The 61201-nt window shown below is 33.0% G+C and overlaps 6 protein-coding genes and 1 non-coding gene across 7 annotated transcripts; 4 read left to right on the forward strand and 3 right to left on the reverse strand.

Annotated features, from left to right (window-relative positions):
- Positions 1–9361: 9361 nt before the first annotated feature.
- LOC122589880 (replication protein A 32 kDa subunit A-like) lies at positions 9362–12083 on the forward strand. The gene is made up of 10 exons (XM_043762206.1): positions 9362–9495; positions 9610–9720; positions 9929–10026; positions 10144–10185; positions 10299–10376; positions 10829–10907; positions 11033–11137; positions 11223–11302; positions 11645–11713; positions 11802–12083. The coding sequence occupies exons 1-10, from the start codon at positions 9430–9432 to the stop codon at positions 11884–11886; spliced, it is 813 nt and encodes a 270-aa protein (XP_043618141.1). The 5' UTR covers positions 9362–9429; the 3' UTR covers positions 11887–12083.
- Positions 12084–16715: 4632 nt separating this feature from the next.
- On the forward strand, positions 16716–22678 carry LOC122589830 (actin-related protein 5). Its single transcript, XM_043762151.1, has 12 exons — positions 16716–16964; positions 17146–17216; positions 18439–18563; positions 18974–19018; positions 19113–19215; positions 19328–19437; positions 19518–19627; positions 19720–19810; positions 19899–20330; positions 20419–20546; positions 21149–21485; positions 22009–22678. The coding sequence occupies exons 1-12, from the start codon at positions 16864–16866 to the stop codon at positions 22513–22515; spliced, it is 2160 nt and encodes a 719-aa protein (XP_043618086.1). The 5' UTR covers positions 16716–16863; the 3' UTR covers positions 22516–22678.
- A 1522-nt stretch (positions 22679–24200) lies between these two features.
- LOC122589832 (protein FIZZY-RELATED 3) lies at positions 24201–27471 on the forward strand. The gene is made up of 7 exons (XM_043762153.1): positions 24201–24918; positions 25589–25711; positions 25794–25898; positions 25985–26164; positions 26520–26879; positions 26975–27106; positions 27187–27471. Exons 1-7 carry the CDS (start codon positions 24343–24345, stop codon positions 27238–27240), a joined length of 1530 nt encoding a protein of 509 aa, XP_043618088.1. The 5' UTR covers positions 24201–24342; the 3' UTR covers positions 27241–27471.
- Positions 27472–33950: 6479 nt separating this feature from the next.
- On the reverse strand, positions 33951–38196 carry LOC122589831 (telomere repeat-binding protein 3-like). Its single transcript, XM_043762152.1, has 9 exons — positions 38006–38196; positions 37140–37287; positions 36245–36842; positions 36025–36150; positions 35857–35936; positions 35457–35665; positions 35062–35382; positions 34531–34594; positions 33951–34372 (listed from the first exon to the last, which is right to left on the reverse strand). The coding sequence occupies exons 2-9, from the start codon at positions 37224–37226 to the stop codon at positions 34220–34222; spliced, it is 1638 nt and encodes a 545-aa protein (XP_043618087.1). The 5' UTR covers positions 37227–37287; positions 38006–38196; the 3' UTR covers positions 33951–34219.
- A 5660-nt stretch (positions 38197–43856) lies between these two features.
- TRNAR-CCG lies at positions 43857–43929 on the forward strand. The gene has a single exon. It is a non-coding gene; the product is annotated as a tRNA-Arg (tRNA).
- Positions 43930–46450: 2521 nt separating this feature from the next.
- LOC122590179 (protein INVOLVED IN DE NOVO 2-like) lies at positions 46451–51199 on the reverse strand. The gene is made up of 6 exons (XM_043762511.1): positions 50275–51199; positions 49454–49635; positions 49295–49384; positions 48508–48792; positions 48050–48259; positions 46451–46841 (listed from the first exon to the last, which is right to left on the reverse strand). Exons 1-6 carry the CDS (start codon positions 51197–51199, stop codon positions 46608–46610), a joined length of 1926 nt encoding a protein of 641 aa, XP_043618446.1. The 3' UTR covers positions 46451–46607.
- Positions 51200–54491: 3292 nt separating this feature from the next.
- On the reverse strand, positions 54492–60420 carry LOC122587314 (probable dual-specificity RNA methyltransferase RlmN). The gene is made up of 10 exons (XM_043759446.1): positions 60126–60420; positions 59962–60037; positions 58843–58940; positions 58639–58740; positions 58466–58552; positions 58214–58330; positions 57879–57982; positions 57492–57631; positions 57278–57414; positions 54492–55138 (listed from the first exon to the last, which is right to left on the reverse strand). Exons 1-10 carry the CDS (start codon positions 60324–60326, stop codon positions 54941–54943), a joined length of 1260 nt encoding a protein of 419 aa, XP_043615381.1. The 5' UTR covers positions 60327–60420; the 3' UTR covers positions 54492–54940.
- Positions 60421–61201: the final 781 nt, after the last annotated feature.

A 61201-nucleotide genomic window follows, 5' to 3' on the forward strand; every position in this document is an offset into this window, starting at 1 on the left:
ACTATAATAAACGTGAAATGCGTGATACGTGCATTATATTTGAAAATAACGTTTATACTCTTTTTAGTATATTATCAAGCTGTTACAGTGTTACACATGTTGAATTTGATAAACGTGATATAGGATTATAATCCTCTAATTATTCGTGTGGTCAAGTAGTTGAACTAATATAAAACTTTGAACATGATAATGAGAGGCCCTTTATTTTGATCTCTTTGAGCTCGATCGAGCTTAATAGAGAGCTTGTCTCATTTAAGTTGAAAAAGCTGAATTCGATCTTGAATTGGTTCATTTCGAGCGTTATGACTAAAAATACAAGCTAGGCTCGTGACTAGCTAGTTTTAGATGGTAGCTTGAACTTGTTAATAAGGGGGTGTTTGGTATTGCTTTTATAAAACAAATTTTGCGCTTTCAAAATAAATTATGCGTTTTCAAAACTGCGTTTTCAAAACTGCATTTTCGTAGCAAATAATCACTTTTTCAGACAAACACTTTTTTTAAATTATCAACGTTTTACAAACATAATAATCAAATAATCATTTCAAAACGTAAAGACACTCTTGTTATCATTAGTTTTAACTTTATAAAATGTTTAAATGAATAGACTCATGATCATGAGACTAGTAGTATTTAGTATATTTTTTAGTTCACAGTTATAGACTCACAGATATAAAAGATTTTATCTCTTCTTTTTTTTTGTGTGCATACATAAAATATTTAAGTTAGAAAATCATGTACCGACCCTCTACACCATGTTGAATTGTTTAAATAATACTTGTTTCAAATTGCACTTGTATATATATGTGAATAAGTTTGTGCCAATGTATGTGGGTGTATGTAACAATAAATATATTGTAATATAAATATTCCATATGTAATATAATATAATATCTACGTATACTATGACATTGTTAATTAGATGTTAATTACATATATAGCTTGCTTAATGCTTACCATTACTAGTATTAATATTCCGTATATCCGGCCAGTGAGTTGGTAGGGAGTCAATGAGGAAAAAGTTGACAAAACGAAAAAGAGTCACCAATTGCCGCTGCAGCATCATCAAGATTCTCAAACCATCAAAAGGCTAGCTAGAGTTCATATTTCAGAGACAAAACAAACACAAAAATCATGTCGATCTATTCTTTTGAAAACTATATTATGATAGAAAAAAATTTTATAAAACCCTATAGACTTGATTTTATTTGTGAATCTTGAAGATGCTGCATCAGCAAGAACTGACTGTTGTATTTTCCTTCGAGACTTTCTGGCTATTATTATTTCTCGTATCAAAAGATTCAAGTAGCAGATAGTTTAGGGTTGTTACAAAAGGGAGAAAGATGGAGTTATAAACTCATAGGGAATGGAGAATATTGTAGCAAGTAGTATATAACTATATATAAAGAAAGAGTGGCTAGGTGGAAGAGAAAATGAAAAATAAGTTATTTTGTTGGATCAATGAATAAAATATTGTTTAATTACTAATTTACTGTACATATAAAATAGATTATAAGATTTCATCACTTTAGAGAATCTCTAAATTGAACCATGTCTGTTTCGTTTCGTGTATTCATTAATTTTATTAGACATATACATGTGTAATACGGAGGCGATGGTGGTAACGTAGGCGATAGCGATTGTGGTAGCGGCGTCCGGTGGTGGTGGCGACATGTGGCAGCGGTAGTACCGGTAACGGTGGCAGTGATGGGCACGACAATAATGGTTAATGTAAATATATTTAATGTTAAAAATGGTAGTGTAGTTATTTAATAGTTGATTTATCTATATTATAAATTATTATTATTTCACAAAGTGTATTATAAGTATATTACGTGGAGATGTTTAAATTAGTGAATAAAAGAGAGAGACTTTTTGGGTATCACAAAGTAAGTATTTTGTGCATAGATTTTCAAAAAGGGTATTTTATTAAATGTAAAAGTAATTGATGTTAAAAGTGTTAATGTAAATTATTTCATTAAATGTATTTATATATATATTCGGTGGAAATTTTTTCGTTTGTAAAAAGATTCACCCGTTAATTAAGTTGAAATTGAAACAGTTTTATTAATTGAACATGGTGATTATGTAATGTGTAATTTTTTCTAACAGCAAGTTAGTAGTTATAGTTTGCATTCAAGACACCATAATGACATTCAATTGGACTGTATGCAGAGCTTGAACTATGTTACGTATGCTTGGGACGAAACCCAGTACTCTCGAAACCTCCCCCCCCCCTCCCAAAAAAAAAAAAAACCTCCACTTCGATTTACAGATATAAGAAGTAAGATTTGAACCTTGATAAATTGTCCTAAAATCTATGACCTTAACATATTTATCATAAGGAGCACTATTTTATTTATCATATTTGTAGTTATTTTGTAATGAAACACTTTCTTCATTCATTTCAAATGAATGTTTTCATTTGTTATTTTAAATGTTTTTCGTTATATAATACTTGATATAAAATATATGAATATATTGGGTTTTAAATCTATTTTTATATTGATAATAATATATCAAGACATGGAAAGGATTAATTTTTCTAACTAAATAACTTAATAATCCTCCTAACTATGAGATGATGACATGTGGAAAAATCAAGGGGTAAGATTAGGAAAGGGAATTAGTGGATACCACATGTCACCTTCTTAGGGCATGTTTGGTTCACAAAATGTTTTTGGAAGGAATAAAATCTTTCGAAGGAATTAGAATTATGAAAGAACGGAATTTGACGGAATATTTTTGATTTTTTAAGAATTCAAGTGACGGAAAGAATGAAATTCCTGCATCCATCCCCAAGGAATAGAGATTCCATCAAATGATGGAATGTTTACATTCCTACAGAATGAGATTCCTCCTTCTTTGAACAACCAAACGCACTAAAAAATTTAATTCAATTCCAATTCCATCAGATTCTATCAAATTCTATGAAACAAATGCGACCTTAATATTTTAAAAGAATTTTTAGACTAATATTTAAGAAGATTTACCCTTATCATTTTCCACGTAGAAAAGTTAAGTTTGAAAATCGATAAGATTCCTTTTGCCTAATCTCATCCTAGTAATGAAAACAAACAAACTTTCTTTTATATCATATTATAAAAAAGAATAGTTCTCTTTTTTGAATATTACATGAGGTAAATTGTATAAAATACCCTTAATAATTATTAGACATAGCTAGTTTCTATATATTAGGTTTCCATAATATTAGTTTCCATGTATTAGGTTAGGCTACTCTATAAATATAGCCTCTTGTAATTCCTATCAAGAACACAACAATATAATACAATTACAATAACCTACAAGGTTTATCATGGTATCAGAGCCGAGAATCCGGGCACAATTCCGGTTACAAATTCTGGCCAAGAAGAAAAAGAAAAAAAAAACCCATAAATCTGATCGAGTTCAATTGGCCTCTAGATCTTCGATTTAAACTACACCTTCACCACCATTAGCTTAGGAATCAATTTCCGAGAAAAACCAAAAAAAATCTCCACCGTTGGCAGCCTGACGCGCTGCCACGCGCCACCGTAGTCTTCGCCGGAAAAATCACAAATCCGGCAATTAAAGCCGATTTACAGCGAGTTAGTGTACACCGCAAACACCGTTGTGATTCTTGATAAATTCCAGTCAAAACCCTAAGTTCAATTTTGCCTCCCGCCGATTTCCGCCGCCGTCAGCCGCTGTCGGCCACCGCCAGAAACCCTAATTTTCGTTTTTTTTATTTGTTCTTTCAGAATTCACTTTAAAAAAAAAAAAAGATCGTACCGACACACGGCGGTCCTATACAAACACTAATATAGAGATCGTACCGACAAACGGCGGTCTTATCCACTTCGCAGAAATAATCTGCAGATGATATACTTGTTTAGTGATCGTACCGACAACGGCGGTTCTATACAACAATGGTTAGAAGATCGTTCCGAAAAACGGCGGTCCTAGCCACTTCTATTTACAAATTTCCGCCATACAAAGGCGGCACCGCTCACAACAGCGGTTTGCTTATCTTTTTCAGGCTTAAATACAAGTCGGAGGCGAAAATGAGAGAGAAAAGGAGTTTGAAGAGAAGAAGGTGAAGATGAAGGCATTACTTTTAGAAGTTTCTTTTTAGATTTAAGTTTTGTTTATGTTTCTTTCTTATTTGATTTTCAAGCTAGAATCGCTCCGCACTTAGCTTGCGGGGGAGTATTAGACATAGTTAGTTTTTATATATTAGGTTTCCATAATATTAGTTTCCATGTATTAGGTTAGGCTACTCTATAAATATAGCCTATTGTAATCCCTATCAAGAACACAACAATATAATACAATTACAATAACCTACAAGGTTTATCAATGATTAAATTATGCAATCAGTCTTTATTATATATATATATATTAACTTTTTACATAAATTACTTATCAATTATTTACCACTCGCCGCCGCCTCCACCACCACCAACAATCTGTAAGGATTTAAATACTTAAACATATAACAATTCACGAGTACGCAACTAATAAGAACGTATATGCAATCACATTAATTAACAAAGAAAGATTTGAATATGTGTACCTTTTAGCGTAAGCTTCCAGTAATGATAATAATAAGACTATTATTAATTAGGGTTTAAAGTAAAACCCCTTTACGATTACACACTTGACACCCCTATGATGTATGCTAGTACCCGATCACGAACTCACAAACCCGTTTGGTATCTCTCTAATTTCGAAAACTCATGAACCAAAAACCATTTGTTGTCTTTAAACAAAACCAACCATAATTAATGCGAAGCAAGCATTAATTATATAAGATTCATATGAACTTTCGAATGACACAAAAACCAATCCCTTTACAGGTTTTGGTCGAAATAGAAGAGATAAAAGAAAGAGAGGATTTATTGGTTTTTACAAATTTAATTGTCTGTGTATTAAAAACCCTTAACCCCTATATATAAGGATTAAATATAAGGAAACCCTCAAATTTTTGGCCTCCTATAAGAATTAGGAAATAATTTCAACTCCTAATTTACACTTTAATCCCCCCTATTAATTAATAAACACTTATCAAACGTTTAACTTTAGTTTATTAATTATTTTCGTGATCATATTAATCAATATAGTATTTTAATTGACTATTTAATAACATAGAGTTTGCATGTCATTTTGTGTGAGCTTGTAGACTTAAATAATTTCCGGACATGCATTTATTTAACATGATCATATTCTAACACAATCAACCACCATACCATCACTGTCGCATTGTATGGGTTCATGCTAGTATCAGTAAATACCAAAAAAGTTAGAAAGTTACATAGATATAAAGGTGATATATAGTTATGCCCTAGCTAACTTATGGATAACTACCATGAATTTTGGCTCAAGTTCTCCTTAACCACTTCTTAACGTAAATTCCCCCAATTCCCAAAATTAATATTGTATCTCCTTGGTAGTTTATATATATTCTCCTTTAACGTCTAGCTTGGTAAAGTTTTTATGACTAAATCCGATTTTCAAAAAGCTTGATGTTAAAAGAATTTTGGCTTCTAAGCTAGGGACTAAGGAGGTCATAATATTAACGAGTGAAATCTATAAAATAAACTAATTGCACAATAATACGACTAAAACCGTAGTTAGTATATTTCCCATAATATACGGCCATCAAGGGAGGCCCTGAGGAGGGACAATCCCGTCCCTTCTGTTCCGAACACAATATATATAGCTTTTATATTATTTATATTTATAATAACGTTAATCTTTATTTATAAATAGATTCATTCATATATTTGAATTCATTAGGGGTCATGAGTACGTACTTTTTTAATGCGACTCTTAATCCCGATGACCAACCTTGTTGACCATTGCTATGTGTAACCTAAGCAAAATCATTTTTAACTCTTTCTAAATTCTAATAGCGAACAAGACATAAAAATAAACATATATAAATACATAAAGATCGAGTAAGCTAGAGTTCATTGTGAGCATCGAGACCCGGACTTTTGGAGTTTGTTGTTAGCTAGCTAGGCCGGGTTTCCAAATTAATTATGTCCTATCAATTTGACATGTCAAAACACATATACAAAGACAACCCAGAAATCTCGCACAAAACTGTACACACATAGCAAAGATTCACACTCACCATGTATATATGTATTGATTGATGAAATTTGGTGGGTGATGATGTGTGTACAAGAGATAGATGGATTAAAAAGTGTAGGAACATGGCATTACCCAATAAGGAAATTTACATGTCCTTACACGCCACCACCATTTATGAATGAATATGTATCAGTCGCCAATCTTCAGCCACCATCACTCTTATCCAAACACAAATCATGATATATATATATACATACAATACCTACCTAGGATTTTGGTACTGTTGTACATTTCCATATCACTACTATTTCGGGAGAAATGCATAATTAGCAATTTTACATTGCATCAATCTTTCTCATTTTGTATTTTCATCAGTTTATTAAGTTTATCGCATTTTAGCCAATGAAAAGTCTAACCCGGTTGGTTAGAGACATAAGATTTTTCTCATAAAATAAAAATTCGAGTCTTATGATCACTAATAACAAGTTTCTGGTGGATCTTTTCTTGTTCCTAACTTGCACCAATTAAAATAAATCTCTATTTACGCTTGGTGGAGTTTAAACTAGGGGTGTTCACGGACCGGTTTGGTCTGATTTTGACTAAATCTCAAACCAAACCGGCATTCCCGGTTTTAACATACATTAAACCAAGTCAAACCAAGTATGTTGTCAAACCGAACCAGACCAGACCATGTGAGCCGGTCTGGTTTGATGGTTTTAAATTCTTATTTTCCTTTCTTCTATTTCCATATAATCTTGTGTAAATTTGTGACAACGAACACTTAAAATTAGAGCATTTATGACATTATTAGAACACAATATATATTTGAGTCAACAATCAAAAGACATTCATCATTTAACATTTTCATATAGATGCTACATAATTTAGATTACATCAGAAAGTTTAATTTCTCAAAAGACATACAAGATCGAAGCAAAATACTTACATAAAGTATATTTATTAATGGCCAGATATCTTCAAAAGTTATATACACCTTTGGTCCGGTCCAGTTTGTGGCGGTTTTTTCTTTGTTTAAAACGTAACCGAACCGATGAACTCGGTTTTTCAAAACTTGAATTGTTAGACTAGACTTTAGCAATTCAATCCGACCAAACAAATCCATATATCCCGGATTGGTCTGGTTTTTACGGTTTGACGATTTGATGAACACCCCTAGTTTAAACCTTTGAACTTTGATGCATCAAATCTAAACTTTCATAATGCCTAGGTAGACATATTTAAAAGGGAAAATAATATCTACTATAATAAACAAGCAGTCCCTGCATTTCACATTATAAACCAATTATCAATATTTCCCATGTGATTAAATAATAGAATTTTTTTTTAAAATCCTTGTTGTTATGTGAGTAGGAAAAACAGATAATTACCAATTGGTTTAAGTAGGTATGTTATTCACTATTTAAAAATAGTCAAAGGTATTTTATTGGTTTGGATATAGTAGGTGATTAAAGTTTTTCATCAAAAAGTTTACATTTTTTTAAAAATTTGTTCTATGAGTGAGCTTTTTAGCATGGATTCGGAGTCGGGCCTTCTGATTTTACGAGTAATTCACACCTATATTATACGAGTAATATATTATATTACATTCGTGGGACCCATACCTGTTTTTTAAAACATTAAATTCGTGAGACCCGTATCATTTATTTATTATATACAACAAATATTATAAAATTAATGTGAGAAGAGTTTCATAATTAAGTTTAGGTATGAGACAACCTTATATTTTATTTTTTTCTCTATTTGTAGTTATTTGTCAAGAGACAAGTTTTGGCAAAAAATTTAGCCAATGAGATAATGCCAAGTGTATTTTTAAATTTATAAGCAGGTAGTGTCAAATTTAAAAGTGTAGATGTAAAAATATAACAATCTGTTTCAAACACGGTTTGCCGACAAGGGTGTTAACAGCTTGGAAAAAAAAAAAAGAGGCATCGGAGGAAAACTCACTGGAGTAGCAGTCGATGATGACCGCGATGATATATATATATATATATACACACACATAGGTAGGGATGTGCATGGATTGAAACCCGGTCGGAACCGGGATGCCCCGTGACCTACGAGAGCATGCAAAACTGAATCGTGACCCAGCCCATGAAGGTTCGGGCCAGGTCATGGGTTTTCTTAACAATTTTTTGGCTTTTGGCTTCACCCGACCCGACCCGACTCATCCAACCTGTGACTCAGAAATACACTAAAATCATTTATTGGTTATAGTTTGAAACCAACAAGCTACACAGCCTAATCTGTTTAAATTAATGAACCAACATGTATATCTCGTGGTGTTACAAACCTCACACTATTGATACAAGCCTAAAAACACAAAAAGATTATGGCGCATTTAGTTGAAGAAAACACCACTTATTTATAATTTTTCTTTTTCAAAAAAACATGGAAAACAGAAAATGCGATCAAATCATAGTTTCCTAAGAAAACAGAAAACATACATTTGTTTTCCACTTTTTCATGGGAAATGAAAAAACAATTTATTCATTGTTTTACACTTTTTATTATTCATTTTCTAAATTTAAAAAACCTCAAATTATATTAAATCTCCCCCCTACGCCCCGTTCTCCGTTGCCTCCGCCCCCCCCCCCCCCCCCCCGGCCACCCCACCCTACCCTACCCCTGACTTACCACTTAATTAAGTATATTAGAGCATGTTTTTAAATCTGAAAAAATAAAAATAACCTATTCTAGTTTTGAACTCATTTTTAAATTTTTCGTTTGCTTTCTAAGGTCGCGTTTGGTTCATAGAATTTGATAGAATCTGATGGAATTGGAATTGAATTTCATTCCTTAGTGTGTTTGGTTGGTTAAAGATGGAGGAATCACATTCTGTTCTGTTGGAATGTTAACATTCTCTCATTTGATGGAATCTCCATTCCTTGGGGATGGGGGAAGGAATCTCATTCCGTCCCTCACTTGAATCTTCAAAAAATCAAAAACATTCCGTCAAATTTCATTCCTTCAGATTTCAATTCCTTTGAAATATTTCATTCCTTCCAAAAACATTCCGCGAACCAAATGCGCCCTAAACAAAGGATTAAAAATTCTTTCCATTTTTAAAAAAATTCAAAATAAAGAGCTTGAAAACATTTTTCACGCATATAGTTTTTTCGGTCCACAATGAAAAAAAAATTAAAGATAAGTTAGTGGGATTTTTCTTTTGGTTGGCGGGAAATCAATGTAGAAATTGGCGGGAAATCAATGTATAAAAAAATAAAGATAAATTTTATATCTTTTTTCTATGTGAGCAAATAAAAAGACATTTAACACACCGCCGCCGTTCCTATTGACTCCCCACCACCGCCATCTTCAAAGCGTCGGATCAGAATGATGTTTTCCGAAAGTCAGTTCGAAGGCGGATCTCAGATCGCCAATTCTCCTGCCTCCGCCGCTGTAATAATTCCACTTTCAGTTTTATTTCATCATTTTTATTTTAGTCTACCTGTATATATAATATAAATATGATAATCTTTTTTATTGGCTTAAATAAATGAAATAAAAATGTAGAATCGTGATACAAATGGAATAGTGCCGCTAACGATAAAGCAGATAAGCGAAGCTTCACAGTCTGGTGATGATAAATCCAATTTTGTTCTTTCCGGTGCAGATATTGTTAATGTACATTCCCCTTTATTCCTTTTAATCTTCTTATATATTTTTATTTTATTTAATATTTTTACTTCTGACTTTACTTAAGCTTGACCCTTTAAAAAAAAGTTACAAATTAAACCTTTGAATTTGATAAATATACATAAAGATAGGTACTGCATGCTTTAACTAACCTCTCCCCTATAAATATATAATATATGTTTGTGATGTTTTATAGGTTAGTGTGGTGGGAATGGTGTTCAACATAGTTGAAAGAAACAGTTATGTTACCTTTACTGTTGATGATGCAACTGGAAAGCTAGAGTGCAAAAGATGGTATAGGCCATACATACGTACATACTACCTTAGATATCAAATTGTTTTTTTTAATCACATAGAATAATATGACTATCTTATTCTGTGAAGTTAACAATTTAAGCACTTTTTTTGCAGGCTCAATGAACCATATGATAAAATGCAAATTGAGGAAATCCAGTGAGTTACTTTCTCATCTTGTTTTTTTTTTTCAACTAAAAGGAAATTTCAAATATAGAACAATCTATTTGACCATTTAGTTAATCTTTGATGCTATTTTTTTTGTTTGGCAGAGAAGGGATTTATGTCCATGTTGATGGGCACTTAAAAAGCTTCAAAGGTGATAAGCATATTGACGTCTTCTCTGTTAGGTAATGGTCTTATAGTAATACGCTATTTTGTAATCTTTGCTTGTAAATGTTATTAGTATTTTGATGCATTTATGCTTGGAAAACTTATGGGTATTGTGTCAGAATTTTGATTTATTTCTTATCTTCTTGTCACTTGCTTTAAATTGGGTGCTTATGTGGAAACTATATTGGTTCTTATTAGTTTACAGAGGACTGAACAACTAAACAAGAATTAAAAATTTATAATCATATTCAGGATAATAGTTCCAGGTGTTTGTTATCATTGATGTAATTGCTATGAATCAATGTCCATTTTGCTATGAATCAATGTCCATTTTTATTTTGGATAAATGGGTCATTATTCCTGGAAAAGTTATCAATGCCCCATTGACTAGTGTACAAATTCTTACTTTGAGATTGATTAGTTTTTTTATAATATAGCTTGGATAAAATTATACGCTTTTAACTTTCAGGCCCGTGACAAACTTTGATGAAATCACCTTCCACTTCATTGCATCCATACACAACCATGTGCGTACTCTTAAAGCACAGGTAGGCAATGCTCAGTGACACATATAAGTAGTGAATTACATGGATACTAAGTTGTGCTTATTACTTATACGTATGGCTGGATGTGATTGAATGGTAATCTAAACAATCTAAACTATGGCTTGTAGAATATACAAGGTAATGGTACAACTCTTTCTGAGAACATAGATTCGAATCCAAACACACCCATCCAGAAAGGTGCAAATGGTCTGAAGTCAAACCTTTCAAGTCAGGTATCATAGCTTATATGTACTCGTTAACCTATTACTTATCCAGTATTACTTTTCTTGATTAACATGATTATTTGTTCATTTGCAGCTCTCTGTACCTTTCAATGTAGACGGATTAAAAGGATATGATCAAATGGTTCTTGCTTATCTCCAGATTCCTGCAAACTAGTAAGCTCTGTTGTATATTGACAGTAATGCTTATCTAATATGTATGTCTTTTATGTAATATATTATTGAGCATGACGACAGTAAATAGTAGAGTTTACATAAGGGGTTTCTCTCTAGTTTTTAGGTCAATCTCTCCACTCATAAGCATTGAAAATTACATTTTTTTAACGGTAAAATAGATTTTTCTTAATATCAGTAGTTACATGTATACTGTATATGACTACACCTCGACAATTATGTATTATTTTAAAATAGACTATACAATAGTTTTGAAGCTAGAAGTACTTGTTTTATGAATTGTTATAACATGTATGATCATTATGGAATGGTCTGCTTTTGTAGCGGTAATGAAAAGGGCATCCATACCGATGAGCTTGCACAGAAGCTGAAACTTCCTCAAAACAAGATCATGTACCTCCCTTTCTTTATTTCTTCCTTCTAGTCTATATCTCTATCTCTAATGGGAATTTTGAAAATTTTGCATTATTTGTCTTGATAGGGAATCCATAAGAACACTTGAAGATGAAGGCATGATATACTCAACAATCGATGAATTCCACTACAAAGCAACAAGTAGCAGTTGATGTCGCAACAATGTGATTTTCTGAAATTCTAAGTTTCATATATCTAAGTTTTACTCTGTCTTCTAGCTGTTATGATTGTACTGGTGTTATATAAGGAAGTAGTATTCTGCTGTTCAAAAAAAAAAAAGAAAAAAACAATTGGTTTTAATAGGCTATTAAACATGTTCTATCATTAAACTTTTAATTTAGGGTCCACATTTACCTCATCAAGATTATGCGGATATATATTTATACATATAGAGGGAAGCCTGTGTGATGCACGGTATGGATAATAGTACATTTGTTTCATGTTATATAGAATATATAAATATTAGCATGTAGGTAACAGAAATAATCAAGCGAATACCGTTTTCCATGTTCAATGGCAAATGTTTGGGCAATGAAAGCATTTGATAGTATCCTTTTAGAATCTGGTTTGCTGCATATCTTGTGGCATGTGTTGCGACAGGTAGGTTTGCATAAGTAGAATATTGGCCCGGCAAAAATATTGGAAGGTTGGTATTACATTTGAGTAATGGAGGAAACTGAGAACCATTATCTATAAGAGAAGGAGGCCTGTTAAGTTTGTACACTATTATTCATTTGAAACAAAAGGTAAAGTAAAAAGAAGATACGATCCCTACAGAAACACTCATCTAAAATATACGAGAGTAAGTACCCGCGCGTTGCGGCGGTAAAATGATGAGGGTGATAGGTCATAGAGTGTGATAGGTCATAGGAGGTGATATGTCATAGAGTGTCATAGTCAAATGCCTTAGCCATACGGGCTCCGTCCTCGGATTTAAAAATTCGTCGAAAGTATATCAAATGACATCTCTAATGAAAGAGTATGAAATTTTAAGAACACCCATATAATTTTTATAATTTATCGATGTACGGTTATTGAGATAAATTTTTTTGAAAAAGAATTAGAGGAATAAAATGATTTATGAAGGAGAGAGAAAGTTGTATGCATTGATGTATGGTATATCATGTGTACATTGTTGAAATTGAATATTGAAAGTTGAAAAGTGAATTTGCTTTATAATATAGTATAGTATAGATATAGATATGTATGAAATATGGATTCATTCGAATATATGCAAGATGTTTGTTGTGGTTGTATGCTATTTGAGAACTCATAGCATTAATATTACTATAGTTATGAATGCAAATGGTGGGGGGTTTTATTGAGTGTAAACAATGTGAAATAATGCATACAATCTCCCAAGTCACTTAATTCATAAACTCAGATTGTTGATATAACTTTATAACCAAGTGTTTCATATGTTATATTTGTGTGTACCTTGTGTTTAAACTTTAATGTAATAATATTGGGGCACATCACCATTATAACGTTGGTGAATTCAAGGGCTTATGATGAGCAACAGCTAATAGTGATGATGAAGCAGTGTCGAATAACCAAATCCTGATGTACTGCAGTAAAGAAGAGGGGTGCTATTTATGGACATTGAACCGGGTATGGCCAATCTGGAAGAGATCCCATTCGGTTCTCCATTGATGTTCCCTGATCGTCATGGCTGAGCGAAGTTGGTTTCTTAGTAAATACAAACCTGATCATTATTCAATCACAAAAAAGTTATTAGACCTTTATACTTCTATAAGTACAAAAAACAGAAAATTACAAAAATTGAAATTTAACCAAATTAAACAAATTGGGTAGTCACCAATGAAAGGAGAAATAACTGTGAATGGCTTTGGGAAAATTCTAGGCTTGCTTCATGCTCCAAAATTTGGTAGAACACTCGTACTTTTCGAATTACACATAACATTACACCTTTCGAAACGTGTAAATAGTAAACTCGAATAGTTACTTTGATGCAGACCCAGACCCAAGTATTGAAGATCAGACGCTTTTGTACTTAGAAGGTGAAGACAAAAAGAGGCCTTCACTAAAATGGTCATAACTTTTGCTACAGAGCTCCGATTTCGACGTATGACCACTCGAAACGACCGTTGGAAAGAGGAGCATCAAATTATAGATAGCCGAAGGAGGTTTGGGTCAGTTTTCGGGCCCAAAAACGCTGTTTTCTAGGCGTTATGGACCTTTTTGTTAGTTTTTCGGTGTTTTTTGGACTTTGAAATTGTAATAACTTTCGGCCCGCTTGCCTTTTGGGGCCCATTCGAATTTTGCAGCTTTATTTATACCTTTGTAATCATGGGGAAGTGATCAGTTTTCAGATAATAAAAAAATCATTTTTTCCCCTAATCACATGCGTGTGTTTTAGTGTGAAATCCTTAAATTTCGGTATTCTTTTAGAATCAACGAATTTTAGAAGAATTATTTTCCAGGTATTCTTTGAAGCAACGGAATCAATTATTTATCCTAAATTTCCGTCTGCGTCATACTTGATGACCCGAAGATATTTCTTTAATCATATGATGGATTTTAGAGGTGGCAATTCTTTCCCCATAAGTGACCTGAGTACCTGACTTCAAAAATATTTGTGTCTAGCTGATTGCCTTCAATAGCATCTCAATTAAAGTATCTTGACATTTTTAAGCAATTTAAAGGCCTCATTGCTATTCACCCATTGAAGATGCAAACAGAGAAGCCTTCCAAAATTTATCTGGCAACCGTAACATTGAAACAAAATCCATGGTAAACCCTGAACAAAATAAGTTAACTTACAACATCATGTTGCTCGGATGCTTTAGCCCAAGATATACCAAGATATTACTAAGTAGAAAGCGAAATGGGTGAGTTCTTTCCCTTTATTAAAGGCCTGCAGCCTCTCCCTGAGTAGTAGTCTTGGAAGTTGAGCCCGAACTACCTGAATTAGAAATCTAGAATGGAGTTTCAAATGGCCTACTCATAGACCTACAATTATGTTTTCTAATCCAATTGTCTCCAATAACGTTTCTTAGATCTGAACTTTTCATCTTTTCTGCCATGTATTACAGGTCGACCCAACCCACTTAAAAATGACCCATTGTAGCCCATTCCAAAACTCCCCAACGCGTCCATTCTACGACCTCTAGATTTATAATTGCTTTTAATTTTCGAACTTGACTTTACCTGTCGTAAGATACTGAGCGCTTGAGCGGCTGTGCTTTAGACGTTTTTGTGTGTGCCCCATCATCATCTACATGTTTGAGTATTACGAATACAGTTTTGTAATACTTACAGGATACATGAGACAATATATAAGCATATACTAACAGGATACATGAGACAACATAGAAGCATGACTCGAAGTATTGATGGATCATCAATGCTACAAATAATAAGAATAATACAACAACTTTAAGCCATTTTCAGTTAAGTTTAGACATTATTTCTTAATTAATTAAGTGAACAGTAAGTAACCTCAAAGTATCACTAAAAACTTTTAAGTGTTCTTTCTTTCTAGACATGAATCTACAATCCGAAATATAAACCCAATTAATTGACTATTTTACTCTTAATTATGTCATCAATGCTAGCACGATACTCGCGCAATGCGGCGGTATTCGTGGCAGTGTGGTGGTGGGGGACGACTGTTGGTGGTAGAGGCGACGTTGAGTGGTGTAGATTATTGATGTAAAAATAATTAATGTAAAATGTTAATGGAGATATTTTAAAAGATAAATGACTGATGGTGTAATATAATCATTTAAGGGTATTTTAGATATTTTTTCTCATGAGAGCTATTTTTTTTATAAGATAACATAGATTAAGAAATTTATCAAATACAATAGAAACTAGCTAGTTAATACAAGAGTTAATTTCCTTACATGCCCCTGGGATATACCATATTGTAAAGTTTCACCCTTATAATTTTTATTTGTCATTACACCACCCTAAGATGATTATTTGCTTCATTACATGTCCCTCACCCGAACGGATGTTGGTATGGCTGTCAAAACATTGCACATGAGGGTTTATTTGTCTTTTTATCCCAGCACAAATCATCATGAAATATATAACGTACCATACCTACCTAGGATTTAAGATACTATTGTAAATTATTTGTATATCACTATTATTCCAGGTGATGCTAAATGCATACCTAGCAAACTTATGATCTTTTTTTTTTCTTTTTTTTATTAACTAATAAAGTTTATCACAATTATCCAATGAAGTCCAATCCAACCGGTCAAGGCATATGTTTTTTCTCCTAAAATAGAAGTTCGAGTTCTGTGACTGATAAGCTTTAGTAGGTTTTCCAGAAAATTCTAACTTACATAATGCACCGGTTTTTTTTTCCATTTTTTAAGATGAGTAAATAAAAATGAATCTCTATTTAAGACAGCGAGATTAACCCTTTTAATTTTGACTTTAATGATTCAATATAATTGCATGATGCATACTTAGACATATTTGCGAGTGCTTACCATTTATTTAGGTGAGTCTATGTGAATTTGTTCTAACAGATATGTGGGTGAAAATGATTTTTTATTGAAAGATTTAAATCTTTGAATTTCTATTACGCGAGGAGGCTCCACACACCTAATTAAAACAACATATGTTTGATATTCAGCTTTTTCGTGAGTAATTCATGAGTTAGTTAGTTTCTAAGGCCATTTATTTATTTATTTTTAAACATCAAAACTAACCTTGTTTAGCTATGCCCAAAACTTATAGATATGACCAAAAACTGAGTTTGGCCAGCGGAATGAAAAACCGGGTTTGATCAAACCCGTGCCGATTTTAAACCAATTTGATCAAGGATTAACCTTTTTTTTTTCTTTTTCTCCAAAACCGACACCGGTTTCAAACCGCCTGTTTTTCCAAAAAATCGAAATGGATTTTGAAACCGGGTTCATTTAGGGTTTTTTCGACCTGGTTTTTAAAAGATGGGGCCTCATCGGCCTTGTTTGCCAAAATAGAAAATAGTAAGAAAAATAAAAGTAAAAAGCTACAAGGCCCGGTCTGAAAAAGCGATTCAACTAAACCCCCTCCGGTCCAGTACCATCATCGTCTTTTCCATGAAAGCTGCTTACAGTAAACAAAATTAGGTTACAGTTTTGGTCCTTTTTCATCATCAAAAGAAAATGCCATTCATATGTCAAACAGAAAGACAAAAAGATTACAATCTTATACCTTCAAGCTGTCCAATTGTCATTGATAATGGGGCTTCCTATTTCAGAATTGGGTATATTTTTATTTATTATTTTCTTTTATATTAAAATTTAAAGTTCAAATCTTTATATATATATATATATATATATATGTACTGTATGTTGTTGTTTTAGTACCTTGAATGATTATTGTAGAATTGCTATTGTGGGTGTGTTTTTGATTTTATATGGTTTGGCGTGATTGTTGTTATATAGGTGGGCAGGAGAGAGCGAGCCTCGAATAATTTTCCGAAACATTGTTCAGCGGCCGCGTCATAAGATTACGGGTACTTACAAAGTTTGTTTGTTTATCTTGATTAAAATGTTTTTTAGGTTTTGTAAAGTATTTACATAATGCATATCAAGTTAGGATTTTTTGAGTGATAAGATTACTTGGTGAAACTGGATTAGTTCGTTACTAGGTGTCCTTAGATTTATGTCTATGTGATGGGGTATGGGGCGGTCTGGCGTGAAATAGTTGAGAGCTGATATATAGTAGAGAATTTGCTTTATCAAGTTAAGTGTTCTTAAGCAGTGAGTTTCTTCTTAGTCTAATTACAGGTTTTTATTGTGGGATGGGGCCGGAATATGATCGTAGCTGATAGTAGACACTTAGGTTTGAGCTATGTATTTATGTGATGTTTGTTAAGGGTGACAACGAATATCTAAGGGTGCGTTTAGTTGGGAGAACACCCCTTGTATTCCGTTTTTGTTTTCCAAGAAAACATGGAAAACAGAAAATGCGTTCAAATCATAGTTTTTCATAAATGTTTTCCATCAAAAGTAGAAAACACTGTTTTCCACTTTTCTATGGAAAATTCGAAAACACTTTTTTTTATTTATTTATTGTTTTCCACTTTTGATTTTCCATTTTCTAAATTTTGAAAACATCAAATTCTTTTCCATTTTCTAGTTTTGAACGCGTTTTTAAAAACTTCTTTTGTTTTCTAGAGATGGAAAACTCCTTTCATTTTCTAGAAAATTAGAAATGGAAAATTAGGAAACATTTTCCACAACTAAACGCGCCCTAAACATTTTGTTACGGGATGAATTGAGGATTTCATAGTTGTCAAGGGTCCAACATTCCTCTAGTGCACATAAATGTTGGTTTCTATAGTTGGACTATCCGAAGTCACTAAAAGGAGCTTTTTAAACCAACGCATAGTAATGTAAGCTAGTTCTTATAGACCATATGATATGTGACGAAGTTAGATCACTTTATTTTAAGCTGATTATTTTTCAACTTGAAAAAATGACGATATGTATTTAGTTATGGTGGAAGTGCTACTGTCAGATGGTTTTGCCAAAGCTTATGAATGAACGTTTTAACAGTTTATCTGGAGCTCTTTTCTGTACATTTTTTTTTTTCAGTTTGAGAAGTGGTGAATATTATCAAACTCGTAGGTGGATGATTATCTTACGCAATTGTTTCTCTATCAAAAGAAACTTTTTTGCAATATAAGATGGCATGCATCTTGTAGTAGCTGAGATTTTTGTTTTCTTGTGCAGGTGAAACAGTGACGGTTGTTGGTGACCATGATCCTGCATTGTTGAGATACTTTGATTGCACTCGCTCTGGACCACGTTCAGCATTTGATAATGATGTGGTCTTTCAGTTTGAGATAATGGAATATGTAAGTTTCATTCAGCTTTAGCCTTAGGGTTGATTGGTTTTACAATGGTTTATAGTATATAAAACACACTACTTGGCCAACTGTAATTACCATTTCATATGACAGTGTGATTTTTACATTGTATAAGACATTAAGGATTTGTAATATGTTATGCTTTACATCTTTTTTTTAATCAATATACTCATAAACTGAATCATGTAAATATGTAAAACATACACTTATTTTCAGTTTCTAAGCAGTTGTCATTTCCGTGCCTTTATAAAACACATAGTAGTGCATTCAATTATAGTTTCTGTGTCTCGGTAACATTACATATGCCTGTTAGACGATAATATGTCTTGAAACTGTGTAATACGAGCTATCATAGCTTTGTATCTTTGCTCTCACAGTCTTACTTGGTTGCTTTGTAGATTCTTGACTTTGCATTTGATAGGTTGGGGGCAGATCGATCTCCGGTAAATTTTCATTCCTGTTTCTTACTTTTGAACACATGTTACCTGCTGCATTTTTGACAAATTGTTCTTTGCTTTGTCATTCATGGCAGAACAGATTGATCATCCCATCCTTATTACAGAATGTCCATGCACCCCTGTACATTCGCGTTGTAAAATGGCTGAACTTCTGTTTGAGACATATGGGGTTCCTTCTATAGGTATGATTGTACCAAAAATCATTCACTTGTGATCTTTAGAAATATAGCGTGTACTTGTTCAATTTTGTCCTTGTTTTGCCATGTATTGGTCAATATCTTTTTCTTTTCACAGCTTTTGGTGTCGCTGCTGCGTTCAGCTACAAGTTTAATCAGAAACTTGGAATTTGTGATGAAGATGGTATTGCAATCTGTTCAGGGTTTAACACGAGCCATGTGATCCCGGTATGCAGTTTTTCTTCGGTTTTCTGCATGTTCTTATGCAGACTGTTTGACAAAGCTAATTTTTTTTTATGTGAAATCAGTTTATTAATGGAGAGCCTTTTTACGAAGCATGCTGTCGAACTAATGTTGGTGGCTACCATGTCACCAATTACCTAAAGCAACTTCTTTCACTAAAGTACCCCCATCATATGTGAGAATAGCTTATCATCTTTTCTTGGTAATCATATTTGGAACTTTCACTCGTTCAGGGGTATCTGACATTTTTTAATTTGCTCAAAACAGGGCGAGGCTTACATGGGAGAAAGTAGAAGATTTAAAGATGGAACATTGTTATATCGCTCCAGATTATGTTTCTGAAGTCAGATTATTTCAGGCATTACACAAAGGACTCTATACTACAAATTTGAAAATAAAACTTGTGTGCTCATATATCTTCTGAATTTATAAATTAAATGTTACAGAAAGGGACAAAAGAAGCTGAAGAGAAGACGAAATGTTGGCAACTTCCTTGGACGCCGGCGCCAGTTGAAGAGCCGCCATCTGAAGAGGAGATTGCTAGAAAAGCAGCTTTAAAGGAAAGGCAAGGCCAAAGGTTGAGAGAAATGGCTGAGGCTAAAAGATCTTCAAAAATAAATGAATTAGAAAATGAATTAAAAGGATTAGAATTTCTTGTACACCAACTTAGAGATGTAAACGGAAATGATGTTCAATCTTTCCTTGCTGAAACCGGTTATGTCTCCAAGCAAGAAATTGAAGCTGCTATTGCCAAAGTAACACAGTCTTTAAGGAAGTTCAAGGGCGAGCAAGATGAATTTGAGGAGAAACCTGATATTTCCAACGCAGAAAAATATACGCTTCTTGATATTCCTGACAACATGCTTACACCGGACCAGGTATACTGTATTTTGCTGATTTAACCAATTAGTGTTAGCACACCCAATAGTCGGTCAGCTGTCTTGATATATATGGTTTTGTTCATAGATAAAGGAAAAGAAGAGACAACTATTTCTTAAAACGACATCAGAAGGCCGACAGAAAGCGAAACAGAAGCGTTTTGAAGAAGAACTGGAGCGGGAAAAGCGTAATAAGGAAGATGAACAAAGGCGCCTGTAAGCTGTTTGGTTTTTTATAGCTTTCACTGGAGGTGGCATGTTAGGCGGCTCAGGGGGTTGGGTAATGGGTCAAAATATATTATTTTTGATTTGGAGACACTTTACTGGCTATGTTTAATTTTCTTTAATGATAAGTAGTATTAATTATGACTGCAGAAGTGATTTTATACGATAATAGTCTAGCTCACAGAATAGAATGATCTAGGAGGGTGTATTTTGTATGCCTTAACCACCACCACCGTCCACCGCCACCAAGGTTCAGGCATCCAGATGTCCTCACGAGAGGTCATAGGTTTGGACCTCCCCAGGTTATGCCACTTACATCTGATTCAAAGACTCGCCTACCTAGGTAACCTGAAACCTCTGTTTAGGTTGTGAGCAGTAAAAAAAAAACCCTTTGGACAACTCTTAACCTGTTTATTCATTCCCCTTAAATAACATTTTGATACGATCTCTCTGACCATTTGAGTTAAAAACAACCAAATTTGACTCATTTATAGATGAATCAAAATTGCTATTAGCGTTCACCTTTTCTTAAGAAGATGTGAAAGAATCCGTGAGTTTTATTTTATAATTTAAGCCATTCCTTGCTTGTGTAGCGAAAACCCTGAGCTTTACATGGAGCAACTGCGTGTCAAATACCGAGATCTATCTGAGAAAGTTGACCAGCGGAAACGACTCAAGGCCAATGGTAATGGAACCGATAACAATACATCAGGAGGTGTTGGTCGCGGGGAGAGACTGAATGCTCTCCAGAAGGAAAGGATGCGTTTGTTGACAACTGCAGCATTTGATAGAGGGAAGGGGGAGGATACTTTTGGAATGAAAGATGAAGATTGGCAGTTATATAAGAAGATGAGCAAAGATAATGATGACGAGGATGAGGGACCCAATGAGGATGAGACTGAGCTGGCTCGCGTTGCTTCTAAACTTCGGGTTAGCTTGCTGCAATTTATATTCCTTCGCTTGTGGCAACTGTTAATAATAGAGGTGGCAAAGTGGGCGGGTGATGGCTTAAAACAGGCAACTTTTGTGTGGGTCATAACGGTCAGGTTCAGTTGACATAAAATTCTTTTTGTCTTGAACCTTGATCTTTATTATGTAAAATTAATGAGTCGAATATAGTTAGGAAGTTATATTCTTTTTGATAACACTATTATCTTGAATGAAATGATTCAGAAGGTTTTATGCATTAAGATTACACTTTGGTGACTTTTGACCTGTTTGATCTACTAGTCTCATTCTTTTTAGTATAAACTATAAAATATGTAGCTGTTGAAGATGAAACATGATTGGAAGCTATTCATTCTTTAGTCATAGTCTCCTATGAATCGACTTTTAAATTTCAAACTTATCCACCTCTTGTTATCTTTTTGTTATTTATTCTTGCTAATCTAAAGTTGATCATTTTAGCCTTAAATATTGAATAACACTGACATGAATTGCCCTGTATCAACAGGAACTAGACCCCACATTTTTTCCAAACTCAGCAGCGAGCTCATCTGGCACTGAACCACCACGTATCCGTCCTTTAACAAAAGAAGATTTCCAGATACTAATCGGTGTAGAAAGGTTCAGGTGCCCTGAGATTCTTTTCCACCCAAACTTAATTGGGATTGAACAGGCGGGATTAGATGAGATGGTCGGTGTATCAATACAAAGGTTGAAATCCAGAAGTCAAAGTTTGGTAGAGAACAAGAATCTGACCAGTTCAATCCTTATAAATGGTGGAAGCTCTCTTTTTCCTGGGATGAGTGAACGTTTGGAGGCAGGAATCCGTATGATTAGGCCATGTGGGACCCCTATAAGGATCGTTAGAGCATCAGATGCAGTCCTTGATGCGTGGCGTGGAGCCTCTTCTTTTGCGTCAACTAGGCATTTTACCCGTCAAGTTTTTAACATGACAGATTATTATGAGAAAGGTGAAAATTGGCTCCGTGGATACCAATTGAAGTACACATATTAGTTACCTCATAGTGACTACAGATTTAGGATAGTAATATGAGTGCTGATTGATTTTAGTCTTGCTGGTACTATACTTGTATGCAAGTATTTCAATGCTCTCGTGCTGTTGATACTCTGTAATTCGATACACGTACTCTAGGCAATTAATTTTTTTTCCTTTTCTATTTCTGCTTCATGTGCCATTCCAGCTACCTGTTTAGTGTGCCTGCAGTTTTAATGTTTCATCCACTTCAACACACTATTCTGAATGTTGTTGGTTCTGAATTAATAACTGCACGAGAAATCTACCTGCTATATCACACTAACCTTCATTTTCTTATTCAATAGGTTGATCAACGGTTGTCTTTGGGTAAGCACCCCAACCCCCCAACCCCTTTTCTCTGTCTCTTTCTTCCCTACCATAAACTTGGCATTATATATATATCCGCTGATAGACTCTCTCTCTCTCTCTCTCTCTCTCTCTTGGGATTTTGACGCAGGTATTGATCTACCTTCCAGTCGTGCATCCTGTTTTCTGGGCTTAACCATTAGTTTGAGTCTTGGTGTTATTCATTTCTAGTACTTTTAAATCAGCCGATGCTCTATATGATTGTTCCAATAGGTGGCAAGTAATTCAAACTCTTATAGAGTGATTCAAGTTTTTAAGATCTTGATTTAGTTTTTAGCGGTTGCTATTTTGGTCCAGAGCCTAAGGACTTTAACACACATTGAGTAACTATTGACCTATTGAGCATGCCACAAACCAGCTTACCGGTGTACCAAATCATACGAGAATTAGAAAGATTTAGTCAAAATTGTCGTTCAGTCATAAGGCAATGCATTATGATGTTCAATTCGTTGAAATATGCAAAATCAAAAAGTTGAATGCTATTCGTTGAAAAAAAATAAATAAAGAAATTGAATGCTAAGCCTGTATATATAGATAGTTGGACGATCATTGGATGGTGGTAACTGTAAGTAGTTACATGTTCAAGAAGCCAACATTTTCTTTCAATTGTTTGGGTGTCCTCATAAACCATTAAATATATAAAAATAGGGGATAACTTGAATAATGTTAACATTATTTTGGTTGGATGATGTTGTTCTCACAAACCATTAAAATCATGGGGGACTTTTTGACATGTGTAAGAAATGATTTAAGTGTGTTTGTGAGAACAACATCATCCAACAAAGATGATGTTAACATCATAAATAATTTTCCCATAAAAATAAATAGATAAATGAGTGGGAACTTATGCTTGATGACTCACCATTGTCACACGTGAATCATAAGATATAGTTTATTTTCTTGTCTTTGTTACGTCATTGAATACAACAATGATACTCAATACTACAACAAGAATGAGGTATGGACGTCTGACCATAGTAAAATATCGAATATTTGAACCCATTTTCGTTATCTTAAATGTATATTTATTTTAAACAAATTACTTAAACGAAATTATAGAAATCAAAAAACAAAAAATTTACCCGAATTGAATTATGAAATTATGATGAGTTCAACATAATCAACTTTTAGCTCAGCTCATTTTCTCATGTCACATGCAAAGCACGTGACCAACACACATATATGTCCAACGGCTACTTTACCTTCACAGGCTCCTAAAAAGTACACCCACACTAACAGCTTCTCTTACACATTTGCCCGTTGAATTATTATTTTTTTACCTCCCAATTTTCCATATATAAATTCCAATTCGACCGTTATTTTCTTTCTTACCCAGAAGCTCTTAATTATCTTTCTTAATATTCCATCAAGCAAAGGGCTTTTTAGCTCAAGATTCATTTCCATTCCTCAATTCACAATACCCAAAAATCCATTTTCAAAATGGATACAAACCAAAGAAGAAAAAGCGGGATCAATCTCCCCGCTGGGATGTCGGAAACCTCACTTCGTCTCAATACGGGTGGAGTCGGGTCTCCTTCCCCGTTGATTCGAACCTTGTCTACACCTTCTCCTCGTTCAATGTCGCCTAGAACGATCTCGAATTTATCTTCTTCGCCGTCTTCTAAGTCAGCTGGAGTCTGCAGTGATCGGTTTATCCCGTGTAGATCGTCTTCTAGATTGCACACATTCGGGTTGATTGATAAACCGTCTCCGGTTAAAGAAGGCGGTGGAGGGACTAATGAGGCTTACACAAGGTTATTAAGGTGTGAGTTATTTGGTTCTGATTTTGGGTATTCTTCTCCTGCAGGTAGTGGTGGGACTAAAGGATCTGGCTTTGGTTCGGGTTTGGGGTCGCCGATTGGCAGTCCGAATAGGAACATGCTGCGGTTCAAAACGGATAATTCGGGCCAGAATTCGCCTTATTCGGGCTCCATATTGGGTCAGGATAATGGGTTGAACTTTGAGTCTACTACTCCACCTAAGCCTCCAAGAAAAGTCCCCAAAACACCTCATAAGGTATAAAGATACAAACTTTATACCATGTTTTGACTTTTGTGTGTTTGACTTTTTAAAATGAGGTTATACAATAGTTAAAATTTTACTCTTTGAGTTTCACCAATTGGGGTTTGTGTTTGAACTCTAAAGATGTGTGCTTTATCATGAATTGTTATGAATTAGCTATTATTTAGAGAATAAACTAGGGTTAGATTATATTATGGCCCAAATTTAGAGAATTGTTATGACTTAGCTATTATCTAGATGGACTAAATTGGAAGCTTTGATTATACTAGATCTTAGTGAAATGAATTATGGTAACATTATTTATTTCATAGATTATACATTAGGTGTTTGCAAAAATGTGATTGCTTAAAATGTTGGTTATAAGTTATACATTAGGTCACATAAATATGCATACTCATTGGAAAATAAGTTTTACTGTACATTGTTAATGTATCATTGTAATTTGTAAGTTAAGAAGTTTGTAATGGAAAAATGATACGTTGTTTTCATTTATTTCGATATTTAAGGAAAACTGAATAATTATGGCTTCCAAAACTCATGAAAGTTTTAAACTTTTGGTAAATTTTAGTGTGTAGATGATTAAGGAAACATGGTGAAACTTATGGCTTCTTGAAACTTGTATGGCTGCTTGTTTAATTAAATTTTATTTTTTTATAATCATCAGGTTTTGGATGCACCATCGCTTCAAGACGACTTCTACTTGAACCTTGTGGATTGGTCATCACAGAATGTACTTGCAGTTGGACTCGGCAGCTGTGTTTATTTATGGACTGCAACAACCAGCAAAGTAAGTTATTAATTTTATATCGGTTGATAACTAAAAGATGTTACCTTTAAATTGTTTTGACATTGTTTCATGATGTTATCAGGTGACCAAGCTGTGTGATTTGGGGCCTAACGACGGGGTGTGCTCAGTTCAATGGACCCGAGAAGGGTCTTATATATCTGTTGGTACTAGTCTAGGAAAAGTTCAGGTACCGTTTTTATAAAAGGGTCATTTTGTTTTCTTTTTATCTGTTTGAAATAAGAAGCATTGAACAAAATCCGTGTGTTATATTAGGTTTGGGATGGGACTCAGTGTAAGAAGGTTCGGACAATGGGTGGACATCAGACAAGAACTGGAGTGTTGGCATGGAGCTCACGCATATTATCATCGGGTAGCAGAGATCGTAACATACTTCAACACGATCTTCGTGTCCCTAGTGACTACATTAGCAAGCTTGTTGGCCATAAATCAGAGGTAAAAGATGAATCTTTGTCAAGAATTCTTCATAAACTTTAGTTCTATTTGTTTATGCCAATTGTACCATAAATCAGAGGTAAAAGATGAATCTTGGATAAAAATGTGAGCTTTGTGAGTTATAACTCATGTTGTTGTTAGTTATGAGACATGACATGAAATCTTGATCACTAAGTTTTTAAACATGAAGAAATTTGAGCTTTACAAGTTTAATACCTTTTTGAGCTTTATCTGGGATTAAATGATATAACGAGATCTTTGAAACTGAGTTCTGCCAGTTTACGTCATTTACATTAAGATTACATACGAACTTTATGAATTTAATATATCTTTATGGATATGGTTGTGATTTTAGGTATGTGGGCTTAAATGGTCTCACGATGACAGAGAACTCGCATCTGGTGGAAATGACAATCAGCTACTAGTTTGGAACCAGCATGCTACACAGCCTGTTCTGAAACTGACGGAGCACACAGCTGCAGTCAAAGCGATTGCATGGTCGCCTCACCAGAGCAACCTTTTGGTTTCTGGGGGTGGCACTGCTGACAGATGCATTCGGTTTTGGAACACCGCTAATGGGAACCAACTGAACCATGTTGACACTGGAAGCCAAGTGTGCAATCTAGCATGGAGCAAGAATGTGAACGAATTAGTCAGCACTCATGGGTACTCCCAGAATCAAATTATGGTGTGGAAATATCCTACATTGGCTAAGGTAAACATATCTATCATCAATATTTTTTTACATTGAAATGTATGTATGTATCGATTTGTGATTTTTAAGATTGTTACTAATGGTATATATAATAGGTTGCGACTCTAACTGGACATAGCATGAGAGTATTGTATCTAGCAATGTCACCAGATGGTCAAACGATAGTGACCGGTGCTGGGGATGAAACTTTAAGGTTTTGGAATGTTTTCCCCTCTGTGAAATCTCCGGTATGTTTTCATTATCACAATCACATCGTGTTTTCAAAATGTGTAGAGTTTGGTTGTATAACTGGATGTTGCACTTTCAGGCTGCTGTAAGGGACTCTGGGCTGATGTCATTGGGACGAACTCATATCAGATGATAAAATCTAGAAGAATGGGCATGGATTATATCGTAAATTATACAACTCAACGGCTGTTTATTCCTAATCGTAAATTATACAACTCAAAGGCTATTTCATTCCCAATCATAGACAGTATACATGCATATAACTTATACTAACCTCCTTATGGTCAAATTATTTTAACATAACAATGAACATATTTTCCTTGTTACCTTGGTTTTGAATGTTTTTCTTGTTACTTTCCCTTTATTGTCTTTGCACTTGTTGATATTCTTTATTTTTTATATCTTCAAAATCTTCCAATTTCCAGAATCTCACTTGGCTAGTTTTTCCTCAAAAAACTATAATATGGTCATTTCTGTTCTGTTAACAGTAATGTGATAAATATTGAATAATGCAAACCATTAACTTTTTAAGTATATCTAGTGATAATGGATACAGAAGCTGTTGAGTGCCAGGTAGGGAACTCTGCATTGACAAGCTAATTTAGTGGCCTAAAACTCTAATAAATCCCTTCTCTTTAAATTAAAGTTTGACCTTAATATGTGGTTACACCGTTTGGAAATAAGTTTTGAGTTGTGCCAGAAACCAACCAAATATGGTAAAATCATCCTTAGTAAAGAACACCTTGGTGTCGAAGTGAACTGACGAAGCTTAGTTGCTGTTAAAACATAACTAGTTTTTTTTCTTGGAAAGGCAAATTTCATTCAAACTTAAAAGTGGTTACAAAAGGTATATTGTAAACAAAAGAGCTATTTCTACATGAAACCAAATTATAAACATTTCTCCCAAGTCAGACCAAGTCTAAGGGTTCCATTCTTGATCCATGAGAATCCTAATGATTGAATGTCTTCAAAAATCTAAGAGGCGGGTACCCTCGCAAGCCATTCCTCAGCTTCCATAACAAGCTATAATGATAGCAAGCCATTTGCAACCGAATTCAACCCATAAAAGGCATAGATGGGAGGGATTTTGCACCATTTCCCAACTCGCTACCTCAGCAAATGGTCAAGTGTTTCAGGACAATAGCTCATAACACAACAGGCATAGGCTACATGGTACAACCACACTCCTTGACTCCAAAAATCCCTGGTTGGAAACCGGTTCAATCCAACCCTCCACCCAAAGACGTTTATCTTAATGGGTAGCACTTGTTCCAATATATTAAAAGCACCCGCTTTCTAAGGGCTAATGTCACATTTTTCTGCATGTCTTAACTGTAAACACACAATCCATTCCTCACGAGTCTCGAACCAATCGTCCATGATCAGATTGGTTAACCCGTGATTCAAAAACATAACTAGTTCAATGGAAATTTGTGAAAAGATCAATTACATTCTGATGTAGCGGAAGAAAAAGGGATAAATAATTGGACCTGTTGATTTTAAGAATACCCATGAACAACTCTTCTAACTATCGTTGATTCAAGAAAGAATACCGATAATTAGACAATTTCACACACACTAACACACACTTGTGTATAGGGAGGAAAGAAAATAACTTTTCATATCATAAAAAAAAACTAATTCTCAAAAATACTTATCTCCCATTTATAGAGAGAATAATGAGAAGAAAATCATAAAGTTTAAGACTTAATTAAATACATTAATAATCCCAAAAGTCAAACATAAAGTAAGTGGTATCCGAAGAGTTCCTCATCACGTTCATAACTACGTATGTTACATTCATAATTTTTAATCTGCTTTTTAAACCCAGCCAGCAAATCATCACAACTTTTCCCTTTTGTATTCTATATAAATATGTAATTTTAGTCAAAAACGGAAATGACTTTGAAGTGTCAACCATGACCAACATGATTATTAAATGGGTTAGATTTGGTTTTAACTTGTTAAAATGATTATAAGTGGATCGGATTTGAGTTTGGATATATGAGCACGTCAACTCACAACCCGAACATGACTTGTTTACGATATCACTTAATGTATTAAGTGGCTGAATGCATTAAAAATGTATGTATGTATTAAGTAAAATATAAGTAATTGATAATTATTTTTATGTATTAAGTAAAAAAAAAAATCATTAAATTTGACTAAATAATTAAGTTAACTATTAAATTTATTAAGTAAAGAAACATGGCCATTTACTTTTAATAAATAAACGAGTGACATGTCTATAGCGTATAATTGTATAAACGTATTGATTATATGAATTTGATAAAGTGCATGAATGCATGATGCTACCGACATCCTAAAAAGAGGTAGATGACAAGTTTTTGTATACATAAAAGTTATTGGAACGCTACACTCTCGATTAATCTTAGAAATTTGATGAAATTTTTTTAATAAAATATAAATGATATGGAATAAAGATAATAAGGAGTCATAACCGATTCACTCCATTTGGCATTCACAACATTAATCTTTATCCGTCACTTCTTTTGTCTAAATATCATTAAAGGTTCGAGATGACGAGGGAGGGTACTAGGTAGGAGTATAAAAAAGTTGAATACATGACGTGAAACAGACGATAAGGATATAATTATCTTATTACAATTTACAATATATTATGTATACTCCTTATTAAAAATTATGTCGGATATTGAAAAGTTTACAAATGTGAGATTTGCGATTTTACTCTTTTATTCTTCCCCTTAAAACAAAATACAAATATATATATTCTCTATATTTCTCTACCAAAAGAATATACCAAAACAACACACACTCTTCATTTCCGTCAATAACCACCGCTGTCGTCCAACATCACCAACACCCCGGCCACCTCTATCTACGATATCCGCCGTTACGCGCGGGTACCATGCTCTCACAATTAGATATTATAGATCTACAACTTTTATTATAAAAGTTGCAATTTGCATTCCCGATAACGTAAGAGACGTGTTTTATTGGATCAAATCAGACCGTTCTTATTGAATTTCACAACTAACCTTCTTGTCTTTATTAATTATTTAAATCTTTTTTAATATATAAACTATTTAAATCTTTTTTAATATATAAACTATTCATGATTACCAAAAGGTCTAGTATGTGTTGTGTTTTAACTAGCTTCATATTAGAGAATTATTAAACTTTTGATGAAAACTTTTATCATCCAGAGTTGGTGGAAAAAGCTTAGTTAGACTCGTCATAGGTAGAAACTAATAAATTGTGATCATCTTCAAATATGTTTGATATAAAATTCAAATCTAAAAATTGAATTTTGATCTCTTTCTTAAAAAACAAGAGTTTTTACCAAATGAGTTAATCTCATGTTAAGTAAATAATATTTTTCTAAAACCATTTTTGGCTCCTAATAATAGTCTAATCGGGCTTTGTTTATAGTTGATTTTAACAATTATCCTAAGTTCCTAACCATTTATATATTGGTTGCATTTCATATGACTATTTAAACATAGAAAAACGCTAGCGTGCATAAACTATTACGAGTATAACTTTATCATATAATTAAAAAAGTAGACTTTATCAAATTAAAAGACTTTTTTTTTATTATTAAAAGACTTATGTCACTAACATATCTGCAATTAAAATTATAATATTTATCTAAACTAGTATATAGCATAAAAAAAATATAAAAAACCGATATCTAAATTCACATTTAAAAAGAATCTCATTAACTTCTAGTTAAATTAAATAAAAACATTATAATTTCTAAGCTTTACTGTTCCTCCCCGGTTTTTCACTTTCTTCCCGCCCACTCCCTAAATGCAAGGAGTGCTTAACCGCCTATCCCCGCCCCTCCCCGCCCTTTTTTATTCACTTCATTTTCTATTTATTTTTATTCAAATAATAACTAAAACTTTTATTTAATAAATTAAAACTAATACAATATTAAACTAAAACAACAAAATAAAACACCAAACTACAATCTTAAACGAAACGACAACATAATACATAAATAAACTAGCGATCGAGGCCCGGATGAATGTGCGATGAATATGGTCAATGAGATCCATCCGAAGATCTTCATGTACGCTTGAAACCTGTATCTCTGCTAGTCGAGCATCTGATGGTTGTGGGGCGACCGGGAGATCTGCAATATAATCAGGACATAATGCGTGGTCCTCGTCTTTTAAAATCATGTTGTGAAGAATACAAGCATACATGATCTTACGAATGAGGAGTTCATCCATTTGTCACCGGTATGAGGAATGGTTTTCACAAACATCGCATATCTTGGGTAGATCCCATCCACGAGGAAATACGGGTACTTATATTCAGCTCCATTTACAGTGAATGGAACCACCGGTGTTGTGCTGTCTTCATAGTAATTGAATAAAGGTGATTGATTCAACACATTAATGTCGTTGTTTGAACTGGCAACACCAAAGTACACATGCCAAATCCATGCATCCTGTGTCGCCACTGCTTCAAGCATTATTAACAGCCCCTTTTGGTCACATCTCGTGTATTGGCCACGTCAAGCCACCAGACAATTCTCCCAAGCCCAGCGCGTACAATTAAGGCTCCATATATACACCATATTAAGCCGAAACTATTAACTAAACTATGTAATACACACACACACACACACACATATATATATATAACCGAAACTACTAACTACGTAATATATTTATATATATATATATATATATAACTTTTTCCTATATATATATAACCGAATTAAATAATTATATAGCTATAACCGAAATTAAGTAAGTATATACCTAACATGTCGGGAAAACCATGATAAAACGCATGATGATCAAATATGTGTTGCACGTCATTACGCGTTGGTCTACACAAATATTTATGCCGGTATAACTTAATGACTGCATCACAAAAGGCATTAAGGGTGTCATGTGATGTTTTTTCCGCCATATCAATCATCTAAGCTGTCGGGATTAGAACCGTATCCTAACTGGTGAACGGCGAATGTGCACCTCTGTAAAGCCGAGAACCTAATCTTCCCACATGCGTCGTACTTCCTTTAAAAATATTCAAAGTTGCTTTCCATATCTGTAGCTATCTTCACAAACAACCGTCTCCTCATCCGAAACCGTGTTCTAAAAAAATCTGCGTCAAATTTTGGCTCCGGGGCAAAATAATCTTGAAAAAGAAGGTCGTGTGAGTCGATATGATCGTCTCTGTTTGTATACTTTCTTGAAGAGGAGGCGGTATCGCGGACCTCTTGATCAATCGCATGATGCACCATTGTGAAGAGGGTAACATACCGTTCCATCTCATCGGAAGAACTCAAGTCCGATGGCAAATTTGGGGGTGTTGAGCCAGATCCGATAAATAAAGAGTTGTTGAATAAAGGGTTCATGATTTATGAGTATGTATGTATTTGTTGAATTTGTGGGCAACTTGCTGTTGCTCCTACTCGAAAAAAACAAAATGAAAAAGCAATGGTGGAAAAGGAAGAAGAAAGGAAGAAAAGATAGCCGTTAGTGTATGGGCCCCGCTTGATTTTTTTTATTCGCTTGTAACGGTCATAAAATTCGAGACACACCCTGGGACGACTGTCTCCACGTAGGTCACCACCCGACCGATACCGGTACCACGAGGCGGTGTCCCCCCCCCCCGGTACCGGACCGGTACCTAATTGGTGCCGGTTTCACTCCGTCCACCCTGAGAGAATAAACTCATTAACATTTAATAAGGAGGATTCCCCTCCTTATAAGAACCGGTCTTATATCACACTTTTTAAATTTTCAACTTAAGAAAAAAAGATCTCTCTAATATACGTAGTTTTTATACACTTCTTATTAACACCTATGTTTTTATTCATATCGTACATTATTATATATTGTAAAAACCATGAATCGTTTTGCGTGCCCGTTTTTTTTTTTTAAAAAACTTTTATTGTTTCACACTTTTACACCAAACTTTCATATTTTTTATTTCTAACACAAACTTAGTTTATTTAGAATTGTAGGTTTTTTAATTTTTGTCACATAACTTTAACCTTTTAACTTATTTGTCGCATAACTTTAATTTCTTTTACATTTGGCACGAAAGTTTTGTTTTATTTAGTTTTTAAGTTTTTGTTTTTTTAAGTTTTGCCACAAAAGTTTCAATCTCTTACTTTTTATCACATAAACTTTTAACCTTTTATTTTTTGTCACATAACTTTAATTTAATTTACTTTTAGCACGAAAGTTTTGTTTTATTTTGTTTTTAAAATTTTGTTTTTCTAACTTTTGCCACAAAACTTTCATTCTTTTTACTTTTTATTACATAAACTTTTAAACTTTTAGTTTTTGTCACATAAGTTTTATTTCTTTTACTTTTGGCACGAGATTTTTGTTTTATTTATTTTTTAAAGTTTCATTTTTTTAACTTTTGTCATGAAAGTTCCATTCTCTTTATTTTTTATCACATAAATTTACTAAAGTTTTAACCCTTTTACTATTTGCCACATCACTTTTCGTTTCTTCTATTTTCCGCACAAAAGTTTTGTTTTATTTACTTTTTATACTTTTAGTTTTCCAACTTTTGCCGCGAAAGTTTCATTCTCTTACTTTTTACAAAAGTTTTATTTCCTTTACTTTTTAGCATATAACTTTGTGTTTTCGCCACATAACTTTCAACTTTGTAACTTTTTTCACGAAAGTTTCATTTTCTATAACTTTTCACTTTTTAACTTTTGCCACGAAAATTTAATATTTTGTATAGTTTTTGCTACATGTGTAGATGTTACGAAATGTCTCCCGGGGCAACGCCCGGGAACAAATACTAGTTTAAAAGAAAATCAAACTTCCGAATAAAATCAAAACACAAAAAAGAATTTACAAGAGAGAGAGATACCAGAAATTACAACTTTTCACATTCCAACTTCTATATCCATAACACACTTGGTCAAAAGAATGAAATAAGCTAAATCAAACTACCAACTAATTCTTTACCTTCCAAATCAATCAATATAAGGAAAAGACCAACAATAACAACAAATAAACAACCCTACCTTCTTTTCTTTTTTTACCATGTCTCACATCCTCTTCATATTTTTTACATTCTGTCACCAAATGTCAGTTTTCAAATGCTACACTCGAACAGTCCAGATTTGAAGTGGTTCACTCTGGTCCCTTCTGCTGCCGCTTATGCTGATGGTTAGCCCAGTACCCATGTGCAGCCAGAACCCGGTCCAGTAGTACCTGGGGCAATAGTTGACCCCTTCTTTGCTGAGGGGCAATGCTTGCTGTGTGAACTAGAGTTTTCCACTTATCCTGTATGCAAAACCAAGTGACATAAACAATTAATATTGGTCAAGATTTTGGATTTCGGCGATCTGGCTCTGTGAAAAAAACACTCGTAAGATAATAACATGATGTGATTGTTACAAACAAAATGGCCATCGGGTGAAGATAGAAATTAGATTACTCACCTTTAGGTCCACAGAAGTTCGATGAGTTGCATCATTAAAAACATTCAATTTAACATCATGCCATCTGCAAGAATCAAGTTTTGAAAGAAATGTGAGACTTTTAGTAAGGTTATCTAACTAGCATGATGATATTTAGGAGGCAATGTCAACCCATTCACTTATAATGAGTCAATTCGGGTACAATATATCTCTGATTAGATGAACAAACTTTTAATAAAAATAATCTAGCTAAAATGGACATGTGTCAAATGGGTAGGTTGCGCAAAGTGTTTTAATGAAAAACAACTTCCTAAATCATTTATTATTGCTGAAATAATACGACTTTTGTAATCAATCTCACAACTTCAGTATGTATAGACAAAACCAAAAAAATTCGGGTACAAAGGGTTTTCAGTTAAAAGGATCGACCCATAATATAAAAGTTACCTACCCGTATTTTGACCCCTTACCCTGCCTGAATGCCTGAACCTATCCATTTTGCCTATTAAGGATATCTCATACTTAATAATTATTGCAAGTAGATATTCATACCTTCCGGTTCCAATAGTTTCAACAGCTTCCACAAGTGCTTCAACCTCCAATACGGAAAACGGTCTCCTAATTCTACGCTGGGAACCTTCAGATTTGTTAGTTGGTTTGTTGTCAAAGGGGACGGCTGAAAGAGGCTCAACTTTTAATGTTGTGATTGGCGCAACAGCTTTGAAATCTGCCACTCTTTCTTCTGTTAGTACTTCAGTCTGTAAGGGTATAATTTCTTGATTCTTATCAACATGATTTTCTAAACTATTTGTGAGGGCAAGATCTAGAGAACAATTTGAACATCCCACATCCGTTATGGGACTTGCTGTAGAGCTGGCAATAATAAAGCAATGCTTAAAAGTCAACATCAAATGAAAAGGATCTATCGATCATAAGTTCTAAATTACCTCGACGGCTGTTGACTAGTGTGTTGTGGTTGTAACAATTGAGGAACACCGGGCTCCAATGTAAATCCTAGACTCTCAAGGTTACAGCTCTGGGAAATGCCTGTTTGTTGTAAGGTCCAGTTGTTGTCTCTGACCTTTTTTCCTTCAAGAAGTACCCCTACATGTAGTTCCCCTCCTAAGTAAGCACTAAGAGCTTCCATAACAGTTCTCTGCGTAAAACAGTTTGAACCACAAATTAAACCCAACAAGTTTTACCATTCCAAAACATAATTAACGTGTTGTGCGAGTGGACCCAAGGTGATAATCCTGTTTGGAAATACAAAACTAAGAGAATTTCTCTTTTGATGAAATCGTCTTAAATGAATGCAACATATGCAGAAGAGTCAATCATCATTATTACCTTCAATGAACCTATAGTTGCGGTTTCTGGTATCTCAACATAAAGTCCCGGCACTTTAAAGGACTTGATGCTAAATTTGACTGCAAATGAAACATGATAACTTATGAGATGCTCATCCAAACATGGTACTTGATGAAAAAAAGCAATAGCAGTCGAAGGAAAAAGGACCTTTTTTCGAAGTGTCTGAGCTATTATGATAAAACAGCTTCCTCTTTTTAGAAGCAGCCTCTATTTGGCACCTTTCTTGATTATATATATTTTTCCTATATTGGTCAGGCAGTTTCATTCCACAATCTAGCAGAATCAACAAGTAATATTATGAGAAAATATCATACAGAAATCTAAAAAAGACAAGAAAAATACTAAATGCAGTAAAATCTAGACTTACTAGTAGGGTTAACAACTTCATAATCTTTCTTTGTAGTTAGTTTATGGTATCTAGAAGTCAACATCTTCCTGATTCTCCTATATCCAGCACGCGATTGCGACTTAAATGACCTCATTTTGGTCACACTATAATTACGCCTAAAAGGTTTTTTGTCATCATCATCTCTAATACCCATCTTTATATTTCCCTTACAAACGGGGTAATTATAGAAGGGCAAATGTACACTACTAAATGGCTTATTTAGCACACGAGTATTTACACACGAATCCCTATATGCCAACTCCCCACTATCCTTCTGTACCAATTCCAATTTATCGACATTCTTGCCTTCAAACGGTTCCAACTTAACACTGCTCCCAACTTTCTTTACAATATCCGAAACATGCTCCAAACCAGAATCATAATCGGACTCTGGTGATTCCTTCACATTAACATTGACCTCCGGCTCTTCCTTCTTCACGTTAATCTCTCCTTTCCATTCTTGACCAATGCTTGAAGTAGAACTTTCACTCTCCTGCAATAACTTACTCGCAACATCCGCCAACAACTCAAAAGCGCTTAGTTTACTACCTTCGGATGATGTCCTAGGCTCATCGATCTAAAACAAATCAACAAAAATATATCAAAATAAGCGTCACTAAAGGGGTGTTCAGAATTGCGTTTAGAAGAGATTATCTAATTACTGCTTTTCCAAAATACAAATAATCAGAAAAAGTGTTTGGCTGAAAAAGTGATTATTTGCGTTTGCATAGAGAGAAAACGCAGTTTTGAAAAAGCAGGTTGGGACATGCTTTTTCAAAACGCGCAAAATCTATTTTGAAATCGCAATGCCAAACACCCCCTAAATAACACGAAATGCATTGAAAGAAATTACTTAAGTAGAATATATACTCACCACCCTTAACGATCTACGAGCTCTAGGTACCACGGGGGCTTTAATACCATCCAATTGTCCATAATATATACTATTCTTCGACACCATATTTTACACATACGTTCCGATAAGATATCATCAACCAGAACGAATACCTGTTATTTAACAACTACTAAATCAAAATCATCGTTAGACCGTAAACAATGCCTTCCAAACTATGCAAAAACTTTCCGAAAACTCGATCTTCGATCGTTTTTATAAAAAAAATTTACACATCATTAAGCATTAAGTCATAAATTAACCAACTTTTTTTAACAAACTAACCCCTAGATTAGATCTTATTGCAAATTAATCATCAACATTATATAGTAATTAATTATAATTCATACATTTTGACCAAATATAATTATGGGGTACAAATTAATGATCCATAATTAATCAATCCAAACCCAGATCCCATAATTAAAAAAATTCCAACATATTTAATAAAACAATATATTTTTTGTAAAATAAAAAAATAATTTAATAAATAACCTGGAAATCGTCAATTTATCAATTTATCTATGAAGTTCATAATTACTACAAATTCGCATAGAAAAAAAAATTAGGCGGGAATCAGATATAAAAAAAATAGAAATATAATATTTCTATAAAAGTAAATCATGATCACATAATTTTTTTATTTTTGATGTTTAAAATTATTATTAGATGAAATAAAAATTAAAAAACCCTAAAATTTAGCTTAAACCCCGGGAGATCGGAAAAAATAGAAAAAGGTAAAAATAATCAAGTAAAATTACACAAATTAATCTAAAAATAAGATAAAATAAAAATAATGTGAAAAATGAGAACAAATAATAACAGGGATGGGATCAAAATATACTGACCTGATCTGAGATTTATAGAAAAATATAAAATTGGTTGATCTATGTATATGGGTTTTAGAAATGAAGAATTTATATAAAAAAAAAATAAAATTGAAGTTTTATATAAATTGATATATAAATTTGGGTATTGTGAAATATTTAGGAATGAATAATGTTGAGGAATTTTATTTTAGGAGAAAACAATGAAGATGAAAATGTGAGAATGAAGGAATGAATGAAAGAAAGAAGAAACTGCTTTGCTTAAACCCCTTTCAAGGGTAAAAAAGTCATTTTGGGCTATATGTATTTATGCGTGGGTAAATGAGATTTGTAGTGAAGGGTAAAATGGTAATGTTTGGAAATAGGAGAGAAGAACAGGTGACCATAAACCTCTTTGTTTGGGAGGGAGTTTTTTGTGGACCAACTTTTACATGTTTTGAAGATAGGATTTTGCTTTTGACACGTGTGGGGTTTTTTTCTTCTAAGACTTAGTCAAGGTCTCGATAACCTTATCTTTTTATATTGAGATCCTCTAAAGTTAAACTCAACTTGATAAGTAAAGTTGGCGTTTGAACCATTGGATTAAAACCAAATGTCAAAATTCAAAAACTATATTTGAATCTTGACCTTTAATTTTAATCCAAAGGTGAAAATGTTGTCAACTTCACCTATAAAGTTGAAAATAACTTTACAGGATCTTTATCCTATCTTTTCATAAGTTAATCGTTTGACTTTTACTTAGGGTGCGTTTGATTCATAAGATGTTTTTGTAAGGAATAAAATCTATTAATGGAATTAGATTACAAAGGAATTGAATTTGATAAAATGTTTTTTTTAAATAATTCAAGAGAAAAAAATAATTGAATTTTATCAAGATTTATGAACCAAATGTTAGTTTTTATTTCTTACTTTTTACATGAAACTTAACTAAGTAAAGTTATGATTTTTATAAATCTCAATATTCCCATACACCGTCGTATTAACAACTATAATAATTTATGTAAATTAAACTACCATCTTATACAACAAGCCATGTTAATTTAATATATTAATTAATAATATTTTAAGTTGCAACTTGTAACTTGTACGTTAACTATCTGTATATGTACTCAAAATACATTATACGAGTATTTATTATCATTATATTATTATTTATAAAACTATCCAAAAGGTTTTTTCAAGTTTCTACCATAACCTATCTGTATTTGTACTCAAACAAAATTTCATTTAAAAAAGAATCGAATTCCGTATAAATGGTTTTGATCCCACTCATGTTGTCATTTGTCAAAGAATGATATGTTTCATTATAAGTAGGTAGAATAGTTGATTATAAATAAGAAAATGACATTTGATAAGAATGATTATCAAACACGTTTCTTAATTTGAATGTCTATGTTCGACAACTTTATTTCAGATCAAATGCAGCTTCAAGTGATTTGGCCTGAAGGCAACACTAGCAATCAGATAAAGAATATTGATGTAATTTGTCATATATATCAGTGAAAGTTACTCGTATCATAGCATGAACATCTTAATCATGTGTATTATTTTGATACCATTCATTATTTACCTTATAAAGAAACTGAATAAAAGATACCTAATTGTGGATACCCTAGTGAAAAGTATATGTATGTCTTTTAATATATGTTGGAAATAACTAAACTTCATCAAGATTTAAGTCACTTCCAATATAGTTTAACACTTTAACTATTGGAATAGTCACAATCAATGAAATAAGTTCAATAATTTGATGTCCTTCCCGTATGCCGTCTCTTACTTAATTCAATCATCTTAACAAGAGGAAAGGGGGTAATTAACCTTTTAAGTGTACAACACAAAAAAACATGTTTCTTTCATCGCACATCTTAGTTGGACAACAATGACAAAAGAAAGAAGGAAAAAAAAAAAAAAAACTGTTCAGTGCTGCTTTTTGCGGGTTTTAAGCACCAATACCTCGAGGGTTTCTAAGAGAGGTTAAGATGTAGTCAGACTTTATCTATACCTAAGTAGAGAGACTGCTTCCATTTTCTACCTAAATGGTAGAAAGGCTCTCCTACCTTTGCATTAGATTAGGATCAAACGCGTAACCTCTATCTCCAGAGGCCAAAATCTTTACCACTGATCCAAACTATGTATGAAAAGAAATGCAACTTTGAGGGTTGAGGCAACATGACATTTTGATATCTTAAACTACATAAGGCATTAAAGTAATAGGAAACCGGTTTTTTTAAGTAAAACCCTAAGGGATGTTTGGTTCGCATAATATTTTTTATGTAATTGGAATCTGTCAACAGAATTGGAATTTAAAAGAATTGAAATCTGAAAATTTTAAAATCTATGTTGTGTTTGATTGATAGAATTCAATGGAATTTAGTTAATGGAATATAAATTTAGACTATTACAGATGACAAAATTATCATTCGCTAAACTCTTACATTACTCAATTTAATAAAATAATATTATACAACTTATATATAATAATAATAACTAGATATTAGACCCGTGTTCAACACTGACACGGGTTTTACGATATTATCAATATTAGATCTTCATACATTTAATTCATAAAATCTTATAATTTAAAGATATATGGTTCCAAGTGTTATACTTTGCAAGTTGTAATACACAGATTCGTCACTGTCATTATTAGCTCAGACGTATTGATGAAATTGTTTGTCGTAGTTATTTAATAAGGCACATGCTATAATAATTTCTATATAATTTTTGAAACCATTTGTACTCATAATGTGATATTATTATAAAAATTATTAAGAATTAAAATATAAGCATACTTGTGATCCTGAACATGATATTTAAGTGTACGTATTTGATAATGATGCAAGCCCTTAACACGAATAGATTTATTCTTAATCACATATCCTATGATAATTATTAATGGCTAAAAATAAATATAAATTAAGTATTCAGACTAAAAAGTGTAAATTATTGATGGAAAACAATACATGAGCGGGAATCAATTTGGTGAAATTGAGCGATTTGATTGGTTAATGAATCATTATGTTTTAAAATAATTTTTTGTAGGCAATATTTCATATGTAGAAATTGTTTTAAATTAAATTTTAAAAAATTCTCTCAAGTTGATGGCTAAAAATAAATATAAGTTAAGTATTATGGGTTAAAAGTGTAAATTATTGATAGAAAACAAAAAAGTGTAAATTAATGAGACTTTTTCTACAAATTAATATAATAATATATTTGGATAATGACTATTATGATTTTTAATTTATAGTTAATCTAAATGATGACATAAGCGAGAACCAATTTAATAAAACTGAGCGATTTGATTGGTTAATAAGTCATTAGTTCAACTGTTTTATATTATATATATAAGATAATAATAATAAAAATAATAATAAATAATTTACTTATTAATAAAAAACATAATAAATCTTTCTTAATAATAAAAACAAACAAATAATAATAACGATAATGATAATAATACAAAATAAATAAATATTAATATTAACAATAATAAATTATAACTAATAATAAAAATGTGATAATAATATTAATAATAATAACAAAATTATTTTTTTGATAAAAAATTAAATAACTAAATGATAATGATAACGATAAAGATAATAATAATAATTTTAAAATATTTATATTAAAATATAAGTAAAAATAAAAGTACTATTAAATATTAATAATAGCAATAATAAATAAATGCTAATATTAATATTAATATTAATAATAAAAATAATAATAAAACAAATAAATAATAAAGATAATTATAAAAAAGTTATAAAAAATAATAATATTAATAATAACAAATATTAGTAATAATAATATTAATAAGTATTAATAATAACAATAATAACTAATAATAAATATATGATAATAATAAATAATAATGAATTGCAATATTAAAAATAATAATAAATAAATAATGTATAATAAATAATAATAATGTTAATATTAATATAACAATAAAAATAGTAATAAAATAATAATATGGAAGGATCTTTTTGTCAAATATTTGAATTCCAATGCAATTCAAAACATTCCATGGGTTTTGTGATGAAATTCTAAATTCCATGAATTAAGGAATTTGATGGAAAATATTGAATTTTAATTTCATCAATTTGTCCAACTAAACATGGTAAAACATGAAATTCAAATTCCAATTCCAAAAAATTCGTTAACATTCTGCAAACCAAACACCCCTAAGAGTTTCTATTAAAATGCATTATATATGAAACTCTAAAAATTTTCATTAAAGTGTATTAAATAGTTATATACTTATTATATAAAATTTAGATAGTGGTCTTTTGATAATAAAATACAACATTTTTATATATGTTAAGTGAAATCTTGAAGCTTCATTTGACATTTTCTTTGATTTTTGACGGTTTTATTTGTGTTGTGTGCATATGATATGTGAGTAAGGTCTTGTTTCTTTTTTACTTAATAAACTTAATAGTTAAGAATTTAATCATTCAGTCAAATTTCATGTTTCTTTTTTGAGTTAATAAACAAAAATAACCGTCAATTACATATATTTTACTTGATACATACAGACATTCTTAATGTATTCAACCACTTAATACACCCAGCACTTAATGACTAAAAAAAAGGGCCTAAGTGACACAATAGATATCTCTTTTATTTAAACATTTTTATAGTCAAATGTTATATGTTGATATATGATTTTTGATCAAAAATTTGAACGATTTTAACATAACTTTTTTTATGACAAAAAAATATATATAAAATGATTATACTTTAAATAAATAACAAAGTGTTCAAAACCTTTTTTTTTAACAGCCAATAATATATTAATATTACTAAAGCATAACCTTCGGCAATAAAAGTGTTCAAAAACTGATTACCTCATCTATATTACCTATATAAACAAACTACCTTCTCCCCCATTTAACTCTCTACCTTTGAATTACCTAATATACCTTCTACATTTAAACTACCTCTACACACCTTATATCTGAAATTCTGAGATTACCCTTAATAAAAAAAACTCATACAATTACCTAAAACCCATATTGTTATAAAATCCCCATTAACTCTAAAGTTATTGCTACGGATAAGAAAAAATTTATAACTCACAAAATTACGAACCAATTATGTACTTTGTATATTCGTATTAAATTTTAATCTTTGACTATTTATTTTTTTAATTGCTTTGGTCTCCTCCCCTACAATTGCAAGTGGTTATTTTTCATGGTTAGTGTTTGTACTTCATTATTTTTTGCACCTAATCCGTGACTTATTTTTAGAATGATATATACGGTTAGATCCTGCATTGATGCATCTCATGAAAGTAAACTGAACGTTATAAACTGTTACTGTGTCTAAAGTGTTATAGACAGTCGCCGCTACAACGCGCATACACCACTTTAATTGGTATCAAAAGTGTTCAAATGGAAAAATTGATTTCTTTCCAAAGTCCTCTTTTATGAGAAGTAAGTTTAACAAGATTTTTTGGTCTGTTTAAAAATAAAATAAACTTTTTGTTTATCTAACATTTTTTTAAAAGAAATATTTATGCAGTATTTGATAAGTTATATTCTTTATATAATTGAAATATGTAACACACACTACACGTATTTGTAGCATTTAGTTTGCATTTTTTTTTTTTTTTAGCAAAACATGAATTAATTTTATTAAAATTACTGTGTTACAGTAGTGTTACAGTAGTACATAATTGAAGTGAATTAGGATTAAAAATAATCCAACAAATAAACTTTGCTTGTAGTGTATTTGTGGGATGGATTTAGTGCGAAGTTTACGAGTTTTCAGATATTCGTGTAATTATGGAGTAGTGTTTTCGAAGTTCAAACCAAATAAAAAAATTTCTTTTATTTAAGGATTTGATTGATTAATAAAAACAAAGGATCGCGTGGCCTAATGGATAAGGCGCTCGCCTCCGGAGCGGGAGATTGTGGGTTCGAGTCCCACCGTGATCGTTGGTGTTAAATTTTATCATTTTAGCCTTTCAATATCATGCAAGGCTCAAGCACCAGCGTGATCTCGGTTTTTTCAATTCAACTTTTTTAGCCCTTCAATCTGGAACTTGGCCCAATTGTCCCAAAAACCATTTGTTTCTTGACTTACCTCCCCACCGTGATAATGCAATTAGTTTAAAAAGATTTTCCTAAACATCATCCATGGATCTTATATTTGAAAGTGAAAATTAATTTGTCTCATACCCAACCTGGGTGAATAACGGATGAGGATCCTTGATTGAAATCAAGGGTCAAGATTCAAAGATGACCAACTTTACCAATAAAATTATAAATAATTATAGAGGATCTTCATCCGTGAAAAATCCTCGTATCTTGAATTTTTATTTCATAAAATTCATGGGGTCCATTCATTTATTCATTACACAAAAAATATTTGAAAATAGTTTGAGTGGTTTTTCACCCAAGTTGGGTGTGAGACAACCCCACCTTCACTTTTTTCCTTCTTAAAATTACTACTACTATTATTATTAGAAACAATTTTAATAGTTAGTTATGATGTCATTATATTTGTGATTAAAGCCTAAAAATCGTTTACTTGTTAGATGAACGAGGGTTTAAGATTCGTATGTTAATGATTTTGATTAAAATTTAATTGATTGCATGTATAATTCTGTCGGTTTTTTTACATCGTTTGGAAGGTGAAAGAAAATCAAAGATCAATCGATTTATCATCACAAAATTCCCAATGCAAAGATTGTACCAATGGCATTCCAAAACCGCAAACCGCATTGTCAATAAGTTGCCATCAAGCACTTAATGGTGTAAATTAATATCCCTTTTAAAGGATTGAAAGACACATCCGGGAATATAAAAGACCACAATCAAAGCAAATAATAATACATTGTCAATCAAAGCAAATAATACATTATCTATACTATTATATAAAAGAAATAACACTCTCTCTCATCAAATGTTGAAATGTAACCATACGAATGTACAAGAATGCTCTTCCTTTATTTCAATTAAAATACATTCATATTTAAACTATTATCACAATTTCACTTCAATTGAATATCCACTTATATTGTTAATATGTGTATTTTTTGTTACTGTTGGTTGATATTGAAGCTACGGTATCATCGTGGTATCTCGCATAATTAATTGTTCACTGATACTGTTTTTGGTAATTACGACATCAAATGCATTGTCAATGGTAGGTCATAGGAGGTGATAGGTCATAGAGTGTGATAGCCAAATGCCTTAGCCGTTCTCCCTTGGATTTAAAAATTCGTCGAAAGTATATCAAATGACATTTCTAATGAAAGAGCATGGAATTTTTAGAACACCCATATAATTTTTATAATTTATCGATGTACGGTTTTTGAAATAAAAGATTTTGAATGAATCGGAAGAATAAATGATTTATGGAGGAGATAGTAAAAAAATGATTGTTTGAGATTTGAGGAGAGAGAAAAGGTGTTAGGTAAATATAGAATTGATATATGGGCATTTTAGGAAACTAAACGTTGAAACTTAAAATGTAAATAGGAGAGATCTGTTTTATAATATAGTATAGAAGAGTATTTAAGTACAATGTTAAAAAGAGATTGGCTTTCATGATTGTTTCTAAACATTTTTTCTGGCCACCTCTCAACTTGTTGAACTAATAAGGACTGTAAAGTTCGAACTTGATATCTTTTGACTTTTTTAGGAAATCATAACACATGACCACTAGGTTACCGCATGGTTGTTTTTGATGACCGTTCTCGAACTCCAAGATGCCTCACTAGGCTACCTAGGTACGTGGCGGTTTAGTGAAGTTTTTCCCCTTCAATTATCCGGGAAAATGATTCATTGGTTCATTTGTACACGCTTAACTAAGGTATCTTTTTTTTTTCCATTTTCGAACCCTTTTCCTTGCTATCTCACCTTGGTGATAGTTAGTTTAACGGGTTACAAAATCTTGGTAACTAAATTATATTCTTGTAGATTTAAGTAGGTTTTTCCGAAGTAAATATATGATACGAGGAACACAAAAGTGGCACCTTCTTAGCTAAACCCAATTAGGGAAAATAAATGACATGATCCAAGTAAGAGCATTGCTAGACTCTAAAAAAAGGACTAATGGTTGCCAAAAGTAAGTGGAAAAACTAATTTGTGATCCACATGTGAAGATATGACTTACTAAACATGAGTTTTATATAATGTGCGCTTTGAGTACTTAAAAAGAACATGGAACTAGAAGATTCTTTTTAGGATGTGGAATAAGGAGAATGTTTGGACCGATTTACAGCATTATGATATAAAGAGTCGGCAACATACTTTCATATCCAGACTGGAAGGACTTGGTAAGCTTAGCTAGTCAGGCTTTGGTCGTCAAGTTTTTCCTCGCCTTTGACAACTCATGCATTTTTACTATCTACATTAATGACTACAAGTGTACAAGGTTAGCATGTGCCATTTCTGTCTTAAAAAAGCATAGTGATCTAACCAATGGGGTTTTTCAAACATTTTAGGAGAGGATGTCATTAAAAGGTCTAAATATTTACATTGAAATTTATATCCATTTACAGATACTAATAACAAGACTATAACTTGCATTTGTGGTACCAAAAAAAACCTTCAACAGCATATATGATTATACCCAAAGAAGCATAATCTAATGCGGGTTGAAATGGTTACCCAACCCGCTTGGGTTTTTGGGAGTCCCATAACTCTAACAGGTATGCAGCCCCTTCCCGTAAAGTAGCTTTCCTGCCTTCTTCAAAGTTCCATAGCTCTCTTATATTATAAGCTCCACTCGGATTGTATTCGTTTATCTCTTTCAAAGCAGTCACCACAGCTTTATAAACTGCTTTCCCATGCTCTCGCTTTAAGCCATTCAATTTTTCGTCATTTTCATCCATCACAAGCTGCACGGATAATATAAAACGATTTAACTTCGGATATATGATACACAACAATATATCATATTTTTTAGATGGTTGGTGGCTAATTCTTTGATTTCTTGTGTCAATCTAAGTTATCATGACATGCATGTCAAGGATACCAATATCATCTATTTATTCAGCCCAAAAAATTATTCTATATCCAACATAAAGACACTATTACAGCTCTCAAGCTTAAACCAAACGGTGCATAAAACAATCAACACTTTGTAGAGGCTTTTGCTAACGCTATGCGTTTGTAAATGAATTCAACTCAAGTCCAAAGTCTATAGTATGTAGCCAAGTGAGAACGTCACCGTGTGCAATTCTAACTCCAAATATCTGAAAGTACTTATGTTGACATGACATCCATATAAGTTGATAAGTGGCATTCATTTAAGTTGTTGGGTTAACAGAAATACCACCGAATACATAAAATAACATTATATGCAAATGGGATACGCAATAGCAATTTTATCAAGTTGATATATACTATAAATTCGGACTATTGTTAGATAGCAATTTTATAAAGTTGATAATATATACTATAGATTTCGGACTATTAATTGTTAGATAATTTATAAGAGTTAAATCAAAAAAATCCTATTTTCTATCATAAGAAGTAAGTAAACTACCAATACAATATAATTATATTATAGAACAAAACTTATTGTGATCAACCACCTAATTTGTATGAAGATATTCACGGGACATATCACAGAAAGAAAATCCAGAACTGGAATAGCCGAACAGGTTATAACCTACTGTTGACATATCTAACAAAAGCAGGGGTGGTGGTCAAATGGCAGGTTGGGTAATGGATCGAAATGACCCCGCCATATTGAGTTGACCCACAAACATTGTTTTGTTCATTTCTTTAAGTTTCAACAATTACTAATCCTTTATATATTATGATTATTATCTTAAAAAAAATATTATTCCAACAATGAGCTACGTTTTCTAGCAATGACATTCAGGAGGGGGGCATGCATTGCATACATTTGGACGACTTTCTGTCTGTTTGACTCCTTCAACTAAATTTAGCCAATGTTTTTACTTTTCTATCTACATATTAGCTAGATTTTTTTCCTTTTACATGCTTGAACCATTAGAGATTAAAACTAAAAATAAGGCAGACCAATTTAAGTATATGCGGAATGGAATAAATTTGCCGTCTCTAATGAAAAGTATACCTGAGATTTTCCATTGTCGGTAATGACTTTAAACGGATGCCAATTTGGATCTCGAAGGAACTCTTCCCACAATGAGCACAATTCCGAGGCCCTATCTATTGCTTCTGATTCATTATATTTCCTCTTCATGGCATCAACAAAAGGTTTATTGTTGAGCTCCCCCATACTCTTCACACCAATATGAGATGTTTTTGGTAGGTCTTTAAACCCCTGTAACCATAATATAGTAAATTTTCACATGCATTTAATCTTATGAATCATTTTGCTCAAGGAGTTGGATTACTATGGGATAGGTAAACAAAATCATATGTGATGAACTTATTAACATAACATTTTTTGAGAAAGCCACTTTGGATTACCCCAACCCGTTTTGAACTGTACTAAATGATACCCATATTAACATGTTACCCAACCTGCCTATCTTGCCACCTTAAAGATATAAATTGTAACACACTCACTTCAATCATTTCTTTACGAGCATCTTGAAGCTCATCATTGCTTTTGCGTTCCTGAACAACAAGAGTTTGATTCATGGATCCCAAATACTCAAGTTCTTCCTCTTTTTCTCTCAAGTCCATCTGTATGGCCTCCACCTTCTTTATAACCTCCAAGTCGTCTTTCTTAATGTGTTGCATAACATTTAATTGCCCCTTATATTTTTCTATCTCCAGTTCTAATGCATGCATTGAATCCAGTTGTTTCTCACGCGAAATAATTATGTTGTGGAGTTCTTCCTTTTGCCTCTAAATTTGAAAGTCAAAGAGATTATATAAATAACCAAAATAACACTCACAATCTGATAAGTGATAACAAGAAGGTTTAAATTGGTCGTACAAAGCCCCGTGATGATATTCAAATAACCACATTCATCACAAAAAAACATTTAGTAAATCCGGATTTATAAATAAAATAAATAAAAACGACGTGCACATGATATAAGGTGGCTTTGGTTTTAGTTGTCACGGATATGACTAAGTTTGGCATTCCTTATTTGTAGTTGGGGTTCACCCAAATTACCCAAATAAAACTTTATAACTTAAGCTTTTTTATTCTTTACTTAAATGATAATTAATTTTAATTTTAAAGGTGAATTGTATTAATAATAAAAGATATTTACAATTATTACAAGAAATACTTGAGCATTCCAAGTGCTAATTAATTGGTCAATAGCTTCTGTTGTTCCAATTTTTAGTTTGACAACTGATAGTAGGTTACAAACAAAAATCAATATTCCAAAGTCCAAACCTTTTGATCTTCTGCGAGTTTCATCACACTTTCATCAGCTTTCCTTTGCTCGTCAGATGCCATCTGAAGCATCTTTTTCTTTACAGCATACTGGCAGGAAAAAAAAACAAATTAGATTTGGACTCATGAATATAATGTCAAATACACCAAGTTTCGCACCTGTTCAATATCCTCACATAGTTTTTTTTGTTCATTTTCGTTAACCACTTCACGTTTCTGAAGTTCTTGCCCTTCAAGCTCGAGTTCTGTCTTTTGGTTTTGCAATTGCAGTTTAACTTTTTGATGATCACTAAAGAGTCGTTGGATATGTTCTCGTGCACCAGACTCGATTTTCTTGATCTCTGCTCAATACAAAGAAATAAATAGTATGCTAACTTGTATCACAAAAACTCTAGATGTAAGGCCAAACTAGATTATGAAATTCTTTAGCTGTTAGTATAAGTATGGCAACTGCATAATAAAACAATAACGAACTTTGCTTGTTTTCTGTTTTGGGAAAAAGATCGTTCTTGGCCAAAGGGATAGGGCTCCTGGGGCACGAGGAAAGAGTTGCTGACAACTATACTTTATCTATTTATTTAATATGAGGAAGTGAGGAACTACTGCACTCAATCACTTGCTACCCTGAAACGTCGAATGACATAGATGGCCGGGTTCTTTTTATTTGTATTCACATAAAGGGTCAAAATTTCACACGATCTTTTTAACGAAAATATTCATTTCTAGGCGCCATGTCAGGAAAAAGTCAACACGGTCAAAATTATCTATTTGCAACAACTAACATATCATCATTTTGACCTGGTAACTGGGTCAAAATGCTATAAATTAGATTTTTCCAAAGTTTGAGGTTTGTTATCAAAGCTTTCGATAATCACTTATCTTTCCGTGGGTTTATACAGAGATTATTTAATAACCCAAAATAGAAATGTGAGCAAAGTTGGTTGCCTTTATATACATGCAACCAAGAAAATATTACGAACTGGCGTTATAATGCTGATGAAGCTTATCTTTTTCCGCTATTAACTTGCAGAGATTGTTATCAGTCTCCACACATTTGTTCTGCATCTCCACCAAGTGCATCTTTATATCTTCATTTACCTTTGACAAGTTTGACTTTAATTTTTCGCTCTTATGATCTTCTTCCATTATAATATCAGAAATGATCCGAAGATCTGCAATCTTGCGAAGATGCTCTCCAATAATAGTATCTGCATTATAATCATCAGAGCGAGCAACCCAACCATAATTATCATCCTTTGGATCCTTAATAACCTTCCAATCCCTTTTACCACGATGATTGGCCTCATAAGCCTTTTCAAATGACATGGCATTATTAAATCCTGGCCAATCTTTATGAAATTCAACAATCGCACATCCTGAATGACCACGGAAATTCCACAGTGGAATCACCCTTGTTGGATTAAACCCTCGCATAGTCAAAGTATCCCGCAAACTTGAACCACTTTTTCCTACATGACGACCATCCTGCAACTCAATAGGTAGATTGACGACAACTCCTTTCCATGGCCATACAAACATCTCATCTGCATCCTGCTCTGCTCGATGATCAACATCAACATTATCTTTAGTTTGTGATGAACCAGAGGCTTCATGTATATCTTTCCCAAGGAATTTAACGAGTGCTAAATGATTCGCTTTGTCTTGCACACTGCGTTTTTTTGAATCAGTTTTAGCCACCATAGTAGCATGCTGCAACAAGTCTTTATACATGTAATCACGCTTTTTCTTATTAGAACAATATGGGCATGCAAAAGCTTCGTCAGATAACTTGACCCTCTTTTTTCCATCCTGGAGCTCCAAGGAAGATTCCTCTGCATAATCCTCTACTTCAGAATCATTTCCATCAATTTCTTCTCCGGAGCTATGATCCATATAGTCATCCATTAACTGAGCCTAACAACCACATACCTTAATCAATACTGTTTGTAATAAATAAATAGAAATTTTGTATTTTCCAATGTCATACCATGCAGTATCAAACATAATATGACCAATAAAAACAGCATCATCCTCTTATATACAGACTAACCCGTATCCCCCCTTAACCTGCATTTCAACAACATTTAGCTTGTATATGACCTTTGTTTAACAGCTTCATATGCAAAAAGAAAGCGTAGACATGGTCCGATCCAGATTGGCTTTGACCCAGTATGTGTTACTTATTGTAGTCTTTATTGAAGGTGCTCTAACACAGTAATTAAATTTCTCATGTCACTTGCTAGATTTTTTTTTTTTTAATGTAGAAAGGAAATTATTCACATCCATACATATAGTGCACCATGGGACTAGAAGCTACAACATATTGTTTGACGGGTCACGTCAAATACCACTAGTTAGTAGATGAAGATTCTTGCTTGTTGATGGTATTGGTAAACTTCAATGTTATCAAACAACTCAATGCTACAGTTAAGCTAACTGAAATTATTATCAATATGACTAAAAACACATACATTTAACACTCTGACCCGTTTTAACCTGAATTCGTTTTGATCTTTACCAAACCATATTTTATTGCATGTTACCCGGTGCAATAACTTAAACCTAATTGGGCACTAAATGCAATTCATAATTATTACTCACACATAATATGTATGAACTACATTGTATAACTCTCACCCCATTATTCAAGTGTGTAAGGTAACAATAATCCACACAAAAGGGGTTTTGGGTTAGCTTATTTAACAGCTTATGGGGTTTGAATTTAAAGTCCATTAAGCTCAGATTTATCAGCTTACGAGCTTATCAACTTAACCTATTGGATTTTTTTTTATAGCAACAAGCTCTATCTAATAAGCTCGTAAGCTATTAAAACTAAACTTATCGGCCTTTACAAACTAAACCTACACTATAGTATGCTAGCTCGCATGTTTGCTACTCTTCCCTACTCTTTAGGTGGTGACACTCAGCAGACAAGTATATTTTCCTATGCTTTTTTTCGACTGATAGGTATGGTATCCAAACTCTTCACACTTTAAGTCTTTTACCACATTGTGGCCGGAGGTCCTTATGGAAGCAGTCTCTCTACCTTTGGGTAGAGGTAAGACTGTCTACAACTCACCTCCCCGATACCCCGCTCAGGGATTGGGTCTCGTTGTTGTCGTTGTCTATAGCCGTCAAAATAAGCACCAAACTGGTATTCCAAATCATTTGTGTGTGGGCTAACTGGCTAAGTACCTACATTGCCTTAAATTTAGTCCTTTTTTAGGTGGTCAAAACCTAATATTTTGGGAATACAATCACAAGAATTTACAGTGCGTTTAGTCTGTTGTATATACTTTACCAGAATGGTGCATTATGACCATTAGCAAACACATACATATGGGCATAAAAAGTGAAAATCTGTATCAAAGTAACTGATATATATTCACTTTTGTCTGATAAGAAAACAACACAAAGAAACATAATTTATTAAATTAAGAATATCAAAAACAAAATTAAAAAAAAAAAAAAAACATAGAAGGATTAGATAGTGACATTTATGCGAGAAAACTAACCTATTAGACACAACACTTTATTTATGTATGCGGTAAAAATGACATCAAGAGGGAGAAGCTTTCTAAAAGGTTAAACTGTCAAAGGGAGTATGGAGTATTAATTTTTGAATTGATTGGGGTTTTGACAAGTGTAAAACAGGACTTAAAGCGGTACTTTGAGGTATGACACTTTGAGAGTTCGAGGACATATTGTTATTGGGAATCTATAATAGTACCGCATCGTTAATTTACTATCATTCCGCATTATATATTTGTACAGTTTGCTTTAACAATTGTAAAGAATGATATACTAATTATAAATAGTGGTACTAATATGGTTTCCCATTGTTATTTGATGATAAATTCTCTAAAAATAATATCTTAAAAATCATCTTGACTACTAAATGAAGATTAGATGCATACATATGAAAAAATCAAGGGTAAAATTAAAATAGAGAATTAGTTAAATCCACATATAAGAGTTTTACGAGAACTTTTAGGCTAATTTTTATGAGGAAAAATCATTTTTCTTATCTGAAACAAACATATAGTGTCAGTTAGGTGAGTTCAGTTTTACGATTTGATAGGTTGAAAATTCTGAATTCTCACTTGACTTATGATCCGTGTGACCTGATAATATATGAGTCGTCGAGTAACAAGTTAAATACTTTGGTATTAGAACAACCGGGTTGGGACGTTGGGTGAGTATCCAAAAGAAAGTTATTAAACATTCACACTAAGATGAACAATAAAAGAATTTTGATACAAATAATATTAAACTAAAAATGTATCCGTGCAATACACCGTAGCCGAATATGTTTCAAGTTGTTCAATGATGATACTTGATTAAAGGTTGAAATCACCCTTAACTTTGTTGAACACCAATTTTGTATGGTAGTCGACTACTCAAATAAAATTAAACTAAAAATATATCTGTCCAATACACAGTAACCGAATATGTTTTAAGTTGTTCAACGATGATACGTAATTAAAGGGTTGAAGTCACCCTTAACTTCGTTGAACACCAATTTTGTATGGTAATCGACTACTCAATTGTAGTTATATAAGAGACTAAAATATAATGATATTAGTATGTCGACATTCAATTGATAGTTATTATTTGTAGTTTTGTTTTAGATATTTTGAATTGTTTGGATTAACTAATAATACATTAAATATTACTCGTATTATGTAGTATTAAGTACAAGATTATAATAAGTTTTTAAAAATTCAATGCTTTGTAAAGTAGTATAAACGGAGAAAGGGAAATAGTTACTTGGGGATCCACTCTCCGTCTAAAACCTCGTTAGACAGATTTCAACAAACCATCACCAAATGATCTACGGACAAAAAGGTGTGTTTTCTCACAAAGGATCTCAAGTTCAAATCTTACCCTATACATATTTAAAGAATAAGAATACAAAATTGAGCTGATATTATTTTGTCCGAGTTCCACAAAATTGAGAACTTTGTTTTCAGATCAAACTAAGAACCAAACCAAGTCATTAAACACAAATCAAACCACACCAATTGCCGATTTTAAATTTGTTAGGTTTCGAGTTGCAAACCAAAAACCTACCAAAATGTATCATATAATTTAGTAGATGAGCATGCAACATCAAACTGAGATGACACAAACATAAATCGGCAAGTCAACAACAGCTTATAACAATGGTATACAAGAAAGGAAAAGAAACCACCTATGCAACTGTTAAATAAATAGATTCTAGCTTCAAAATACTAGTATACCAATTCAATTACTACTATACTACGTTATCAATTACATTACTTTTGTTCGTATGTCACAAAATCAACTAATACCAGATAAATTATATTAGGATAATAAAACAAGTGTACATGTCGATCGACAAATGGTAAAAAAGATAAGCACATAAATTGGCAACATAACTACTCTAAGAAGACAATCCTCTTTGTATAACTAAGCACCATACCAGATCCGTATTTGACCGCAACTAACCTGCATTTCTTGTTCATGCTCAAACTCAAGCACAGACCCTGGCTGACCCACATGTCGAAATTGTTGGACCATTTGACAAGTCACACCAGACATGAAAGTAGATGTGATGTGGGTATATACATTATGAAACACTGAGCAGAGTGAATCTAAAGCAGCCTTAAACTGTGTTATTTATTAACAAGCAACTGCCGCCTCGGGTTCATGTTCTATTTCTGGTTCAGGTGGTACGTCATCAATGGAAGGTGTAACTAAGGGACTCTTTTGGAACTCATTTCGTAGCTGCCCACAAGCTGCACTTGCATCTAGACCTCGTGTCTGACGTACACTAACTGTTATTTTACGGGACTCTAACATAGATTGAAATATACTGATCTGCAAGTGAAATTTAATATGAACTCCAATAAATACATAGCCAAAAACAGATAACTTGCATATAAAACTCAAACTGAACCAAATCCAAAGCAGAAAATTGTTCCTCTCAGAGTACCACAATAATTATGAAAACTGAAATAACTGATTAGTGACAACAAGTGAACAAACCCATCAGCCTTTCAAAAGTGGTAGTCCAACTAAGGGAGTTTTGGAATTTGGATGGTAAGTTTTGAAAGTAATTATGTAATATTAAATAAGATAATGAGCTGAAATAAAAGGGCTGCAGAACTGCAGAAGGCAGTGTTTGGATGTGCTTTTGTTATTTGAATTTAAGTGTCTGACAAATCTGATATTTAAGAAAGGGAGGTGATCCATACACAACACCTTTTTAGCCATACACAACAAAATATATGCATTATAGGATTGTACTGTACAACTATATAATGTATACAGTTGTGTATGACTAAAATTTGTTGTGTAGGGATCATTTCCCTTTAAAAAAGGGCTAATTGATTGGAAAGTACATCAACTTGTCACATTTTCCTTTTTTGAGGCTCGTACTAAAAAAAGTTTTATTATGGGGATCCAAACCGGCAAAAACGTCTATTTAAGGTCTATCATCAAGTAGCCAGTCATTTCTTATTTTTTATTTAATTTTGATTTATTTTAAAAATCATATTAATGATGTGGATTTTCCATCTCATTTTTCTAAAGAAAAAATAAATTAAAAGCTTCTTCTCCATTTCACCTAATATCATCTCTCCAAACAAAAACCTAAATTCTTTAATAAATCCAGATCCATCAATCTCATGTTCTTTCAACCTTCATCTTCAATGGGCTGCACCACTGTTACAGCCTTCATCTTCAAGACCTAAATATCATTTTCTATATAACCCCCTCCTTTTTCATCTTCTATATTTATATAAAACACATAAAAATAGCAATCAAACTATATATGAAAATTGGTTTCCTTTATTTTCTTCTCCCAAATTCAATTCAAGATTGTAGATATTTGTGGTCAACACAATATTCTATCTTCTAATGTGTTCAACGGAGGAACCGAAAAAAGATGGGATTTGGTGGGTTTTGCTAGAAACCAAATATAGCCAAGAAAAAGTGGTGTTGGGGGGCTGTCGCGACATGGTGGTTACCTTCAGGTGGTGCGGCGGCGACAGCGCGACTGGGGGTAGCGGCAGAGGTGGTGGCAGGTGGTGTTGGGGGTTGGTTGGTCGCCCATTGTTGCTTAGATGACGATGGAGGTTATTTTTGTAGCATTTTGAGGTGTACCCGTTTTTCCGGCGAGATGGAGCGGCTGTCCGGCGGTGGGGTTGGCCGGATTCTGAAAATGGGAGAAGAGACAGGGGGAGAAGAATGGAAGTATACAGAATCATTGCTGCTGTTGCTAGTGGAATAAAAACATACAACAAAATCATGGCTTTCTGTTTGATTAATGTGATTTATGAGTTTGTTTGTGCTTATAGTTTGATCAGGTTTGTTTTTTATTTTTTATTATTTCTGATCTATATATACACACACATATGACTAAATAAATAGGGGTACAAGACTAAAGTGGGTCCAGATAGACACATGGTTTCAAGGTAAGCATTGACCGGCTCCATGTCATGCCTTAGCCAGTAGAGTCCCACAATAGACGTTTTTGCCGGTTTGGATCCCCAGAATAGAACTTTTTTTAGTACGACCTCAAAAAAGGAAAATGTGACAAGTTGATGTACTTTCCAATCAATTAGTCCTTTAAGAAACTATATATAGAATGACCAAAAAAAGAAGAAAATCTAGTAGATAAAAAGATGTGTTATAAGTTGGTAATAGAAAGTTCCTCAGATTGTAAATATGAGATAAGTAGTTTTATTTAGCCATCTCACTTTGTGAAACTGGTATAAAACAAATTCTCGGCAACTTCCTTAATCAAATGATCAGAATCTTATTCGATTTATCCACATAAATAACTGCTTATCATGACTTCCACATCACAATAATCGGTTCCAAAATACAAATCCAAATGTCCCCTTGGCTATTTTGTATAAGATAAACCATCAATTCAAACTTAATTTTCTTTTTCAAGAAGAGATAAAACTTTTTAATACGAGACAATAAATATGCAGGTAAAGAAATGTGTACCGCTTTTCTGTAAGGACGCTTATACTCGGTGCCTTCTATTGGATTAAAAGGGATCAGGTTCACATGATATCCAGGCCCCCATTGATGGAGTAATTCAGCAAGTTCTTTGGCATGCTCCACATCATCATTGACTCCAGCTGTCAAAATAGATATTACATGGTTTCATTTTTAAAAAGGGTTTTTTAAAAACACAAATGAACACAAAATCGTGTACCTAAAAGTGTGTACTCAAAGGATACCCGTCTACTAGTTTCATGGAAATAGTCCCTGCAGTCCTTCATAATTGCCTCCAGAGGGTACGCTTTAGCACTTGGCACAATCTTTTCCCTCAACTTTTGATTAGGAGCATGAAGGCTGAAGTACATGAACATGTAACATTACAAAAAATGAGTCATAAGGGGCACATGTATTTTGTTACAGATTGAGCAGCCACATTATTATAATTGCAGTATATATTGGAATATTCTATATTAGCATCCCATGTTCGTCATTTAACAATTAAAAATTAAATAATTATATTATTTCTCCAAGTTAAAAAGAAATCTGTAAATACTTAAAAAGCCAAACTGTCTATTGCTGGAACAAATGAGAACTTGCATACCTAAGAGCTAGCGTAGATTGAAGTTTGTGGGAAGCAAGCCTTTTTATAGTATTTGGAACTCCAACGGTGGAAATGGTCATCATCCGTTGTCCTATTTGTATATCCTTGAATAACAAAGACAACACGTTTTAGTAATCCAATTGTTCAAAAGATAATCATAAATTTAATGGCCAAACATCTTTAAAACATAAAAAAGAATCTATAAACCATGCATAAAAGTAAGAAGTTATCAAATTTGAAGAGCTGTGCATCATAAAACTGATTCCAGAAAAAAGTTAATTTAGAAAATAAGGAATTATGCGAACAAGAGTGGCTAATCTATGTTTGAAGTGAACCTTGTTTAAGCATCGATGAGCAGCTAGAACTTCTTTCAGATTTAACATTGGCTCGCCCATTCCCATGAATACCACATTTGTAACCCTATTGTTAAACACCTCCTCTATTGCCAACACCTAACAATAAAACAACAAATCAAATAACACTTCCATTTTAGCTTATTTAAAATCAAAGATCATACATGGAAAAAAATAAAATACTTGGTAACATATCAATCTCAAAATATCATTACAGGTTCAAATAATATATACCTGCTCCACAATCTCGTGCCCTTTAAGGTTTCTAGAGAATCCTCCCTTTCCAGTAGCACAAAATGAGCAGCGTAATGGGCAGCCTACCTGAATCATTATTTTAACATAAATAAAAAAGATTAGTTTGACAATTCAAAATATAGACCAAACTAAAACGTTGGCAGAAAAATCACCTGTGATGAGACACAAGCTGTAAGACGAACTGAACCTTTCTCATCCGTAACTGGTATGCCAACAGTTTCCACTAATCGATTATCTTCTAATTTTATCAGCAGCTAAAATGTAAACGTAACATTGAAATTATGAACAAGCGTTACAAAAATGGAAGCATTCTAAATTTCTAATTGATTATAACTGAAAAATAAGATCATATTAACCTTGATAGTGCCATCGGCTGCTACCACAGAACTGTGCACAGATGACCTCCCAACCACATAACCAGCCTCTTGTAATGCAGTCCTGAATGCCAAAGGAACTAATCCACCAAAAAACAATCAAACATAAGATTAAAAAAATACCACCATTAACTACACAACATGTAATAAACATATCTATCTCTAAGAATAAGCAGAACTGTGACCGTACAGAGCATTAGGAGCTTCAGCTTACCAACAATACAATCCAAAGTAAGCAAATAAATCAACTAATTCCATGTCCAAAACTAAAGACAGGATGTGGGTGGCCATCAGTGCACACTTCCCGCCTTCAAGACAACATGTGATAGGCAACATACAGAGTACAGACTTAACGGCCCGCTAAGGAGAGTGTCCACCCATACTGGGAAAGGTGGCCACATTCACAAAGTAAGTCTTCCCACCAAAAACCAACTTAGTTACTTGCATGTGCCTAATAGTTTGCCTCAAAATTGCAGCCTAAATTAATACAACAATATCCGAAAGCCAATGTTTAGACTGACTCAACAACTCGATAAGAAGAGTGCCTACCATGGGAAATGTGGCCATATATGCAAAGCAAATCCTCCCACCACAAGTCATTGGCCTTATGGGTATCCTTCCCCCAATGTAAATGATTTGTGGGCCCACTGTGGAGGACTTTGCTAGAAAATGGTAACATGTTCGAATCCATTCCCACCACATAGGGTGTCACCCAAAAGGCCAACAGCAGATGAACCTTGTCTGGGGTTAGTTGTTAAGGAATGGTCAGTCTGTTCCGAAGAAGCACAGAGTCATGTTTTCTCCGCCTTTTTAAACCTTTTCCTTGAAGCCATCTTACACTCCTACCCATAACCAACTGAGCTAGCCACAAAATTGCATACAATGATGATCCAACTTACCCTAACCTTAATTGTACTACTACTACCTATAATTTTACTACAATCATAATCCCTCAGCAATAAAACTCCAAACAAAAAGGTAACATTTTGTTCATAATAATCATTTATATAATTATAATAGTCTAACTAAGTTCATAAAAAAAGTAATTTACTTTCAATTAGTAATCCAAATATATATATATATATATATATACATACTCACCTTGACTTAGTTCTGGAATTTGTTTAACCTTTCTCTTGTACAAAAGATGATGCAATTGTTTCCCTCTATAACTTTGCTAACATTTTACCAAAATAAAACAAACCATTATTACAAAATTATATACATACATAGATTCCATAATATATGTTGATATATATATAAACCTGGCCGAATTTGATGGCAAGTTGTTGAAGTTGTTCCTCAGACATGCCAAGAAGCACGGTGGATTCCGGCAGTGGTGATGTTTTAGTGGTGGTTGTGGGGAGAGTGGTGACGGTGCGGGAACAGGAGACGATGATGGAACGTGACCTTGTTGACGCACGTGCTAATGGCGTTACTGAACACATGATTTGTAACAGCGCCATCTGATTTTTTGATAGAAGAAGATGAAGATGATAAAACCTTATTGGCCGACCAAACTCAAAACCTCAGAGGCTTGGATATTTCAAGGTTTTAGCTGCTTTCTGTACAGACGGTGTCGTTTTAAGTTAACAAGATATGATTAAATTAAGTTATTAAAAAATTAAAAATATTTTGATATTTTTCATTTTTTTTATTTATAAAAGGTGTTTATCATTTGCTCGTAATAGGAGGAGAAACTCCAACTAAATCGCCCGAAGACACGACATTTAATTAGGATAAAACTTTGTCCCCTGCAGGACTCACATCTACTTCACTGGAGAACTTTAATGTGAAAATCCTTAAAAAAAAATTTTATGTCTCAAACTCGAGACCTTCGGCGTGTAAAGCTTGTTTGTGTTTGGTTGTTTAGGTAAATTTATTTTATTTAAAAGTTATTGTATTTTATTTTTATGTTTACTAAAACAATTCGTATGGATGAATACATAGTATTTTAGAAAAAAAAAATTTATTTCTACGGAAATAACCATCTTTGGTGTTATTACTTGCAAAAATACAACAAAATGACTAAAATCATTTCTTTATAAGTATCTCAAAAGATATATTAATATTTTGAAGGGATGACAAAATTTTGTTTATTTAAAAGTTCATCGTTCACTTATGTATCTATCAATATTATTTAGTGTGATGATGGCATAATGTCACCTGATTTTAGATGAGGTGTCGAGGTCGTTCCTTTTGAGCAAGAGATCGTGGATTTAAGCCTCATTATAAAGATTTTTATATCTCGGTGACTCTAATACTCTAATAGTAATTTTATGGATAGTAACAAATGTGCATGTAGAGTATGTATTAGAGGTCTGGATATCTTTTCGATCGG

Source organism: Erigeron canadensis, chromosome 2, assembly GCF_010389155.1.
Source record: "Erigeron canadensis isolate Cc75 chromosome 2, C_canadensis_v1, whole genome shotgun sequence".
Lineage (NCBI taxonomy): Eukaryota > Viridiplantae > Streptophyta > Magnoliopsida > Asterales > Asteraceae > Erigeron > Erigeron canadensis.

What these genes read in the sequence shown, in the direction of transcription:
- LOC122589880 (XM_043762206.1), top strand. Translation starts at nt 9,430, where the DNA reads ATGATGTTTTCCGAAAGTCAGTTCGAAGGCGGATCTCAGATCGCCAAT. An exon ending in ATGCAAATTGAGGAAATCCA is followed by an intron (nt 10,186 to 10,298) that starts GTGAGTTACTTT and finishes TTTGTTTGGCAG; the next exon opens with AGAAGGGATTTATGTCCATG. An exon ending in TGCGTACTCTTAAAGCACAG is followed by an intron (nt 10,908 to 11,032) that starts GTAGGCAATGCT and finishes TATGGCTTGTAG; the next exon opens with AATATACAAGGTAATGGTAC.
- LOC122589830 (XM_043762151.1), top strand. Translation starts at nt 16,864, where the DNA reads ATGCCATTCATATGTCAAACAGAAAGACAAAAAGATTACAATCTTATA. An exon ending in AGTTTGAGATAATGGAATAT is followed by an intron (nt 18,564 to 18,973) that starts GTAAGTTTCATT and finishes GTTGCTTTGTAG; the next exon opens with ATTCTTGACTTTGCATTTGA. An exon ending in CTAAAGTACCCCCATCATAT is followed by an intron (nt 19,628 to 19,719) that starts GTGAGAATAGCT and finishes TGCTCAAAACAG; the next exon opens with GGCGAGGCTTACATGGGAGA.
- LOC122589832 (XM_043762153.1), top strand. Translation starts at nt 24,343, where the DNA reads ATGGATACAAACCAAAGAAGAAAAAGCGGGATCAATCTCCCCGCTGGG. An exon ending in CTAGTCTAGGAAAAGTTCAG is followed by an intron (nt 25,899 to 25,984) that starts GTACCGTTTTTA and finishes GTGTTATATTAG; the next exon opens with GTTTGGGATGGGACTCAGTG. An exon ending in TCCCCTCTGTGAAATCTCCG is followed by an intron (nt 27,107 to 27,186) that starts GTATGTTTTCAT and finishes TTGCACTTTCAG; the next exon opens with GCTGCTGTAAGGGACTCTGG.
- LOC122589831 (XM_043762152.1), bottom strand. Translation starts at nt 37,226, where the DNA reads ATGGTGTCGAAGAATAGTATATATTATGGACAATTGGATGGTATTAAA. An exon ending in CTCAGACACTTCGAAAAAAG is followed by an intron (nt 35,937 to 36,024) that starts GTCCTTTTTCCT and finishes TTTCATTTGCAG; the next exon opens with TCAAATTTAGCATCAAGTCC. An exon ending in GAAACTATTGGAACCGGAAG is followed by an intron (nt 34,595 to 35,061) that starts GTATGAATATCT and finishes TGATTCTTGCAG; the next exon opens with ATGGCATGATGTTAAATTGA.
- LOC122590179 (XM_043762511.1), bottom strand. Translation starts at nt 51,199, where the DNA reads ATGGATGACTATATGGATCATAGCTCCGGAGAAGAAATTGATGGAAAT. An exon ending in TCATCAGCATTATAACGCCA is followed by an intron (nt 49,636 to 50,274) that starts GTTCGTAATATT and finishes TGTATTGAGCAG; the next exon opens with AGATCAAGAAAATCGAGTCT. An exon ending in AACTCGCAGAAGATCAAAAG is followed by an intron (nt 48,793 to 49,294) that starts GTTTGGACTTTG and finishes TTTCAAATTTAG; the next exon opens with AGGCAAAAGGAAGAACTCCA.
- LOC122587314 (XM_043759446.1), bottom strand. Translation starts at nt 60,326, where the DNA reads ATGGCGCTGTTACAAATCATGTGTTCAGTAACGCCATTAGCACGTGCG. An exon ending in TTGCCATCAAATTCGGCCAG is followed by an intron (nt 60,038 to 60,125) that starts GTTTATATATAT and finishes GTAAAATGTTAG; the next exon opens with CAAAGTTATAGAGGGAAACA. An exon ending in GGCACGAGATTGTGGAGCAG is followed by an intron (nt 58,331 to 58,465) that starts GTATATATTATT and finishes TTTTATTGTTAG; the next exon opens with GTGTTGGCAATAGAGGAGGT.